The sequence below is a fragment of the Copadichromis virginalis genome, linkage group LG3, assembly GCF_057382275.1.
Source record: "Copadichromis virginalis isolate Kocher_CV1m ecotype Utaka linkage group LG3, C_Virginalis_male_GT1.1, whole genome shotgun sequence".
NCBI classification, from domain to species: Eukaryota; Metazoa; Chordata; class Actinopteri; order Cichliformes; family Cichlidae; genus Copadichromis; species Copadichromis virginalis.
In genome coordinates, this window is record NC_140620.1 from 4,115,179 (window position 1) to 4,186,822 (window position 71,644).

The following is a 71,644-nucleotide window of genomic DNA, read 5'->3' on the forward strand; positions in this document are numbered from 1 at the left end:
CCTTAGAAATCTGTAGGGTTGTTTCCTCCGAGACATGTTCGAATCTGTAAACAGCTACTCCAAAAAGGATCCAGGTGTTTCAAAATACCTCTTTGGTGAACGTTTCAATTCTGCTAACATAAATGCTGCAATTAATGAACTAAAAGTCAGTGCTCTTCACCCCTATTTATAGACTTTTGCGGATCAACGGATTAAAGCATCATAGGACCAAATTTGTTGTGAGATTCTAAATATATGTGACATCATCATTCTGTAAGCCGAATAGGGCTTTGGAGCGTGATGTCACAGGAGGCGGGCCACGCCCCCCGCCGCCATGACAGTAGGCCAGACAAAGGATACAGCTTCAGCTATGGTTCCTACGTGTTGTGTAGTTGGTTGCAACGTTAGATCTCACGATCGTGAAGGCAAGACACTGGATAATGGGCTATGTTTTCATCGTTTTCCATCCTGGCGGCAACGTGAGGGATCCCATGTATCCGATATCACCAAACAAAGACGCCAGGCATGGATTGCAGTGGTGAGACGAGCGGATATCGAGTTCTGTGCAATCCCCAGCTTTTTGTTGATTTGCTCGCGGCATTTTCTCTCCGGTGAGTTCTAAATTAATTCATATCACTATCCGGTTGTTCAGTCTGACTTCACTAGCCGTGTCTGGGTCTAAACCCCGCTGCAGGTCCATATATCAAACGATCACTATGGCATTACTGAGAGTTGAAAAACTGTCTAAAGTCTTTCATCTTTAATAAAATGATCAGCGTTCTGCTCTACCAGGTGTAACAATTGAGTTTAACATCCAGGCATCCATGAAAACGGAATTTATGACATTTAACGGAGTTAGAAGTTAGCAGGGAGTTAGCTCGCTAGCTTCTATCTAAATACAATATAGCATGTCCTGACTGCGGGGTTTTGGAAACAAATTCAAATGTACAGCTCTGTTATCACTTCCAGCATAAATGAAGACAGAAAACTAAACAGCAGTGATGTTTGTAGGGTTACTGAAGTTGGGCTAGCTGCTATATAATGATGTGCTACGTGACCGCTAGCGACACAGCTATGTTAGCATAATATAAACAAGCTAACTTTTTTTCCACTAGATAAAAGTTAACGTGAGTGTTCTCGGTGGTCAGGAACAAATGTAATGGCATGGCAGGATGCTGTAAAAGGACCAAACTTCAGCCAGGAGAACAACTGAGATAATCCATCCACAATACGAGGTTAGTCATTCATATACTGCTGCATGGGCTGGGCTGTAGTTACATCCTAAGGTTTTAAAAACTGAGCTTAAATAAATGATTAGCGGTAATAAAAGCCGAGGGAGGTCAACAGTGATCACTGACTGTTTTAGGAGCTTTTTGAGATCAAATAGAATAAAATAAACATAAAAAAAAGAGATTTCTTTAAACGGTAAGGATACCGTTTGAATAAATCTCTCCTCAATCTGCTGTCCTTTTCTGCTTGCATCTTTTTTTTCATCTAACACTGACGTTATTCCATGTTAATTATTTTTTCTCCGTGAAAAACACAGCAACTCATCTTATCCCGGGATGCCAGGAAGTCGAGCCGCGGTTCTCAGCAGAAAACTTTTCAAACTGATTCCAGGTTGATCCAGGTATACATTTGAAACAGGTTCTCCTCGGTGACGTGACAGTCGGAACGCATCTGCGTAACCATGGTTACAGGGGGACGCTTTGGAGCTCTGCTGCTCAGCAGCAAAATATTTCAGATCAATATGTAAATACTCCAACTCTAAAACCAAGTAAAATAAATATGCTGCATATGTGTATAGTGCGTTCATGTGTGTGTGTGCGCTGCGTGGTGACGTAGGCGCGTGCATGTGTGCCCCGGTCACAGCTCCTTTCAGCATGGCCGGAGGTAAGTCACTGCCACGTTGCTCTCAGCTAATAAAAGTTTGTTCAGATCCCAAGCTGCAATGTGAATACAGCCAAACCGCCGCGTTTTTGTTTGTCATTAAGAGACTCATTCGGGATAAGTTTTGTGGAGGGCGGAGTTCACTAATATACGCTTATGAGTTTTAGCCGAGAACGCAGCTAAAATGCTAGCATGCTAAGTTAGCCTGATTGCTAGCGGCTACTCGCGGCAGTCTTTTTTTAACAGCATGCACTCTTTTTTCCTTCGTCAGGAGAGGTGTACTGGCAGTCGCGTGACACACACAGATCAGACATATTTCTGTGTTGCAGGTATGGAGATGTTCTTATGTTTTGGAGATGCTGTCTTTCATTCATTGTTTTTATAAGTACAGTGTTGTACTGCCTGTTAGATGGCGGTTATTAATATAATTGTACTGAAGTATAATGTTTGAACTATAAGTACCAGAATATTGGGTCCTGGTTATTGAATTGTATTTATCTGACTGTTTATTTGTTTTTGAATTATTTTGTTTATTGTTCTTATAAGTTGTTTTTGATGTTTTTTCAGTGACATATTATTTATTTTGTGCTTTTTGTTTTTGAGAGCTTAAGTTAATGTTTTAAAACAATTTGTTGTATTTGATTCATTATATTATTGTAGTGTTAATGAAGCTGCAGACACAGCTGCTTTCAGCATGGCCGGAGGAGAGGTGTACTGGCAGTCGCGTGACACACACAGATCAGACACATGTTTCTGTGTTGCAGATGTGCAGTAAAGAGCCAAAGACCCAGTACTGTCTCCTGCCTCTTACTTTCACGCCAGAACACAACGCAAGAACAACAGGCGTAACACATGAACGGGTTACACATACTGAGGTGAGTTGTTGAGGATATGTCGAGCTGTTGATAAGCACGGCTGTTTCTGTGCTCTTATATACTGTTAGCCTGTTTTGCTGGCGTTAGTGAAGCTGTTTCCAACTGGATGTAACATTGTTGAACTCTGATGATTAATGAATAAACTCTCGATGTGACGACGTGAGCACGTAATTGTAACCCTGTGTTCATTTAGTCGTTTGATACCGTTTAATATCCAGCACATCTATTGGGTGTTTTATAACATGCCCTGGAATCATTTTAAGTTTTACAATGCCGGTGATTTACGACTCTTTCGCGACAGTCAACTGTGGCGTAAACTCTGGCGGGTCTCAGAGCTAGCTTATGTGAGCCAGCAGTGACATCTATACATGCAGTAGCCTTAAAATACTGATTATTTATTCTCCTGCTAGGTAAGAATTTGTGTTTTATACGTTTATTGTCACATTGTGCGCCATGTTATTGTTTCGGTGAAATGAATTTCTACAATGGCGGACTTAGACAAAATAGTGTTACTGTTAATTTGACTCTCTGCAGTGTTTAAATGCTTACACATACACACACACAGTTACTGTCCCTCCACACGTATCAGTTCTGCTTCTATGCCCCATCTTTGTTTACTCTTTCCCACCCAACAAGTGCATAAATAAGATGTTAAAAACATCATCATCATATCAAACATGATCGATTTGGGGGGAGTTTGTTTGGCACATGCTGACTGCATCTAATTATAACCAGAAGAGGAGGCGAGAGCAGAGAACGAGAGTGCAGCAGTTTGGTGAAAGGAACAGGTGAAGAAGAGGTGAGCATCCAAGAGACGAGCAAGAGGACGGTTTCAAAGCAGACATTATGGCACAATAAAAGCTGTAAGAGCAGAGATTCATTCATATCTTTACTATTTTTCTTTAGCTTCTACTCCCGCTGCTTACAATAAATCCGAGATAAAGAACAAACAAGAGCAACTCACATGGCATTGATTGTTTAGTTCAGTGTCACTCTGTGATTGTTTGACATTTCATATAAATGTGACTCTAAAATATAGCCAATAATATTAAAAAGCTGCTGTTACTGAGTGAAACTTGAAGGATTATGATAAACTTCAGTTCTTACTGAATCTGTAACATTGCTTTTTTTTTAATTGTTAAATGACTTTTGTGTCACTGCACAGTGAAAAGCTCACCTGATGTAGTGGTGAGGCCATGTTCACCACTAGATGGAGACAACCTGGCACAGGTTTTTCTATACACTAAATTTCACCCTGAAAAGCCTTGGTGGGAATTGTTGTTTCATAGAAAGTAAAGGAAAACATGTCTTGAGGTCTTTTTCCAGTGTTTTCAAAATTGTTTTTCACATACACATCAAAACTTCACACAGACAAACACACACAAAACAACAAAATATGTCAAATTATGGAGGGCAGAGAGCGCAGCCTTTACATTGTGTTATTGTAGAGTGACAGGAACTGCCTATGAGCTTCTAATCAAGCAGAAGTGTTGACGGAAAATCTATCAAAGGAAATAATTGATGAAAATCAAAGAAGAGAAATATTTATGTGATGTTCCATTTTCCTGAGAGCTGATTGGCTGTGACGACTCCTTCAAGTACTACATGCTACTTTGTCCTGCTAGTTAAGCCTGCTGTCTGTTCTCAGGCCTCCTCCTGTTTCACTGCCATATATCCACCACCAGAGGGCTCCACTGACCTGCCTGCTGACATCAGAGCACACCCCTGTGTCATGTGACCTGGCAGGAGTAGCAAAGCTGGACTCAGACCTGGCCCAGGCAAGTTCAAAGGCAGCTGTGGTAGAGAGAGGATATGGGCTCAAATTGTGGTCATAAATATTGTGTACTTGTAAATCAGGATTTGTGTGTGTGTATGGGATCAGAACGATGCCACCTTGAAATGAAACTGAAAAAAATATTGAAACTGAAAAAAATATTGAAACTGAAATAAATGTACAGCGCGGCTGCGGTCACGGACAAACTTGCATGTGTCTGTTCGGGAATGGCAGATGCTGAGAGGTCCAGCGTTTACATTACCGACTATTTCAAAGTGACAGCCTGAGGTGTTCTTCAGTAAATTGGACTACCAGACAGGAGGACCTGAGGCCCCACCGTATTATTTTCGGTAAGTTAAATGTGTGTGTAAGCTAATCCGTAACTTAGGTCCTTAGGTGAGCACTCGGCTGTCGGGGAAACTTGTTTTGTAAAGTTCGTTTAGCTAACCCGTGCAGGTGAATGAATTTACCCTGACTAAAGAAATCAAGAGAAACGCACCGGGCTGCTCAGTGACTAACCACGGTTACTGTGCTTTTATTATGAGTATTATACTGTAAGAGCAACAGGCTGGACTCTGCTTCTGCTCTTGTGCAGAGCTGCTTATTAATAAGAAGCTCGGTATACAGACAAGGATAACACAGTACCCGGGCTAGAACGACAACTCCAGTTTGAGGCGCATGTCCTCCTGACATTTGGTGTTTGTGTTAACGATCCAATGGAAAAGCTTTGATGGGAGTGAGCTGTTCACTTGCACTATAGCACACAAAACGCTGCGCTGAGCACTGAGTGTTGCATCCGTGTACACACTGCATTGCTTCATATTTCACTCGTAAAGCAGGAAATGGGTGGAGCAGTTTATTAAAAGGGTAAACGTACATGGGTTTGATTGTACGGCCCAAACAGAGCTGGCACAGGTCTAACAAGCATGAAGGGACAAACTGAGTGTGACATAAGGAAATGCTTACATGTGTAATTATCTTGATTACTGGTGAAGGACTACGTCACATGTAATCAAACATGACTCATTACTTATAAAAACCCTTTAACTAAAAGTGTATCAGAAACTCTCCTCTACTGTTTACTCTGTTTATCACCCAACAGTGACCTCGACCCTCTTCAAGCTCCTCACTGCTCAGTTCGAGTCAGGACGGCTGAAAATCCTCAGTGTTTACTGGGTAAGTTGAACTGATCAGTGGGACACTCAGGGACAGAGACCATGATGCTTTGGGGCAGACCACAGAGGTTTTACCAGTCAGTACAGATTTCAAACACACCGCTACATACTACATTAAGGTCAGTGGATTAAGTGCACTGACCTTAATGTTGTATTTTTCTGGTTGCTAATACACTTGGATCCATTACAAACATACACATTGTTGTGGGATGTGTGAAGACTTTTTATGGCTTTGTTTTTTGTCCAAACAGCACAGAGGAAACTATTTCTAAGCCAAGAGGCTAAAATTCATGCATCAAATGATGCGCAGCAGATAAGACGGATGTAATCAAGCTTCCGATAGAAAGAACATAGTGAAGGACAAATAAAGTGTCTTTTTTCCTCATTGTTCTCTGTGTGGGCCTCCTACTTCCTCCCACAGTCCAAAGTCATGCAGTTAGTGGGGACAGGTTCATTGGGGCTCTAAATTTCCCACGGTGTGAATGTCTGTCTCTGTTTGCCCTGCGACAGACTGGCGACCTGTCCAGGGTGTGCCCCGCTTCTCATGACAGCCCCAAGCACTTTACATGTAATGTAAAGTGGACTTTTCTTTTGTTGCCACGTCCATGATTTAGAAAATGTTACACAGATGTTGTCCTGCTTCGCTGTGCTGAAGCGTGTGCTTCATGAAAAGTTTGAATAAGAAAATATCAGGTCAGTAACTGTTTTTGTTCCCTGTAGGTGAGGCTGTGACAGAGCTCTTTAAACTCTGCTGTAGGACTGAGTCTACAGAGGAGATTCCTGGAAGAGGAGACGCTGAAGATGAGGGCAAAGGTCAGGTTCCTGGCTTTACTTGTTGAGTGACCATACTGCATTCTGGAAACGTGCGTAGCTTACTGGGAGATCTGGGCATCTGTGCTGACCCAGGCCTCAGCAATTGAACAGAAACTCTTGGATGTGTTTGTCGTCTGTAGAAAACAGTGATATCAGCTCTGCTTTGTCCAAGCTGACCGAGCCAGCAGCAACTGTGCCCATTTCCAAACTGTCTGTCTCCAACATGGTGCACAGTGCCCGGAAGCACATTCGCCGCCATCGACGCATCGATGAGTCGCCCCTTAACACCGAGATACTCAATTCTGTCCTTCTGGTAAGAGTTAATCATGTAACCTGTTTAAAAGGCATTAACTAGTCGGACTTGACTGATACTTGACTGAGTTTTAATGGTTTCAGCTCATTTTATGAGGAAACTGATTCTGACAGAAGAGGTGTGGATCCCGTGTTAGGAGACGGTGAGCGTGATATTCAGAGCAGCAGAGACCTCGCAGCGTGTGGTAGTTTGACTCGTACTGATGTGGCTCCTCTGCTTCTTTTCACAAACAGTTTTTCCTTCCTGGTCACTGTTGAGCCCGTCACACTCAGAAGCTCGAGCTAAGACAGCCTTGAATCTTAAAACTACAGCCGTAATTGCATTTATGTCTTAGAGTGCTGGCCACAGATATTGATCCCATCTGACAGCAGCTCAGTAAAGCACAAGAGCGTCGTCTTAAACAGGATATCAGGCAGCGTTCTTATTTTTATTGTCTACTTCTGGTCACATCCTGCTTTTGCCACTGAGCGATCAGCATCCTGTGTTTTATCATGAAGTGCTGACTACGTGAGCTCCACTTGTTTAATTCTTCTAACATCTATAAAACAACAGAGTTTCTAAATGACAGACTTATTTATTTGTGTTTGTGTCTCTGTTTCCAGATGCTGCTGTGGAGAAGTCTGACTGTAAGAATAACACTCAGCTGTCCAACTCCAGTGGGACATCGGAGCAAGAGAAAACCTCTGATTATGTATGTTTGCCTCTTCACCACTCGCACACTCAAGGTTACACTCAGGTCAGGTCCAACATAAGTTTCAGAGTGAAGACGGGCTCAGTGCTGTCAGTACTTTGTCAGGATTTTTATTAGAATGTATTAAATTTGGTGTCCTGCTGTTTGATTTCATGCTGGTCTTTTCCCTCGTTGTAGAACCTTTTCCACCAGCTGAAGTCAGCCCCCAGTGACAGTCTGACCTACCGTCTGGCTCTGTGTGTGTGTCTGGTCAACTATTACTACGGTGGGCTGTTGGACACCTCTGGCAGGAGTTTGTCCTTGAGTTGCGTTACCGGTGGGAAAATAACCATCTTATTTGTGGGTGGGTACCTCACAGGCTCGTGCTGCTTTGATTTTAAAGATGTCACACATATTAACATTTTCCTTTTATAGCAGGTAAAATAAGTATTGAACACGTCAGCAGTTCTCTAAGCAAATATATTTCTAAAGGTGCTTTGATGTGAAATTATCACCAGATGTTGGTAACACAGGGACATTAAACACACAGACATTTATTTATTACTTTATACAAATGTTGGTGATGACAGTTCATGGCAGCTTCTGTATGGAGAAACCAGTCCCATCATTGCTCATGACTTTGACCCACTCACCACACAAACAGTCTATAAATCCCGAATGCTCCGTGGATCCTTCCCACAGATTCAGCTCAGGTGATTGGCTGGGCCGTTCCAGCAGCTTTACTTGATTCCTCTGAAACCAACAGTTTCCATTGGCTGTGTTTGTGATCATGGTCTTGCTGAAACATCCATCCTTGTTTCATCTTCATCATCCTGGTAGATGGCAGCAGATTTTAATCAACAATGTCTCCATTCATCCTTCCTGGAGTTAGATTTAATGGCTCAGTCCCTTTTGCAGCTTGTTATAAAGTTTTTATGCATAACTTTTCTAAGCAATCACACATTTTTTTGGGAACATCAAAATCATAATGCTCCCACCTCCAGTGTTGCTGTGGTGTTTTTGGGATGCAGCCACCCAAACACGGTGTGTTTACAGCATTCAGAGAGTTTTGCTCTTAACAAAGGCAGTCGCACTTTTCTCCTCTCCCTTAGCTTCCCTGCTTAGCCTCTTGTGTCCTTGTCTAGTCTCGTGTTTTTTGTATTACTTTTCCCTGGAACACTCTCTCACAGTCTGTTCTCTAAAACCTAAAAGAGGAATTATGGGTTGGATCAACTGCTCCCTGAATGCAATTGACACCCCTTTCTCAACGAGAAGTCTGGGCTCGGGTGAGCCTGAGTGCTGAAGATATCTACCTATTTGGAGCCATGATAACAGGGTTCTGGCTGATCGGAGCTGGCTTGGCCCTGACTTATCGAAGAATTAAGAAAGCGGAATCGGCTGTTCAAACCCCCACAAGGCTGCCCGCTGGGATTCAAACGATGGGAAGAGGCGTGAGTTTCTCAAAATGGGCTCATTGAACGCAGCATGGATAAGATCTTGGAGAAGCTCACTGCGGTCGTTGTTAACTTGTTATTTTCTGTTATACTGCGAGAGTACTGTTGCCCGCGAAGGGTTGTTGTTGGTGTGGAGAAAAATGGCGTAACAAATAAAGCGCTTGGAGTGAGACTACGACGTCGTGTCTTTGAGTTCTCAGAATCGGCTCTCTGAGCACAAGAATGACAACATCACGGAGCGCAAGTTTGATAACATCATGGAGAAGCTCACGGCTCTCCAACGGGAGATTGAGAGACCAGTGTCGGAGTGTTAGAACAGCTTTGAAATTCATATGAGCTGTTCGCACTAAAGTAAAAACCTCCATCACTTACGCGGATACCCCTTCGGCCCCAGCCGTGGGCTCAAGGCTGGGGCCGAATAACAACTCCCTGATAACGACTGTGTTTAGACTGTTCTTCCCACTCCATGCAAGGCCACCTGGGTTGGCTGGAAGACTGTTTACTTAGCCTGGCAGGGAGGAGGACACTGTCTCAGCTGAACTCTGGACACACACACACATACAGACACAGACATATATACACATGCAGATGTACACTCCTCCCCCTCCAAACGCCTTCGACGCTTATTCCCCTCCGATGCTGACGGTGGATCAAGGAGACCAGCGCACGCAGGCCCGGATGTACTGTCTACACTGGCTGTCTCTCACCCTTTACCCCCCCTGTTGTTTGTCATGTGTTTCTTTCATGTGCAGAGGTGTTTTTTTCTGTTCTCAAACTGATCTCCCTGTTGGAGCTCAGTCTGGGGGGAGTTATTTTTTTCTCCTTTCCTCATGTGGTGCATTTTCCATTGTTATACCTCTCTGACCTGTCTTCCCCATGTGATGTTTGTGTCATGTATGTATGGTCAGAAGGGTAAGATGGCGCTGGCAAAGGTCGGCAGCCTTAACCCAATTTCCATCGGGGTCAGCCTTCAGGATCAATAAAGTTTTATTGAATTGAATTAAATGACCAAACTATATTAAAGTTAAAGCGTATCATCATTCATTCGTCAAACTGAATAAAATAGCAATAAAATGGGGTGGCTGCAGCTCAGGCGGTAGAGCGGGTCGTCTACTGATCGGAAGGTTGGTGGTTCAATTCCTGGCTTCCCCCAGGCTGCATGCCAAATATCCTTGGGCAAGATACTAACCCCAAAATTGCTCTCCGATGCGTTCATCGGAGTGTGTGTGCGTGTGTGTGTGTGTGTGTGTGTGTGTGCGTGTGTGTGTGTGCGTGTGTGTGTGTGTGAGAGAGAGAATGTTACTTAGAAAGCACCTAGAAAAATGTGCTTGTGTGAATGGGTGAATGCACAAGTTGTGTAAAGCGCTTTGAGTGCTCAGAAGAGTAGAAAAGCGCTTTATAAGAACCAGTCCATTTACCATTTAACCAGAGGAGTATTGCACTGGTTGGATGGCAGCAGCCATGGAGGGAGGGTGTAATTGTCCCGTGTTATGCTGGTGTTTTGTATTAGATGTAAGCTTACATTTGGCAGCATTAGTGAACATTATACTGAATGTTACACAGGAGTGTCTCAGGTAGGAGGGAGGCTCACTCGCTCCATTCACTGAGCTTAGTGTTCAGTGATCGATGGTCCAGGGGAAAAGCTGTTTTCTTAGCCTGGCTGTCCTGTTTCTTGAACAGGTGCTGTCCAGGATGAGATGAGATTTGATTGGCTCTCCTGAGACAGCGAGTGCTGACCATGTCCTCCAGGGAAGGAAAGGGACAGGCACTATTCTTCTGTGCTGTCTTAATGACCCACCGAGCAGTTAGCATACCAAGCTGTTAGCAGTAGGTGGGGACACACTATGGTGCTGTGGTAAAAAAGCCACCAAGACTTTCTTCTCCAGATGGTTCCTCCTCCTCAGCATCCTGAGGTGGAGTCTTTGACTTTGGACCATGAGAGGTCCTCAGCTACGTGAGTCCCCAGGAACGAGGACACTCGCTGAACACAGTCTGCTTGATGTGGAGAGGAACGTGTTTCCCTCTGCTGAGGTCACATCTCCTTAGTTTTGATGGCGCCGAGCAGACGGTTGTGTTCATTGCAGCAGCCTGTCAGGTTTTTAACCTCCTGCCTGTTCGCCGTCTTCTCCACTGATGATTGTCGCATCATCAGCAAATGTAACGATGGTGTTAGAGGGGCAGGTAGGTGTGAACTCATGAGTGTACAGGAGAGCAGGCAAAGACGCCTGTGGATACTTTATGAATGCAGATGATAATATTCTGCCAGCGTTTCACAGACTTGTTCAGCAAACTTTAAACACACTTCACGCTTCTCTTTTTTTCTGTGGCTCTTGCGCACATATAGTTTTCTTTGAAACAGTCGTACCTGCTGATTCCAGGCCTTTCTGTGGCTCTTCATAACTGGGCCTTGACTCTTCTGATAATTCTTTTCACTGGTCTGTGTGAAATCTTGTGGGAAGCACCTGGTCGTGGCCCGTTTATGGTGAAATAATATTCTTTCCACTTTACCAAAAGTGCGCTGGAACCTTCAGTAGTTCTACTGTGACCACTGCCACCAGCATGTTTTGCAAAAGTCTTGAGAGAGCTCGTTGTTTTTACCCGTCATGAGACGTTTCTTGTGTGAAACCTGAATAATGAGACCATCAGTTGGGACTGAACCAGCTGATATTTGATATTAATTGGCGAGGTCTGTGACGAGTTACATGACTCTTTGGTGGCAGGACTCCTGGGCTGGAGGTGCGAGTCCCACTGAGTCTGTGGATGTTGTTGGACTGTCCTGGTTTCCCACCTCGGGATAAGCAGACTACAGTAGCGGTTTCCCTTTCTAAGAAGTGGGACTAGGGGCTGTGCTTGAACTTGGGAATGATACTCCAAAGCCTCCCTGGAAGTCTGTGACTGGGTCAGTTCGTTAGTTGAACCTGAGGTTGAGGATATATTTTCAGCCCTGCAGCTCCTCTGTCAGATGGTGACGGCATACAAAGTATCTGGTACCACTGTCCTCTGTGTGCTGCTGTTGGTCCGTGATAATGAAAAGTTGTTGTTCTCATTGAACTCTGTTATTGCTGCTTTATTCGTGGCCAACACTCAGCAGATATTGGCACCAGCCGATTTCAGTCGGGATCTCAAAGGACTTCATGGAAGAGCAGAACCTATTTGCAGACATTTGTGGGACCTTGTTAGACTGTTGACTTGGACACAGACAGAAGACAGAAACACATTTTGAGACCAGAGGAGATGGATCTGTCAGAGCGGGGGCCCCCAGGCTGTGGAGTGCTTTGCCTCCATCATTATGTTGCCTTGATTGCATTTATTTTTATAAACAGCAGCTTGAGACTCATTTATTTAGCCTGGCTTTGAACTAGATTTGTGCTGTTTCATATTATTGTGAAGCACTCTGTGGTTCTTATCCTGTGCCATATAAATAAAGTCAAATGCTGGATGTCTGTACTTTGTCCAGCTTCAGCTGTCCAGCTTCAGCTGTCCAGCTGAGCAGACACTTTAGAATCAGGCTTTGGTGTTGTTGTCAGTCATGTTGGATCTCCGTCCGTCTCTAATAACAGACAAATGACCAAAATGTAAAAATCCAAGTACATAATACCAGGCACAAAAGCCCCTGCAGTGTTTGTGCCGTGCTCTAACTAAAACTTTGCTTGAAATTGTTTAAGCAGTATTTGTTTCTCTGTTAACACACTGGTGTTCACTCATATCCATCTCTGTGCTTCCTAATCTGCAGGCTGGCAGGTGCAGCTCCTGATCTTCGCTGTTGTCTTTTGCATCAGAAGTTCCAGGTAGCCACACAAAGTGCACAAAGATCAAGGACTAATCGAACGATTTAAAAGACAAAAAACAACATCATGCACATTTGTAGACTTGCAACTTTAATTCCAGTGGTTTATCAAAAGTGTTGTGTTAACTTTGATAATTGGAACGATGTTTAGGTGATAAAGAGAAAAATGAATTCTGAGAGCTGATGCTCAGTGTGATACAGCATCTTCAAACTCCCAAACACCTGTTTATGTCGTGTTGTCTGTTGAACACAAGTAGCAGTGTTATGTTTCCATGTGTGAAAAGAGTTTTTGTTCCTGGACAGATGCTGAATTGTTGTATCGAAAGGAAGAAGGCCAGAGATGAATCTCACAAGGTACCCGAGGGGAAAGAAAAGGAACACAGGGTCTCAGGTACCTGCCAGAAGAGCCGCCAAGGACCAGAGTGTGCAACCAGTGCTTCCAGTTCAACAAGAGAGATGTCTCAAGGAAAATCCTGGGAGTCGTGGAGTGACAGCGAGGAGGAATTCTTCGAGTGCCTGAGTGACCAGGGCGAGACTGAGGCGACACAAGCTGAGGGCAGAGCTGAGGGCAGGCTGCACCCCTACAACAACATGACTCAGCTCAACTCTGCAGAGCCTCTCTATGTTCACAGGTCACCACACAGGTCAGAGTCACTGCCTCACTGTGCAAACACATCATATGCTGTTATTTATTCCAAATACAGCATGTTGAAAATAATAGTCGGGGTCACACGGGGTGGAGCCTATCCCATACCATAGGGCGAGAGGCGGGGTTCACCCTGGACAGGTCGCCAGTCGCAGGGCGAACACAGAGAGACAGACAAACATTTAACCCAGGGGTGGGCAACTCCAGGCCTCGAGGGCCGGCGTCCTGCAGATCTCACCCTGTGTCAACACACCTGAATCAGATGGTTAGTTCAGCCTCTGGAGAACTTCCACGATAAGGATAAGCTTTATTTGTTGGTTGCCTGCAACTGAGATGACCTAATCGACCATACATACAATGTACAAACTTAACATTGGGGATACAGGTCAGGCTAACTAGCAACAAAGGATAGCCCTAACCCAAGACACGTTGAGGAGGTCGTTTAGCCATTTAAATCAGCTGTGTTGGATCAAGGACGCATCTAAAACCTGCAGGACACCGGCCCTCGAGGCCTGGAGTTGGACACCTCTGATTTATGCTCTCATTCACACCTGTGGGCAGTTCAGAGTCAGAGTTAACCCAACCCCACTCGCTCCATGTTCAAAGACGTGCAGCTAATAATTAGAACTAAAAGAAAGCGGTTGTAACAGTACAGAGGCGGCCTTTGTGTGACAAAACCATGAAAGCAGATCTCATATAAGTGGTTCACAGAAATGTCATTAAGCTCAGCTGAAGCTGACTGAGTCTGATATCTGTGCATCATGTTTCATTTTCAGGAACCTGCTCCAATGACAGAGGACCTGTTAGCAGAGCAGTCAGAGGTACTGACCAAACTGGGCACATCAGCTGAAGGTACCCACCTGCGTGCTCGGATGCAGAGTGCCTGTCTGCTATCTGACATGGAGTCCTTCAAAGTGAGTCGGACACACTCTGGGTCAGCTGTCTCCTAAGTTTCTTAGTGCTTCCTGTCTAGCATCCACACTTAGACGGACACATCGGAGAGCAGCTTGGGGTTAGTATCTTGGCTAAGGATACTTGGCCTGCAGACTGGAGGAACCAGGGATTGAACCACGACCTTCTGATCAGTAGATGACCTGCTAATGAGCTACAGCCACCCGTTAGCCTTCAGCATTAGCCACATGTTGTGGAAGTTTTCCATTAAATAAAGCCTGCAGACGAGCGGTAGCTAACATTCTTTAATCAAAACAAAGAACAGAAAACCAAGCTTGGTGGAGAGCCTGCATGATCGCGGGGCAGACGGTCAGCAGAGTCTCCCTGAGCCTAGCGTGGCTCTCAGTTAAAAACCTTCTTCAGGAACAAAAGGCAGTGCACAGCTGTTTCACACCTTAAGGTCCACACTCCCTCGCTGCCTCCCAGAGTCCTCGAAGAGACAAAAGATTCTTCCTGTGGAGTTCTGCTTCCCCCCAACTTCCTTACTAGACCCCCACCATCTGTCTAACTGCATGAGTGTGAGACATGCTAAAATCCAGTGGCACCAAGGCATCATACAATAACATAATATGAATAATACATAAATAAAATAAATTCTTATACACACATTAGCGTCAGTGTGCCCTCGAGTTGCTACATGTCTGCTAGTTTTACTGTTCAGGATGTTTTGTGTGTGTGTGTGAACTGCCTGCAGTGAACATAACTGTGCAGACACACACACACACACACAGTAGTCACAGAGAGTACCGCTGTGGTAGGGTGACCATAAAGAGGACACTGGGCCCAGTCATGAAGAACTTTAATAATACTGTTAGCTTAAAGAAAACGACGTCTTCTCTGTGCAGTTAATGATGAATTAATAAAAAAATGTCATGTAGGCTTTTACAAGTAAACTAGTGTGAAATAAGAGGACTGTTGATCAGCCTACGCTGTGGAAAGCTGTGACTCTGTCACTGACAGTGTGGCATGATGGATGCAGTCATGCTGGGAGAAGCTACGTGAGTGCAGAAACCTCTGATCACCAGACGATCACGTGGTCGTCAGTTTTCAAACAGCTCATTGCAGTTTTATAAATCATCTTCAGAGGTTATTTGAACCTTGTCTTTGCAGAGACCTGCAGATCTGAGGCAGTAATGCAGTGATAATGACCAGCACACAGTGTAAGTCATGCTGCAGCTGCCCTGAATCTACAGTGTTGGTTATTCCCACCATGTCTCTATGTTTCTGATCCAGTGTGGACGAGCTCTTTATTCAGTCTGAACTGGTTTTAATACTAAAATACAATTGATTTGTTATTCATAGATTTTCAGATTTACTCTTACACAAAAAAGTAAAACATTTTTGTTGCCAGATCACACGTATTTACTTCCAGTCCTGAACAGAAGGAAATCGTTTTGATGCCTAAATGACATTTTATGTTCAGTGACAGCCTGGTGTGCTTGGGTCCATGAATGCAGTGGTGTCGTGAGTGGGCCCTGCTCGAGTCGTCAGTGCCAGTATGAGGTGTCAGTGAATATATTTACACATTACTTCATTTAAAGTACGAGTTTGTGTCTCTGTCCACAGGCAGCCAACCCCGGCTGTGTCCTGGAGGATTTTGTGCGCTGGTATTCACCTCGGGATTACGTAGAAGAGGAAGTGGTCGATGAGAAGGGCAACACGATGGTGACGGGGACACTCAGTCCCAGGATGAAGATCCCAGGCAACATGTGGGTGGAGGCTTGGGAGACTGCCAGGGTCACACCTGCACGACGCCAAAAAAGACTTTTTGATGACACCAAGGAGGCCGAGAAGGTCTGAAGCAGGTCGTTCGTTTTGCCACATGCGTGTTTTAAGCCAAACGTGTTTACTAAGTGGATCACAAAGTGTTTTCATGAATGTTTCTGCTGATTTTCAGGATCCGCTTCTGCCATGGGGCCGTTTTGGCTCATGTATGTTGGAGAAGTCAGTTTAACACAGATCTGTGCTCACAGACATGTTGAAGCATTTTCACATGTTGATGAAAAAGGATCTGATGCTGTCACACACGATGTTTAACTGACACACAGCAGCTCTCTGTGGTGTGATGGTGTTAAATGAAGAACAACTTTAAACCAGCTTCTATTAATGATCCGGTCGGCTTTATGGGAAAGGGACAAACAGTAACTGGGGTTAGTTGTTTCCTCACCCAAAGAGGGTCCTGGATTTGGACCCGGGCAGGTCCCTGCCAAGCGTTTGCATGTTCTTCCTGCACATATGAAAGCAGAGCTCGGCGCTCCAGTTTGCACCATCACTGAAAATGTTGCCTGTCTTTTAAAGACATTGTTTATCCAAAAAGAGAAAGTTAAAAATAATGCAGCACGGTGGTTAGCGCTGTTGCAGCACAGCAAGAAGGTCCTGAGTTCAATTCCACCATCAGGTCTTTCTGTGTGGAGTTTGCATGTTCTCCCCGTGTCTGCGTGGTTTCTCTCCGGGTACTCCGGCTTCCTCCCACCGTCCAAAGACATGCAGCTTGTGGGGATAGGTTAATTGGATAATCCAAATTGCCACTAGGTGTGAATGTGCGAGTGAATGTGAGTGTGAATGGTTGTCTGACCCTATGTGTTAGCCCTGCGACAGACTGGCGACCTGTCCAGGGTGTACCCCGCCTTTCGACAGCTGGGATAGGCTCCAGCGCCCCCCGCGACCCTGAAAAAGATAAGCGGAAGCCAGTGGATGGATGGATAAAAATAATGCTCACTGATAGTCTTATGACAGATTTAAAGATCTGGGTATGACTGGTCCCTCTGTGAATAACCATCATAGAGAAAGGTCACCGTTTATCTGGAGTCTTCTTCAGAGGCAGCCTGTTGGCTGTGCAAAAATATTCTGTTGATCTGAAAGAGCAAAAGGAAAACAGAAGCCAGGCAAACTAAACTTTTTGGGGGTTTGTCTTTAGGTTCTGCACTACATGGCGATGCAGAAACCTGCAGACCTGGCCCGTCACCTCCTGCCCTGTATACTTCATGCAACTATTCTGAAGTTGAAGGAAGAAGGTAAGTCCTCACTGTTTGGTTGAGAAACACGTTTATATGAAATAAAATCAGGGAAAATAACTCTGAGCCCACAGCAGGTAAATTACAGTCAGACCGAAATACAAAAAACTAAAGATATTAAAATAAGTACTAAGAAAATGACATGCAACCCGAGCTGTTAATGGAGAAAAAAACCCAGAAGCTGCATGAATAAAAAAGTAGAAATCTTGGACGCTGCCAGCACAATGAACAGGCTTTTGACGGGGCTCGCACACAAACACAAAGCAGAGGATGAAGCATCACCAAATATGTTTCCAAACCAAAGAAGATAAGATGAAGCATACCTGCGCAGCGGTGGGTGATGAGGAGAGGCCGCAGCGAGTCTGTCTTAAAGTGCAAGTTTGTGACAGTTTAAAGCTTAACAAGCTAAGACGCCAAACATCCAGAGCACAAAGACAAGTCAGAGGGCTTTTTCAGACACACACTTCTAAACTGTCGTGCTCAACAGTGTCTCTGCTAAAACTGCATCTGTGCTCTGCTCCTGTCAAGTTGCCTATCGAGTGCTTAATGATAAGGTGCATGGTAGCTGCTTTCCTCTGCAGGTGGATGAAGCCACTGATAGTGACAAAGGAATGACTTCTCTGCAGACAGGCTCCTGGCAGAGCCACTGCAGAGGAACTCTTTACAATCACTGACTGTGAAACGTGAGGACTGTGTGGGGATGTGCAGACGGGGGCGCGACGGCTGGGAAACGAGGAGGGCTGCAAGTGGACGCACTGTATGATACACGCTGGCGTCTAGACAGCTCAGTCCTGAGCTGAGCGATGTAATGACTGATTGCATCGACACAGTCATTACATCAAAATACAACCCCTTTTTTTCGGCACTGAAACGAAACAGGCTCCGCCCACACAGCCGTTCTGTATCACAGCTGTGATGCAAAAAGATTTGGGCACCACTGGTATAGAGTGACTGGAACCCAGAACCTGGAAGTGTCCAGTGATGTGAGGGTAAAGGACGTCTCACTGTGTACTTTGGTGCACAGATGAGTTTGTGGTCGGTTCAGTGAATGCAGCCCATGAGCTGCAGAAAAAGCCCAAATCCTGAGCCCCCCAAGATTTGGGCTCAAGATGTGTTCTGCACTGCAGGCCCTTGGACTCCATCAGGGTTTGGGCCAGTTTTGAGCTCTTATAAGTATCAGAGATGGACACGTGATATTTTCAGGGCTGCGTAGGCATGATGGGTAGAACATGACCCTGGTGTTAAAATGCAGGTAAATGTGATTTAGTTTGTTTACTCTAACTAGCTACCCAACCCTCACTGTGAAAGGAGCCTGGAAAGTTTCCCCAACATGAATTTCTTTCAGTCAAGTTTTCTCCAGTAATGATCAGAAATCAGATAAAACCCACTCTTTATTTTATTCTACACACAATAAATTGATAATTAATCCAGGATACAGAAAAGTCTAGATTTCGTCTTCAGACTGTCACATCTGGAGCAGGGCATAATTTGATTTGGTTTTTAGAAGAAGCTAAAGATCTTTCAGTCGTGTTGCTGTTGTTCCCTGACACCTGCAGTGCAACCATCAATTTAGCTAATGAGAGTTCACGTATAATTATAACAGGTCTTAGTTTCTGGATCGTCTCTAAGTTGACGGTATACTGCTAAGACCAGTTCTGAGTCTAGAGACAGCCAATGAGAGACACTAGTAAGGACATCACTGAGGAGAGTTTTCAGTACTTTGGAGAAACCTCAATCAGCTAACGTCCTGCTGTGATACTCAGACCTTTTCTCTAATTAAACCAGAAAGCTAGTTTTCATTTATTCTGTAATATCCCAGAATGTTTCAGCAGGTCAGAAATGCTTTGGTGCCTATCCAGGTTGTATGCAAATTAATTCTGATTAAGTCTGGACTACAAAATACAAAACATAGCTTGGACACAACAATAATGTCCTCGTTTCACTTCTTTAAAAAATGTATTTTGATCTTATGACACTTACTAAAAGCTTTACTTCCAGAGGTTGACAGAGACGCTCCGTGCTGATAACACGTGAATGTGTGAAGGTTTGTATCATATCTATCTAATAGACTCCAGTTTGTGCATGTAAATGGAGAGTCCTCTTCACACACTGCGGTTAATTATGGAGTTCCACAGGGTTCAGTGCTAGGACCAATTCTGTTTACATTATACATGCTTCCCTTAGGCAGCATCATTAGAAGACATAGCATACATTTACACTGCTATGCAGATGACACCCAGCTCTATCTGTCCATGAAGCCAGATAACACACACCAATGAGTTAAACTGCAGGAATGTCTTAAAGACACAAAGACCTGGATGGCCGCTAACTTTCTGCTTCTTAATTCAGATCAAACTGAGGTTATTGTACTCGGTTATTGCAGATGGCCCCGCCCCTCCCTGAGCCTGGCTCTGCTGAAGGTTTCTTCCTGTTTAAAGGGAGTTTTTCCTTGTGCCAAAGCACATGTGGGTATATTCCTGGACAAAAGGCCTAGTTTCTATTTGCAGATGTGTTCTGTGATCCTCTGAAATAGCTGGATTAATTAACTCCAATAATAATCCATCAAGACTTTGTGGATATGTTTTAATCTCTGTAAAGATTATTATAAAATGTTGTGAAGGTTTTGATTATTTCAAAAGGATCTGTATTAGTGAGATAATAGTTTGCAGGTTTACTCGATTTTAGGCTTTTTCTCATGTTAACAGTAATTGAGGTTACAAACGTGGCAGGTCTTTCTTTTAATCACAGCTTTCTGTCACTCTGGAAACACTGTCATTTCTTCTCTTTCAGAGTCTGCTGAAGATATTCCATCAGTGCAAAAAACCATTCAGCAAGCTACAGTTCAAGCGAGCAAGCTCCTGCAGTCCCCAAACCAGGACTACAAGAAGTTAGAGGTCAGTGAAAACTCGACCGGACTTTCCACAAATAATTCAGTTTAAAAGAAAGTATCATTAGATTCACCCAAAAAAGTTTTGTTTTTAATACATTATTGATTGATTGTTAACTGTGTTTTTGTTGTAGTTGAGTATGTGCTGTACATGAGGTGTACGTAGACTGGACAGTGTGCTCCATGGCTGAGAACTTGGCTGATAATTATTATGGCCATTGATGGTTGAACCATGAAAACAGGGGTGTGGTGCAGTGGGATTGTAGAGGGAGCTGGAGTAACAAACTCCAGTGCTTCCTCAGTGATTTTTTCTAAACCTAGGTAATTCCTTCGGCTGTTCCCACCTGGGCTCAAAGCTTTTATACTCTGCTGATATCGGATGTGTTTATCAGTGATCGAAAACAGAGACTGAGATTGTTATTATTGAGTTTGATCACATGTTAGGTGCATTAAACACCTGCTTTAATACTGTCCTAAAGTCTGAGAACAATCATCACTTCTTCACATATAAAAATGTTCTTCTCACTAGCACTCAGTATCCATACAGCCCCTTTTCTTTGAATGTCACTGTACAGCTGCACAGCTAAACCCCACCATGTTAGTTTTCCTTGATTGGACAGTCTTGTTGTGTAAAAGTATTCTTGGCTTTCTCAAAGTACATTTAAGTATGCCATGTATCCACTGTGACTCCAAACACGCCTTTTACACCCCGAGACTCAGCCTATGACGTTCCACGTAGGAAAAACCACGTATGTGTATAAATGTGACAGTCTTGCGGTCTCATGCTGTCAGGATTGAGCAGACAGTTGTTCTTGTCCTGTGTGCAGGATTTCATTAACCAGCTGCTGAGCATGGAGACAGTCATCACTCAAGCTCGCTCGCTCAAGGCCAAGTTCTCCGTTCCTGAGGACGACAGCGGAGAGGCTGCTGATGAACTGAAGAAGTGAGTCGCAGAGTTTGAGCTGCGCTCACTGACAGCTTTGTTTGTGCTGTTGGTAACATGTAACCGTCTTCACCGTCACTACAGATAGTTAGTCAGTAACAGGTTGTCACGATGAATCTGTTAACGTTTCACAAAGACGGCGTCTGAAGGATCACAGTCAGTTCACACGTTTCTTTCTCGCTCATGTTGGTGGTCTTATTTTATAGTTTTGGTGTCTTCAGGTTTCACATGTTTTTATTTAAGTGTTTTGTTTTGTGGGAATATTGTAACATTTTCCACATTGTGTGTTGTCTCTAGGTTTGTGAGCTCCCTGCTGGAGGAACCAGAGGTGGTAGTGACAGGAGCAGGCCAGGGCCTGGCTGGCAGTATAATCCACAGACTCTTCATCAGTGCTCAGAGGGTAACTCTCACTCTGCCTCCGTGTCCTTCCCACGTCTTGCTGTCAGTTTCATGTATACAGTCATGTATTTGTCATCTATAGAGACATCTTTAGAGGTACACACACACACCACACTTATTCAATATCAGCATCAAGAATAGGTCGGTGTCCCGGTCCTAGAACAAGACATGAAGTCAGCGCTGTTTTATTTATATATACTTCATGTGGATGAAACTGGAAGGACGTGGTCAGCACTGATGTAAAGACGCGGTGTTTTCTGTCAGTGTCAGGAGAGTCTGCTCTATTGTAACGTTGTTTCGTCCTGAAACACACAATTGCTGCTGCTGTGCTGTGAAGCACGTTCAGAGCTATAAGAACCAGTCTGTTTAACTATCAATGAAAAATGAAGAATTATCAGTTTGACTGTGTGACAATTCTGCAGGAACAAAGTTGTGCAGCTCTCTCCACAGTGGAGCAGATCTCATCTCCTTCCTGTCTTTGACGCTTCTTTTTCTCTTTCTGCAGTAACAACTATTAATGTGCATTTGTATATGTTTACAGTGTTAGCAGAAACAAAGCTTTGGTGGCCGTGACTCCAGAGATGGAGCCGAGTATCTAATCGAATCATCGGTTTGTTCTTTAAGCCTTAAAAGTGTCCATGTGCTCCACACTGGATCCCAGATTGACTCTGATGCATCAACTGGAACATGAATCCAAAATCCTGCTCCTCACATTCAAGGTCTTAAATAATCAGGCCCCATCTTATCTTAATGACCTTGTAGTACCATATCACCCTATTAGAGCACTTCGCTCTCGCTCTGCAGGCCTACTTGTTGTTCCTAGAGTGTTTAAAAGTAGAATGGGAGGCAGAGCCTTCAGTTTTCAGGCCCCTCTTCTGTGGAACCAGCTTCCAGTTTGGATTCAGGAGACAGACAAAACTTTCCTCTTTGATAAAGCACATAGTTAGGGTTGGATCAGCAACCTTAATTAGTCTGCAATAGACCCTGTGCACGAGAAAATGCTAACTTCCTGTTTTAAGATCGGATGCAGGGTTGTACATTTCCGGTAGCTTTACTTTGCGGTCAATTGCTGCTGCAAAGATGGACTCCAAAATCATGTCCAAAATATGAGAACAGAAAGATGGCGTTAAGTTACAAAGAGCAGAAGGTGGGAACACTCACCACTGCTGTGTCATAAAAAAAATCAAATTATCAGTTTTGACGTTTGAAGCGTGCAGATCGATTGGTGGTTTACATCACTCAACACAAGCAGAACTGCATTACAGAATCAGAAGCACATCTCTGTATAGTGACAGTTCTTATGATTTAAACAGCATTCAAACTACAGGTGAACAACAGTCAAAGGTTTCCCTGCTAGTCAAGTACACACCTACACAGCATGTCAACAAACCGTGGTAAGGGTCTCTATGCATGAGTATTTACGAAGGGTATGTTGTGACGTACCTTCAAAATTACAGCGGTCCCTCGCTATAACGCGGCCTCGCTGGTTCGCACATTTTTTTTTGTGCAAGTTTGCATGCGCACAGCGCTTTGTGTTCTGCGTCCTGATTGGCTGCAGACTATTGTTGATCTCCTCCGTGCCGTCTCTCCTGTACAGTACAGAATCGCTGATTCATTGATTCATTAATGATTCACTGATGTTGAATTATCTCTCAGCTGCTCTGTTCTCATGTGCTGGACCTGAAAACACGGTTTGATCTTTGGTTTCTGTAATACTGGACTTATTTGTCTACGAAGGTTTGAGCTTTGAGAGCTTAAACAGGAGAGAAACGTGTGAAAATGTTCATGTCGGTCTGAGTGTATAAAGTGTGTAGTGACGGGTTTTACCTTAAAACATCTATAATAATTGTAAAAAATAAAGTTGGCTACTTCAGATTTCACCAATCGCAGGTTATTTTTAGAACGTAACTCCCGCGATAAACGAGGGAGCGCTGTATACAGATACTGAGAAGTATAAAATTTGAATCCTGTCTCTCTCTGAGGCGCGGGGGGAAAAATATCGACAAGTCGATCAACATCATCTACAGATACATTCGACATCTCGAGAAATGTAAATCGCCACTTGATTCGTCCATTTGGTTGAAAAACCCGACCATGAACAAGGAGCGAATATCACACCAGAAACTAAGCGCTATGCGCCGGAAGTAGCATATGCTAAGGCGCACAGGTCTAAGTTATAGGTCTAAGTTCCCCATAATGCACTGGGTGTTTCTTCTTCACTCAACATGTGTTAGTAGACCTCTCTGCATTCAGTCCGTCTGCCCCTCATCTATCGATGGATGTTTGTTAGAGGCTTTGGTTCCCACTGTCGCTCACAGACGGTCACCTAATGTTTCCTGTGTAACTGCAGGGTCTTTGCCTTATAACATAGAAGCAGCTTGAGGTAACTGTTGTTGTGATGCTGTGTGTGTGTAATAAAGCTCCCTTACTGACAGTGGGTCACCACAGCTTGTAGCTCCATGTATTTGATGCGGCACGTTTGCCCTCGCTGACACAACCTTAAAGGGATTTGTGTGTATGAATAAAGTTTATTGTTCATACAGTTCATTGCCGTATGTCTGTGAAAGGCTGAATGAGGGCTGTAGCTCCCTCAGCAGCTGTGGAGCGATGGAGATGTGGTTGGTTAGACACGCTGCTTTAGTTTACACTACAAACCACACTCACCTGTTTACACTCCTTTTGTGTTACAACCACCTTGTTACACTCAAACACCAGATGATGCATCTGAGCCAACTAAGGATTCACTGAGACTGAAGAAGCTCGAGATCATAAGAATTTGAGGCTCAGCTGATACAGTATCATAGGAGAATCCAACCATTGTATGTCAAGAGACTATAGACAGTGAAAGCTCCATCTGGAGGAGGAACGACGTGGTTCAGAGCGTTGCCTCCTGCAGCTGGTGACATGTTCAGATTTCAGCTCTGTCGGTTAGAAAGTCTGTTTTTGTTTTTCATCTGTGTGTTGCTCTTTCATCCTTTTCTTCTTCCTGTTTCTTGCATCAAGCTGGCTGACTTCACCACTGATGAGGTAACCATGAGCAGTAAGCCTCGTGTCGCTCACAGTTACATTTAACATAGTGCGATAAACACACTCAGTCATTATAAGGTACATCCTCTAAAGCAGGGGTGCTCAATACGTCGATCGCGATCGACCAGTCGATCGCAAAGGTAGTATTGGTAGATCGCATGGCATTAAAAAAATAGATGCCAGCCTATCATCCATCCTGTCACTTGATTGATACAGGGAAGCCAGTCAGATGACATCAGATTTTTTCTGACGCTTAGGTCGCTGCGCATGCGCAAACAGCGGCGCGAAGTGTAGTAAAACTGACAAGCTAGTCAGCGAGTTAACTCCAATTTTTAGCTCTCGGTTTTTTCTCTTAAACCTGGCCGTCAGCAGCTACTGTCCGGACTATGCATCCCTGGCTGATTCAATTCAGTGCAAGTCATCAGAGTAAACTCAGGTAATGACAAAAAATTTACATAGTTAATTGTGTTGTGAAATATTGGATATTGCGGTTATGCATGTATATACATTGTAGATATAAAGAATCCTCAATATATTTATAAATAAGTATATGTTTTGGATTTTTGTAGTGGGTAGATCATTTTGACTTGGTCATTTTATAAGTAGCTCACATGCGGAAAAAGTGTGAGCACCCCTGCTCTAAAGGTTCACATAACAGACAAACAGGATAATAAAAATAATCTGGTTCTTTGCAGCGTCCTCAGATGAACGACACACAACATTATTAGACGTCTCAGTATTTGTTACACTGAACACAAATATAAACACAACACTTTTGTTTCCATGAGCTGAACCGGATCCTGACTGGTTTTGCGACATGTGTGTCATTGTGCTACACATGTACGGCATATTTCAGTGGCCTTTTATTGTGGGCAGTCTCAGACACACCTGTGCAATATTCATGCTGTCTAATCAGCACCTTGACATGCCACACCTGTGAGGTGGGATGGATTATCTCAGCTAACGAGAAGTTCTCACTAACACACATTTAGACAGATTTGTGAACAGTGTTTGCGAGCAATGTCCCCTGTAATGTTTCACGTGTCTGAGTGAACACACAAACTCCCTGAGCGTCCCTTGGACCACTGTGAGCAACAGCAGACGTGTGCACTGTGGTCACGCCAGCACCCAAGTTACATGTTTATTAAAATAATCAAATTACAGCATTTATGTTAGACTACTCTTAATTAACTGCTTTAGCCCACTTACAATGAAAATTAAAACAATCTTCTTCATGACCTGTAGTATGTTAACACTATTGGAAGGAAAAATAACTTGAACTTCAATTTTGAAAACACAACTTTCTTTCTTTTTTTTTTGTAAAGCTCTGACTTGTATTATGAGTCTGTGGTCTGGGAGAGAGTCTGTAACTCTGTCTGCAAGTACAGTAAATAATGACCAATGTTGGGCAGTTAATTATATAGTTACTTCTTCAAAAAAGTAACTGAGTTTTGCAAACAAAGTTTTTTGCAGCTGTTTATCTAAAAATGCAGCCAAGGTGTTTTTTAAATAAACATTTCAAACTATTTACAGAACAATCAGCTGTTCTGCATCAAATCTGATGCCACACAAATTATTTGTGTCACTCCAAAAAATAATTTCTGTCCACTATGAGACGAAGGAGAACAACAGCCTGATACCTGCAGGCCTGACAGCAGCAGATGTATCACTGCTGTAACACCTGTAAACCATTGTTCTGACACACACAACAAAACTATTGACTACACACTGACTACACACTAACTACACACTAACTACACACTGACTACACACTGACTACACACTGACTACACACTGACTACACACTAACTACACACTAACTACACACTAACTACACACTGACTACACACCGACTACACACCGACTACACACCGACTACACACTAACACTGACTACACACTAACTACACACTGACTACACACTGACTACACACTGACTACACACTGACTACACAAGATTTGTGCTAAACTTGGCAATCACATCTCAAACACGCCGTCACTCCTAAAACTTCCCCCTTCCTAAACAACTAAATGTCATGTTGCCATATCATTTTTTGATTGGTCCAAATGGTGCATTTTTCCACCAATAGGAAAGGCTGGTGGGGGTTTGTTTTGGTGTTGTTTTTGCTCACAGGCTTTCGAGCGTTTTCCTTATAAAACGGCATTTTTACCGTTTCTTCCCGCAGTAAATATAAACAACGACAGTATTCAGGAAGAAAAACAAAACATTGCAGATATTTTATCATAACTCTGGTTTTACGCGGCCGATCAACACAATTTAAAAACTGGTATAAAGTCCACACTTTGTCCGTCAGTTGTTCCGTCTGTCCTGCTCACATCTCCAATGGTTGTACACGTTGTCATTAACGTGGCTTCACGCCACATCAGCCGCTTTGCTAAAACACCGGTGTCGCACATAAGGACGCTGTCATAGCCTGTCAACCACGTTGATTAGCTGCGTATATACGAATGTGAATCGCGTGATTGGCTGGACTACGGGATAAGGTGGCCTCGTTCTGATCCCATACGGGAGCAGCCAGTCACTGACTAACACTGCAGAACAATTGTTAAAGTTTTCATTTTAATTTCAATTCAGGTGATTTTTTTTTCTTTTTTTTTGTGCGCAACGCAGATTTTCTGTGCAGAGACCGTGCCAGCAGTGCACAATTGTGCACGCACGCAGCTTAGAGGGAACATTGCTTGAGAGTGTCGGGTCTTTTGTGTTTGTAGAAAATGTTTCATATCTTTGAGTTCAGCTCATGGAAAACAGGAGCAAAAACAAAAGTGTTGCGTTTATATTTTTGTTCAGTGTAAACGATAAAACATCAGGTTTGACCCAGAATACACTGAAGCACCGCAGCAATTTCCTAATGTTGTAAACCTGCTCAACATTTGGCAATAAACCCTTTCTGATTCTGATTCTGATTCTGACATGCTAACACATCAACACCACTGAGCTGATCGCAAGCAGGCCGATGATCATCCCACTCTGATAGATGATTGACTGTCAGATCAATAACCTGCTCACTGTTTAACAGACCTCACACACACACACCACACACACACACTTGCTGACTGCAACAGTATCTGACGAGGTTCCTTCCCATGAGAACCGACTGGAGTGTAGATGGGCCCGAGGCGAGGGCGATCGGCATAGACTGACACACAAAGAGAGAAAGGTTTGGGAACGAGAGGAACAATAAAAGGGAAAAAAGTAGGGAAACTGGGGTGAAAAAGAGCCTCGTTGAGACGAGGAAGAACGGGAATGTCAAGAGGGAGGAAAGAATGAAGGGAGGAACTCAGGAGACGCTAATGAAAGGGGGAGAGAGGAGGAAACATTGTTTGAATGCTTCAGATGAGTTGGAGGTAAGAAAGGAGAATAAAAGCACGAGAGAAGCTGGGAAACAAAAGCATAAGAAATGTAGATGATGAGAAAGGGAAGAGGAGGAAAGCAGAAAGATGAATAGAGGAAGTAAGAAAAAGCATTAACAAGAAGAGGAGGAAGAAAAGGAAAGATGAGATGAATGGGAGAGGATAAGAACGAAAGGCAGAAACGGTAAGATGGAAAAATGAAGAAAGAAAGGAGAAGGCAGTTTAGAGAGTCGAGGAAAACTTAAGGATGAGGGGAAAAATAAGAGTTGAGGATTATAGGAAGACTATGGAAGAGGACAGAGGAGAGAAGAAGAGGAAAGGAAAATGTGTGAAGGAAAAAAGGATGATAGGGGGATGGAAAACTGAGGACTGGAAAAAGAGGAGGAGAGAAAGAAAAGAGCGGGAATGAGAAAAACCCGGCTCGTAAAATGAAGGGAGGAGTGCTGGGAAAGAGGAGGAAAAGTGGTCTGAGCAGCCTGGAAGCACAGGGAAAAATGGATATTAAAAAAACACGACTAAGGGATCAACAGAAAGACACTAAAATTGACCAAAGTAGTGAAGAAACCCTCTGTGTGCTGTGTGATTTGGATTTTTTTCTGTATGTTTATGACTGCTTTTTTTAACCGTGCTTTCTCATTTGCTGTGCTCAGGTGGTGGGCGGAGCTGAAAAATGGCGGGTGCATCAGTGAAGGTGGCGGTGCGAGTCCGCCCATTCAACTCCAGAGAGATCGGACGCAACGCCAAGTGTGTGATCCAGATGCAGGGAAACACCACCTGTGAGAACAACACACATGTTCTGTCCTTTAGGCTTTATGGGGCCCCTTACTGAGACACTAACCTGAAGATGTCCTCACAGGATCTGAAACATTCAGATGTCCTGACAAAGATAAAGAAAGGAGAACAAATAAATGAGAAACCATGGAAACAGATTACAAAGGTTTTTAGATAATGAGATAATGACAGAGTTTTATGATAACCATCTCATTATGATGTAAGGAGGATTTTTATTGTGACCTTGAATCATAAACTGTGGGTATAACATGGATATAGCCTCTATGCATATTAAAGCCTCAGGTGTAGCATTGTGGCAGCGGCCATGTTGGTGTTTTGGAGGTTAATCCTCTGTCACGAGCATTAATAAAGTTAAAATTGACCTTCAGCTTAAACGCTGTGAACCTGCTCGTCGCAGAGTTAGCCATGAAAGCAGCTGTGGCATCACTTTAATGTGGCTGAAGAATATAACAGTCCCTGGACTGTAACAGCATTTAGCTTTAGGCTAACAGTCACTATTGATTTTAATTAACAAAGAATGCTAACACTCTCCTGTCCCTGTGCGGGTTAGGGGTTTTTATGGCTTCAGCGATCCCAACGTCCTCCTGGGCTGTCATGTGACGTCTGATCCTACTGCTGCATAAACTGACAGGCACACACAGCCTGGTTATTAATAGACTTCACTGCAGCAGGGCTGTTATTGGCAGCTGTGTGTCCATCTGACTAATATTTATATGCAGAGCCCGTCATATATGCTGTGAATGCTGGGAGTGGTCACATGCAGATGTCCCCACTTCAACAGTCACATTTTGTTGCCTCCATATTTGAAAGTGAGGAGAAAAGAAATAAAACTGGAGTGTGTCCACACACTTCTGGTCATGCACTGAAGGTTGTTTCTTTATGATTCTTTCCAGGCATCTCCAATCCCAAACAGCCCAAAGATGGAGCCAAGAACTTCACCTTTGACTACTCCTACTGGTCACACACAACGGTGAAAACACTCTCTCTCTCTCTCTCTCTCACTCTCACACACACACACACAGAAAACATCAATATTATAACCCAGAATCAGTGATAACAGTGCCATGTGTTTGTGTCCCTGCAGCCCGATGACCCCGGCTTCACCTCTCAGACACAGGTGTATAAGGACATCGGAGAGGAGATGCTGCTGCACGCCTTCGAAGGTGAGTCTGAACGTCCTCTCAGATGTCAAAGAATAGCCCGACCTCTGTCTGCTAAAATACAATTTAAAATTTTTTTTAACTCTAATTAAATTTGGCACTATCGGTCCTCCATAGTCCAACTCCGACTATGTAGCTAATGAGACTAATGGTGACCGGTAACAATGCTGATACTTGTTACTATAGTGATACTGATGTGTAAAATGAGACTGTTGATGGTGATGATGATGCTGATCATGACAGCACAATTATATTCTACATAGGCAGGCTGATAGTCTTAATGTCTAATACAGGAATAAGCTAAAGAGGACTTTATTTATAATTTTAGAATAACTTGTAATATTGTTGTTGTTGTTGTTTTCCAGGATACAATGTGTGTATTTTTGCGTATGGACAGACGGGTGCAGGAAAGAGCTACACTATGATGGGCAAACAGGAGCCTGGACAGGAAGGGATCATACCACAGGTAAACGCAGTCATGTCACGTCATTACTGCTGTTGCATTAATGTTTACTGATTCAAAGGCATAACTGATGAAGAATTATATAAATGTCTGTCTGTCTGTGTGTTCAGCTATGTGAGGACTTGTTTCAGAGAACAGGAGAAAACACAGATCCTGACCTGACCTACTCCGTAGAGGTGAGCCCTCATCTAACCTGATCAGTTTTATTTAAACTGATTTACCCGATTAAACATCCATCACAGGTGTCCTACATGGAGATCTACTGTGAGCGGGTTCGGGACCTGTTGAACCCAAAATCCCAGGGCACGCTGCGGGTCCGGGAGCATCCCATCCTGGGGCCCTACGTGGAGGATCTGTCCAAACTGGCTGTGACTGGATTCACGGACATCCGGGACCTGATGGACGCCGGCAACAAAGCTCGGTCAGTTTTCTTCCGGATAATTTCAGAGGTTGAAGTTTAAAACAAAGTGTAAAAGGCTGCAGCTGTCTGAGGAAGTTTGGAAGGCAAATGATCTAAATTTTTGAAAAACATAAATCTTATTCTACTGGTAACCAATCCATCATATAATACAGCAGAATTATGTAGATCAGCACAGTAGATGGACTTGTCTATCTTTTGAGCCATGATCAGATTGATACCCAATCAGTTCATTAATCGCCCATTAGCCAATGTTACTTATTCTACACTTGTGCTATAAATGTGTAACATCTGTATTATTGTAAAGAATGAATTGCAGTAACATTAAACTAATCAAGTTTATTTCTGATTGCAGGACGGTCGCAGCTACAAACATGAATGAGACGTCGTCCAGGTCCCACGCTGTCTTCACCATCGTCTTCACCCAAAAACGACGAGATCAGATGACCAGCCTGGACACTGAGAAAGTGTGTCTGCTTCTCTGTTTTGTCCCAAAGGACTTTTTTTTTCCCCAAATGTCAGGTTTTTATTTTGATTCTCGCACTTTTCTCTTCAGGTCAGTAAGATCAGTCTGGTCGACCTGGCTGGAAGTGAACAATCAGACTCCTCTGGGGCAAAGGGCACACGGCTCAAGGTCAGAGATAATGTGGCGCAATCAGATTATGTATCTACTCATGTGCTGCTCATTGTCATGCATCCACTGCCACATTCATCATGTATTCATTGTATGTTTGCATGCAGGAAGGAGCAAACATCAACAAATCTCTGACCACATTAGGAAAAGTGATTTCAGCTTTGGCTGAAATGGTAATTCTACACTCTTCATATTTACAAGTCAAATACAGTCATGTGCAATGTGGGAGATGGTTCTGGTACATGGGAAAACTGACTGCTTCTTGTCTCTGATCTGCAGCAGAGCAGTAAAAAGAGGAAAAGTGATTTTATTCCCTACAGAGACTCTGTTCTCACCTGGCTACTGAAGGAGAACCTGGGTAAGTAGAGCATTGGTAGGTTAAAGGAGTATTCACAATGTCAGATTGAGCATAAATAAACAGTACAAGGAGTCATTTAAGGCTAACAGCTATTAGTAATAACGTCAATACTAGGACTAACAGCATGTTTCTTTGATCAAACAATTAACAAGACTTGTTGTGTCTGCACTTACAATACACCTTAACCTGTCAGGACCAATAGTACACCTTAACCTGTCAGGACTAATAGTACACTTTAACCTGTCAGGACCAATAGTACACCTTAACCTGTCAGGACTAATAGTATACTTTAACCTGTCAGGACCAATAGTACACCTTAACCTGTCAGAACTAAAACTACACCTTAACCTGTCAGGACTAAAACTACACTTTAACCTGTCAGGACTAATAGTACACTTTAACCTGTCAGGACCAATAGTACACTTTAACCTATCAGGACCAATAGTACACTTTAACCTGTCAGGACTAATAGTACACTTTAACCTGTCAGGACTAAAACTACACTTTAACCTGTCAGGACTAATAGTACACTTTAACCTGTCAGGACTAATAGTACACTTTAACCTGTCAGGACTAAAACTACACTTTAACCTGTCAGGACCAATAGTACACTTTAACCTATCAGGACCAATAGTACACTTTAACCTATCAGGACTAATAGTACACTTTAACCTGTCAGGACTAATAGTACACTTTAACCTATCAGGACCAATAGTACACTTTAACCTGTCAGGACTAAAACTACACCTTAACCTATCAGGACCAATAGTACACTTTAACCTGTCAGGACCAATAGTACACATTAACCTATCAGAACTAAAACTACACATTAACCTATCAGGACCAATAGTACACTTTAACCTGTCAGGACTAAAACTACACCTTAACCTATCAGGACCAATAGTACACTTTAACCTATCAGGACTAAAACTACACCTTAACCTATCAGGACCAATACTACACCTTAACCTATCAGGACCAATAGTACACATTAACCTATCAGGACCAATAGTACACTTTAACCTGTCAGGACTAAAACTACACCTTAACCTGTCAGAACTAAAACTACACCTTAACCTATCAGGACCAATAGTACACTTTAACCTGTCAGGACTAAAACTACACCTTAACCTATCAGGACCAATAGTACACTTTAACCTATCAGAACTAAAACTACACCTTAACCTATCAGGGCCAATAGTACACCTTAACCTGTCAGGACTAAAACTACACATTAACCTATCAGGACCAATAGTACACTTTAACCTGTCAGAACTAAAACTACACCTTAACCTATCAGGACCAATAGTACACTTTAATCTGTCAGGACTAAAACTACACATTAACCTATCAGGACCAATAGTACACTTTAACCTATCAGAACTAAAACTACACCTTAACCTATCAGGACCAATAGTACACCTTAACCTATCAGGACCAATAGTACACCTTAACCTATCAGGACCAATAGTACACATTAACCTATCAGGACCAATAGTACACTTTAACCTGTCAGAACTAAAACTACACCTTAACCTATCAGGACCAATAGTACACTTTAACCTATCAGAACTAAAACTACACATTAACCTATCAGGACCAATAGTACACTTTAACCTATCAGAACTAAAACTACACATTAACCTATCAGGACCAATAGTACACTTTAACCTGTCAGAACTAAAACTACACCTTAACCTATCAGGACCAATAGTACACTTTAACCTGTCAGGACTAAAACTACACATTAACCTATCAGGACCAATAGTACACTTTAACCTATCAGAACTAAAACTACACATTAACCTATCAGGACCAATAGTACACTTTAACCTGTCAGGACTAAAACTACACATTAACCTATCAGGACCAATAGTACACCTTAACCTATCAGGACCAATAGTACACATTAACCTATCAGGACCAATAGTACACTTTAACCTGTCAGAACTAAAACTACACCTTAACCTATCAGGACCAATAGTACACTTTAACCTATCAGAACTAAAACTACACATTAACCTATCAGGACCAATAGTACACTTTAACCTATCAGAACTAAAACTACACATTAACCTATCAGGACCAATAGTACACTTTAACCTGTCAGGACTAAAACTACACCTTAACCTATCAGGACCAATAGTACACCTTAACCTATCAGGACCAATAGTACACCTTAACCTATCAGGACCAATAGTACACTTTAACCTGTCAGGACTAAAACTACACATTAACCTATCAGGACCAATAGTACACTTTAACCTATCAGAACTAAAACTACACCTTAACCTATCAGGACCAATAGTACACCTTAACCTATCAGGACCAATAGTACACCTTAACCTATCAGGACCAATAGTACACATTAACCTATCAGGACCAATAGTACACTTTAACCTGTCAGGACTAAAACTACACATTAACCTATCAGGACCAATAGTACACTTTAACCTATCAGAACTAAAACTACACATTAACCTATCAGGACCAATAGTACACTTTAACCTGTCAGAACTAAAACTACACCTTAACCTATCAGGACCAATAGTACACCTTAACCTATCAGGACCAATAGTACACTTTAACCTATCAGAACTAAAACTACACCTTAACCTATCAGGACCAATAGTACACTTTAACCTATCAGAACTAAAACTACACATTAACCTGTCAGGACTAAAACTACACCTTAACCTATCAGGACCAATAGTACACTTTAACCTATCAGAACTAAAACTACACCTTAACCTGTCAGGACTAAAACTACACTTTAACCTATCAGGACCAATAGTACACTTTAACCTGTCAGGACCAATAGTACACTTTAACCTGTCAGGACTAAAACTACACCTTAACCTATCAGGACCAATAGTACACTTTAACCTGTCAGGACCAATAGTACACTTTAACCTATCAGAACTAAAACTACACATTAACCTGTCAGGACTAAAACTACACTTTAACCTATCAGGACCAATAGTACACTTTAACCTGTCAGGACCAATAGTACACTTTAACCTGTCAGGACTAAAACTACACATTAACCTATCAGGACCAATAGTACACTTTAACCTATCAGAACTAAAACTACACCTTAACCTATCAGGACCAATAGTACACCTTAACCTGTCAGGACTAAAACTACACATTAACCTATCAGGACCAATAGTACACTTTAACCTATCAGGACCAATAGTACACTTTAACCTGTCAGGACCAATAGTACACTTTAACCCCACAGACATGTATAGAGTTGCAGAGTTAATATCAGGCAAAGTTTAAGTACCTTAAAGGTTTGATGTGTGCTTCTTTCAGGAGGAAACTCTCGCACAGCAATGATTGCTGCGCTAAGTCCTGCTGACATCAACTACGAAGAAACACTGAGCACTCTGAGGTCAGTTACTTGGTGTAATCTGTCTATGAGGCTTTTTATGGATCAGTTAATGTGTTTTCAGGCAGCGGGTATGTTGCAAAGCTGGCATAGTCAGATTAATATAATCTAATTCGGTCCGGTTCGGTTCCAGATATGCTGACCGTGCCAAACAGATTCGCTGTAACGCTGTGATCAATGAAGATCCAAATGCCAAACTGATCAGAGAGCTGAAGGCCGAAGTGGAGCGACTGAGAAACCTGCTGTTCTCTCAGGGCCTGCAGGAGCTGCTGGACAATGCTGGTATGCACACATACAGAATAATGAACCTTATCTGCTTGTTCAGTCTGACGTTCGGGTTCAAATTCTCTTTCAGATTCTTTCAGCTTCAAAAACAGGATCAGTGCGTCTGTTCTTGCAGGTCTTACAATAAAGTTTAACGTCAAAACAAACATGAAAAAAACAATTAATGAGATGATGCTCTGACTGAAGTATTTCTAAATACTCTAAATACATCCACAACATGAGGTTAATCATTAACTTGCTGCTGTGTGGTTTTGATTTCTTGGTATGAAAAAGTCCCGTTCCTAAGTGTCACATGCACATTGATTCTTTTCTGAAGCATTTAAATATCTGGTGTCTGCGATGCTGTGAATCCATCATGATTATTTATAAGAAAAAGCTTAGAAATGTGCTGCGCATCAACACTGCTCATAAAAAGCTGGAGAAGCAGAGAAGCTCCTCTCAGACAGCAGAGTTCATTTCTATTGTGAACCTTATGCATTGCTAAACACGCAAACGCTGTGGATGTGATACTCAGACTGTGCTTCATATAAACATGGAATGCAGTCTGTTTACGGCCTAATAAACTGTACACATCACATGCTGTTGTTCTTTCATTTGGACCTGGTATGAACAGCACGTCTATGTGCAGTATGCTGTAGAGACGGTTATTTACAGACAACAGCAACTGTGTGTGTGTGAGAAGATATTTACAAGCTGTCGTTACATAACCAGGATTGCTGAGATTCCAGCATGTTAGAAATTAAATCTCCTCCTCTTCACTTCTTCTTCTCTGCTCTCTTTCTGTGTCTCTTAAAGTCAACAACAACATCAACGGCCCCGGTGGTGTCGCAGGTGCGTCCCCCTCCCCTCTCCAGCTGGCTCTCACATCCAATGGGATCACGCCTGAGAATGGCTCCGCCCCTCCAGGTCACTCTATATGTTTATGTGGATTATTGGGAATCCAAAAAGACTGTGCCTTTGTCTTTACTAGTTTAAATTTAAAAAATACAGAAGTGGTTCATCATGTTTTCATAATTAAATGTTTTATTTCCTGTGCAGGCGCTGAGCCGGCATCTGAAGGTGACACGCCTGCTGACCGTGATCAGCTGATTGAGGATGGAGAGGAAAGGGTGGAGGGAGAGTCCACAGAGAACATCAGCAAAGAGGAAGCAGCTGAGAGACTGATGGTAGGGCGAGACGTTTTATCACCTCGCACTTTTCCGGGTCATAATTCCATCATATCTAAATTTGAGAAACATATACTCTTAGATCCAGTGTGACTTCCACTGTCAGAGAAATCTATTACTTCTTTGATAGTTTTCTGGAAATCGATTGAAAAGAATGAGAAAAAACAGACTTAAAACTTCAGAACGTGTCTGGGAATCCTCATATTTTTAGTTTTTCTCAGTTTAAGAGAAATTCAGCAAAAGTTTTCTGTACATCTGTGATTACACTGCAAACAGGAGTTGCTGAGCACTATTTCACCTTCTTTGAATGAGAATGAAGAAGTTTTATTGGTATATGTTTACAATACATGTGTGTGTTTTTGCATGTAGGAAACAGAGAAAATCATCGCTGAGCTGAACGAGACGTGGGAGGAGAAACTGAGAAAAACAGAATCTATTCGTTTGGAGAGGTTAGTTTTATTTGAATCTGAGCTTTTTACATGTTTGCCTCTGTCCGTAGTTAATATAGTGAACATTTTTTGGTGTCACCTGTTACTTTCTTAAACGTAACGACGATATCATGAACATCAGCATTTATGCCGCTGCTGAGGGCAGCTCTTTTTCTCCTGAGCCACTCAGACAAAACCTCAGGGCAGGTGTAGAAGTGGAAAAAGTCTCATCTTTTCAAGCTGCTGGATCGTCCTCTGTATTAGCTTGAAATCTTGGCGCTTCTGCACTGACACTGATAAAAAACAACAACTCATGTCTGTGACCCGGCAACAGCTACCATGCGAGGTTTTGTGTCAGCAGAGTGACACATCTTTTGGCATTTCCCACTGTTCATGAAGGCAAAAAAAGGTTTAACGACCCTTTATCCACTGTGGCAGACGAGGCTCATGGGAACTGTAGTGTTTACAGCACAGGTGGAAAAGCTGAGTGTGTTTGTTCACTAACTCACAGATGAAAACATTTGGAAACACGAACACAGAGGGAGAAAAAAAATGGATGATGATTGATGTCTCTGTCTCTCGCTCGCTCCCTCAGAGAGCCCCTGCTGGCAGAGATGGGCGTGTCCATAAAGGAAGATGGAGGAACGCTGGGCGTCTTCTCTCCTAAAGGAGTGAGTGTATATTTAACCCTTTCTCTCTATATATACTGTTGTCAGTCTGTTCTGTGTCTGCAGACATCTTTGCAGAAAATGTTATTATGTAAGCTCTGACAGTCTGTGGGACTGGTTTAGTAATACTTTAACTTTAGGATTGTGTGATCCCTGGCTGCTGACACACGATATGCAGGTATTTGTTAGGAGCTGTAACTCCTGCTGGTATTTTAAAACAGTGTATTTAATTTTTGGATTCACCTTTATGTCAGGTTAAAGCTACTCTTTGAGTTGGTGTGTTTTGTTAGAACAGCCGATAAATTGATTTTACAATCAATCAATCATATAGCACATTTTTAAGACCGAAGTACACCAAAGTGCTTTCCAGTAAAATCACAATAAAATATAAATTACAAATATATAAAATATAAGATGATTACATAATCTAAATACAGAGCCAGATGTAATTTACTTCATGCCTGGGAGTGTTCGTCCAGTCAGAGCCGAGTGTCTGCTGCTCATAAGCACCTGTGTCGACACGCACTCAGCTTTAGAAGTGATGATGTCACTGTTTGATTTTAAGTCTCTCTGGTCTTTGCAGTAAAATCGCTGCAGTCTGCTGAGCAGATGTTTGAAATCCAGATTAAAACTCAGAGACGATAAATCGTGCAGCAGCTTTTCTCTCCGTACCACCACCTCACCGAACATCTTTAACTCTTTCCCTCATAAAGACGACATCTGACAACCTTTAATGACTTCAGGTGAACTTCGACTCAGTGTCAACATTCACTTTAGTAGTGTTGTCTTCATTCATGGTGTGTTGTTCACTTTGGTAAATGATGCTGTTTATAAAAGTGCTTATAAAAGGATCTGACTGAATGCAGTCCTGGCTCCAGTCACATGTTTAGTACTAGTTAAAAGTTAACAGCATCCAATCGTGTTTAGTGTTTTCTATCTTCCACTCTCACTGTGTGGATCCGCCTCACTTTTAAAGGGGGAAAAAGATGACCCCATCATGTAAAACTAAAGTTAATGTAATGTCTGTGTGTGTTACAGACGCCTCACCTGGTCAACCTGAATGAAGACCCTCTGATGTCCGAGTGCCTCCTCTATTACATCAAGGAGGGAGTGACCAGGTCAGCAGTGATTTCATCATCGGTCATTTAGTTCATCAGTTATTTGATCATTTTGTTGGTCTTTGCTCAGAAAATCTGATAAATTGAGTCTAAAGTGTGAAACGTTTTAGCCATCCTGTGCAGAGACCAAACGTCAGAGACGCCTCGGCTCATCTCCATGTGAAAGCAACAAATTACACACAGACACAAGTCCATCACTAGTTTAGCTGCTTTACTTCATTAGTAGAAAAAGTAATGACACTGTTTACATGTAGTGCATGCAGAAATCTGCTCGTGCAGAGGTTACCACACCGATAATGATCCACAGAGTCATCGTGGAGAACAATGAGTTTCATTACGTATCTTATCAGACACGACACTCGCTGTTATCTAACAACTACTTTATGATCTTGGACATCAGAAGCTCCTCCGTTAGTTTTATTGCAGGAGAAGTTGCACCTTCATCTTTATTCCTGGTGGAGTTGTATAACTAGCTTGGCAGGTGTTTACATTAGTTTTTTCATCTGTCTGTGTGTGTGTGTGTGTGTGTGTGCGCGCCAGGGTCGGGCAGCAGGACGTGGACATTAAACTGTCGGGTCAGTTCATAAAGGAGATTCACTGCGTTTTTGTCAGTGAGACCAACGAGCAGGGAGAAGGTGAGATTTTTACTCCTTGCATAAACCTTTGCTCACATGTCTGACACTCTGATGCCTGATTGGCTGTCTCTGCTCTGCTGCACTGCTGTTTTGTGGTCACACAGCTTCATTGTGCGGAGTTTAAGCAGCCTCAGTCCTGTGGTTTGATCAGCTCCTGTAGTTCACTGTGCAATAACCTCATTATGAACCATGGGTCCTTCAGTACTTTATACACACCAGAGAAACATGTTCTACACGTTACCTGAAGCTGTTTAACATCTGAAGTTATAAAAGAATAAAAATACAAACTACATTTGTACAAATTACTTACTTATCATCGTTACCACCTGCTGCATCATAGTTGGCCTCTTCTACAATCTGCTGCCATAGATCTCCTGTTCCAGTGCTGGAAGTTTTTCTTTTTATTAAACGTGGTGTGAGTTTCTAATGATGTAGTGAGCATAGCTGTCAGTAATCCTTGTGAGCAGTCTGCCCTACACACAAAGCACAGCGCACACTTTTTGTTTCTATTATAGGATCTATATGATGTCATAAAGAGGTCATATCAATAGTATACCTGTGAGCACACCTGCGGTCTGTTTGGGGGAGTCTGCCGTCAAAGAAAGGAGCTACAGCAGCTTGTTTCAGACAGAGGGGCCAGTGTGACATAAATAAAAATGATTTTAAACTGGGAGTCATGCTGAGCTGCTGTGGCAGTGTGAGACTAACAGAAATAAAAACATGGATCTGGAAATGCATTTTTAATCAGATTTGATTTGCATCACTCCTCAAAGTAAAGTTTCTGACATGTTTCAGCAGCAGCCGGGGTTAAAGTCAGACCTGCAGGCAGCTGAGTTGATCATTAACATGTGTAAGTCTGGAATGAGTCACAGTGGCAGACAAATGTGCTCTTGACTTCTGTCACATTACACCTCCTGATTCCACTGGCTTATAATCATCTTTAAATATTGAAAGCACACTCGAGCCTCTCTGAGAAGGTTTCTGAAGAGTTTGAGACCAGAAGGACAAAGAAGGTCCTGCAGTGCTTTTATGTACCACATGATGGCTCCGCATGATGTGTGGATTCGAAACTTTGCAGCCAGAACATGCTGATAAGAAAAGTTTGAGCACTTATATATGTATATATAGATTCAATTAGTTACTAACACTAAAAATATTGTTTTGATTGCTATTGCAATTTCATTTTAAATATACAAATGTGGTATTATATATACATATGTCATGAAACCTGTGCTAATTTGCATAAATGTACACTAGATTATGGGGGGAAAATTCCTGTTTTGTTTTTTTTGTTTTTTTCCATGAGCGTCTCACCTTAGAGGTCTGGTCTGTGTCCAGGCTGTAGTTCTTTGTTCTCGGACTGTGTGTAGAGTCTGAAGCTGCAGCTCTCTTCCTGTTTTCATTAAAAGTTATAAACAGGTAGGTGTGTGTGTGTGTGTGTGTGTGTGTGTGTGTGTGTGTGTGTGTGTGTGCGTGCGTGCGTGCGCTCAGTGAGTGACTCTTTCTTCTTCTCTTTCTGTGAAAGCTGCCAGGAAATCTGTCAGGTATTAGTCATTGCTACTCGTCATGGTGACATCATCCTCATGTTCACACCCATGTTTCCTGTGCCTTCCCCGCCTCCCTCCTCCTGTCCCAGACACCCCTTCCTCACCCTCTGTCTGTATATCTGTGTGTGTGTGTCTGCTGCTGTTACCCTGTGCGCTGTAGCACGATCCCTGGTTTCAGTGCATGTCTGTATGTGAGACCGAGAGGCCTCTGTAGTTGTGGACATACCCCTTTTCAGATCCAGGTCTCTGTCTCTGGATTGTGGATGAACCTTTCTAGTAATGTTACAGGATACAAGCCCAGATATTAAGGTCCATGATAAAGCCTCCGTCACTGCTGCGAGTCCTCCCATCAGACTGTTTCATGCTCATGTGTCATTAGTTAGTTGGAGCAGAGACCTACGTTAACGGGAAGCAGATCACCGATGCTGTCGTATTAAAACAAGGTACAGAAACACACCCGGCAGCTTTTCTTACGAGTTCACTGCGGCTTTAAACAAACAGGAAGCACCTGCCATTACACTGCTCCTGCAGCTGTTACATCAGGTTTCACTTTAGTTTACAGCTTATTACACACGAACATGAAAAACAAAGCAGGTTTGATCGATGGAGTAAACACACCACCCAAAACCTGCAGGAGACCTCAGACTCCGTTTCCTGTCTGTTTCCGTCTCTAGGTAACCGCATTGTGATGGGGAAGAACCACGTGTTTCGGTTCAACCACCCGGAGCAGGCGAGGCTGGAGAGGGAGCGCAGCGCCACGATGGAGCAGCAGGGGGAGCCGGAGGACTGGAACTACGCGCAGAAAGAGCTGCTGGAGAAACAAGGCATCGACATCAAGCTGGAGATGGAGAAGAGGTAGATGCACCTTTACTAGACCCTGAAGTGTGGTTTTCAGATAGCATCTGTAGACACACTGTAAACCACGTCAGATATCAGAGCTGTTTCCTGATTATTGATCGTCTGATTGGTTGGTTGGTGTGTGCGTGTGTGTGCTGCAGACTGCAGGACGTGGAGACTCAGTACCGTAAAGAGAAGGAGGAGGCTGACCTGCTGCTGGAGCAGCACAGACTGGTGAGTTTCTCCTTCAGGTGAGCTCGTGTGGTGACTGCTTCAGGTGTTTTACCTTCTCTGTGTGTGCAGTAGCCTACGCAGACAGCGACAGCGGGGACGACTCGGACAAACGATCCTGTGAGGAGAGCTGGAGGCTCATCTCCTCCCTGAGAGAGAAGCTGCCAGCCAACAAGGTATCAGCTCCTCATAATCTCCTCGTTCATAGCTCCTCATGTAGCTGTGACATCCCATAGAGACCTGATAGGATCGTGAAGCAAGCTTTTCTGCTGACAGGAACAGTCATTGGAGCAGATTAATGTACCTGTGAGCTGACCTGTCTCACCTGTATGTCTGTGTCCAGGTGCAGTCCATAGTGAAACGCTGTGGTCTGCCCAGCAGCGGGAAGAGGAGGGAGCCTCTGTGAGTGTATCAGATCCCTCAGAGGAGGAGGATCAGCAAAGACCCCAAACGGGTGACCATGGAGGACCTCCGCATGCAGGCCGTCAAAGAGATCTGCTACGAGGTCTCACAAACACACACGTGATATCAGAGTGTTCTCTGACTGGTTTCAGAGGGACAGATAAACATTTTAGAAGTTATTCTCATAAATACTCTTATATCTCTACATTCAGGGGCAAAGGGTTAAAACTTTACCTCGAAAAATACACTGGACCTTTCAAAACCCAAACCCTCCTGGAGATGGCTCCAGGTGGACACTTTACACTGGTCTGTAGTGTTGGACCAATTTGGTCCATGACTAAGTCAGACAGACTCTGTTAGTTAGACTCCATAGCTCCAGTCAAACGCAACAAATAAGTGGTAAATTGTGAAAATCATACATGATGCATTTTCCAATAAAACCAGGATCACTAGATTGTTACAGACCTTGCTGTGTAACCATAAACTCTTTAAAAAAGGTAGTCATAGTAAAGCCACATTACCTTTTCCTTTCCAAATTTTGAAGCCTGGACTGTAGCATTTAAGAGTTAAAAACATGCATCCGTGGACTGTACGGGAGTGTCACACTGACACTGGTGCCTGCGATTAAGTGTAAAGAAATAAGTCCACTCACTAAAACTGGAGCACAGAGTTCTCGGAGGGTTGGTAGTAGAGCTAGTACCCATGGCACAGTGTTGATTGGTCTGTTCAGCCTGTGTGAGGTAAAATATGTGATCGTCTTAAGATATCGCACCAGAACATACAGAGGCAAATTATAAACCTGAGTGGGTTCAGATTTGCCCATTTTTGTGGGTTCTGTGCACTCAGGCCCTGCTCTACGGTGTAGATGCCACTGAAGTCCATTGATAGGTTGTGGTCACGCAACCTTACAGTGGACAGGTGCATAGATGCTAAAAATGGGTTATTGTAACCAGTCGATATGAGGTTCCTAGGCCACATGATTATGTCATAGTGTCTGATGTAGATAAGAACCTCGGGACCCTAATATGTACCTGCGTGCCAAGTTTGGTTGCTCCACTCCTGATTGTTTAGCAGTCTGTGGAGAGATTTGGAGAACAGTAAAATTAACCAGCACAAACAGTCCAGAGGACATTAGAGGAGGAGCTTTTTTTTCTTTTTTTAAACCTGTTCCTCTGTATGTGGCGCCCCCCTCAGGTGGCTCTGGGAGACTTCCGTCACTCCCGTCAGGAGATCGAGGCGCTCTCCATTGTCAAGATGAAGGAGCTGTGCCGCATGTACGCCAAGAAGGACACCAACGAGAGGGAGGGCTGTGGCCCAGGACGTCTGCGACACTGTGGGCATCGGAGAGGAGAGGAGCCCTCCCGCTGAAGAGGGGGGAGGAGGAGGAGGAAGTGGTGGTAGTGGAGGAGGAGAGACAGGGGAAGGTGGAGAAAAGGCAGGCGTGTACGACTTGAAGGCTCACATCGATAAGCTGACAGATATTTTGGAGGTGAGTTATGCTAATCTTGTTTTCTTCACGACCTGAGAGGCGCTAGAGGAGCAGAGCTAAATGTGTGCGACTCCTGCAGGAGGTGAAGCTGCAGAACAACATGAAGGACGAGGAGATCAAAGCTCTGAGAGACAGAATGATCAAGATGGAGAGCGTCATACCTCTTCAGGTATGTTCGCACCTCCTGTCCCGCCCCTTCAACCCATCACCACCAGAGTTAACCGTTGTTTGACTTGTTTCCAGGACGACGACTTGAACGGCGAGGGAGGCGAGTCCCCTCAGAGAGAGAGAGAGATGGAGATAGGGACGGGGATGATGAATGCCCTAGCCACCCAGAGGTCAGAGTTCAGCGGCTGATGGAGGAGGACCCGGCGTTCAGGAGAGGACGCCTCCGCTGGATGAAAAAGGAGCAGCAGCGCCTCCTGAACCTGCAGCAGCAGAACATCACCAAGAAGCTGCGAGGACAGAACCAAAGCCAAGGTGAGCTCGGGGGTGTGGCCATACCGTGATGGCGAGGGTTCCAATAGAAGTCACTGCAAACGATCGTCATCAATAAACCCTTCAAATGATTGTTTATCTGTACTTAGTCGAGTCGGTTGCTTATGCTGTGACCATCTTTAATTTACAGTCTGTGCTCTGTCCCTAACTTTACTCCTCCCCCAGCTCCAGGTCAGAACGCTTCATCCCTCCGCAGGAATGCAAGCTCAAGTTTCCCTTTAAGAGTAACCCTGCCCATCGGCTGTCATGGGGACCCGCCAGTGCCGCTCTGCAAGCTCTCGGTCTGGGGGAGGGAGGAGGAGGTGATGGTGTTGAGCAGAAGGAGAATGGAGGAGGAGAAGCTAAAGGTTCTCCCTCACCTCCACCTCCCCCACAAGGTCAACTGCCTGGTCTCTTGCCCCTCCCCTTCCCAGCTCAGCCCCCTCGCATGCGCACCCCAAGTCCTCATCGCGCCTGGCAGCAGCGTAACCAGGGCAACCAGGGTGGCTATCACTACAACAACCAGGGCAACAACCAAAACCAGCAGCGTCGTTACCGCCGCAACTCCCTGGACAGCTCGCCACAGGGGAACGGGAGCTACGACAATGACCAGCACTTCAGCAGTGGTGGCAATGGTGGCCACCAGGGGTGACCAAGACAGAGGAGGGGATTTTGACCTGGGCCAGGTGGGGAGAGAGGAGGAGGAGGCAGAGGAGGAAGCAGAGACAGGGACAGAGACAGAGATGGAGGCTTCCATTATAATCAACGCCAGCACCATCAGTTCCACCACCACCATCCCTACTACAACCCCCACAATGCACCATTCCAGCCTGGACCTCACCCTCACCCCCATTACCACAGCCTGCCGCGCTCAGGGGCTCCACCCCTTCCTGCTGACATGCTACTTGGCATTATGCCACCGCCGGGGGCGTGGAGCGTCAACACTCCGCCCAGGATGAGGCGGCAGTTCAGCGCACCGGACCTCAAAAACAACAACAAGGAGACGCCGATCTGACCTCTGACGTCCTGAATACGGAGACTCCTGATTGGCTGCGGGACACAGGGCGATCCTGATGCTGTAGAGAATCGGCTGAGAGTGTGCGCGCGTGTGTGCAATTGAGCACTTTTACACACCCTGTATCCTCTGTCCTGCTGCGTGTGTTTGTGCTTGTGTGTGTGTGTGTGAAGCTTGAATTAGCAAAGGTGAGCTGTTAGCGACACTGACGTGCAAAAAGTGATTTTGAATTTGTTTTATTTTATTTTATCTGTTATGTTGTTCTGTCAGACTTTGATCACGTAGTAATTTAGCCTTTTTTTATTTTTTAAATTTCACCGATGGCTGGTGTTCGGGTGTCGATCATCGTGTTAACAAGGTGCCTTAAAGCCAACGTGTCTGCTGGTGAAGCTAATTTTCTTTTTAAAGATCAAGTATGTTTGTTAGTAGGGCGGTGTTTCTGGGTTAGAAGAGTTTTTTTTTTTTTTAGTGTTAGCAAGTGAAGAGTAGGTGAAATTGTGAGCTTAGCCTAGCCTACGCTGCATTCAAGTTCCATGGGAATTACAGATTGTACAGCTTGTTTAACTCACTTCAACCCTCAAACTGATGATTAAGAGTTTAATCTGGAGCAGTTCCCAAATGGTGATTAATATTAAAATGAAGTTTATTTTTACTCGTTTATTTAATCATAAATACAATAGAGCCCACTGTGCTTGTATTTAGCATCTGCTGCAAACCAAAAAAAAATGTATACAGTTCAACAACTTAAATATTGATTTAAATTTGAGAAAAAAATATGCAGAAACATATATATTACATGTGAGTACATTTTCTCAATATTTAATTCTTTGAAAAACACACTGATAATGTTGCCTTTTTTTCCTGTCATATTTACCACCTGTGATCTGTTTTTGATTGAAGCTTGAAACTTGTATTTACATCTTCTCCCATGTGATTTGAATGCAGCATCGCTGAGTGCTACAAACCAAAGAAAGCGGCTGTGTGGCGCCTCCTAGTCAGGGTAAAAGCATCAGTGCAGGAACAATAAGTGCCAATGTGGCTTTTGTAAAAACGCTAAAACACGCAGAGTTCCAAAAATGGAGAAGCAGGCGAGAAAGGCGAGTGCAGATGCCCCCCTGAGGAAGAGGAGGTGCAGAGAGGAAGAAGAGTAGGTGGTGCGCTTGTCTTATCTGTCAGATGTTTGTTTTTAAGAGCTGTGTGTGTATATTTGAAGTGTTAAATCTGATTTTAAACACATGAAACGTGCTGACGGTAAGTTCACCGTCTCTGGCAATCGTGGGAAATGCAAGTGATGCGTAACACATGATGATGCCCCAAGGTGGGAAATGTGGGAGCTTTGAGACAGAATCCTGAAGGGATGGATTAGTTTATGTAGGGCTGGATAAGGAAGGAATTCTGGGAGATGTATTGAGAAGCAGAAGGTTTTGAGGAAGAGAAGAAGAAGCTGATATACAGTAAGCTTTTTTTTTTTTTTTTTGAAGAAGTAACAGACACTACAGCATGTCGGGTGTGATACAAGATTCGTGCTGTAAGGACGCGACACTTTTTACTTTATGTCCAATTCAAAAAGGATGGGAAAATTCACTGCTGCCTTCCTGCCACGTCAGGATCCTGGAAATTGTGGCCTCCACCTGTTTCAGGTTGCTTTTAATTTCTTCTCGTTTTTCAAACATGACATTTGCACACACATACTTTTGCTGGTGTTGTGTTCACTTCACATGTGTAAGACAGGAAACAAATTTCCAGCTTCCTGCGTCCCAGCGAACGCAGCACCCTATGTGCGTTTTATTCGCACTGAATTAATGAAGACAAGTTTACTGCCAGGAGGAGCTGGGAGAGTTGGTGATACTGCGCACACTCCACCCACTCAAAGCAGAGGATTGTGGGAGTTAACAAGTGGAGCAACTATGAGCTCTGTGACTTTTAAGGCTTTTTCCTAAAAAGGTTAGATCCAACCAATGGCAGTGCTCCTTCCCGCTGCAGGAGGGAGTCAGCGCCATGACGATGACAATAATTGTGATGAAAACAAAAGAAGTGATTGCAATTGGCCTGAGAAGCATGATGTCAGCAGAATCTCTGGAATTGGTCAATCACAGGACAATCGCTAATCCTGCTGCCACTGCCGGGCCTGATGGGAAAATATGTTTTTTTTATTTTTATTTTTTAGATTTGTTTTTTTCATTTCCAGCTTGGGCCTCTGATTGGCTGTTTGTTTTTCCTTTGTGTATCACATCATGTACTGCGTATTTTAACCAACCTCCATGTTTGACCTTTGGTTTATGATGTCATCAGTCATCTTCACTTATTAATATAATTATCCTAAAGTTATACGTGTCATTAATATTTGGTTATTGTGGATGCTGCTAAAGGGAGTTTCTTTGCCCTCACACAAACCGTTGAGTTAGTGTGTGTGTGTGTGTGTTGAGCGTCTGTTTGTGTGTGTTTGTGGGTTAATTTAGAATCAAACAGTAAAGTTTGTTTTACTTCATAAAGCTGATTTTAGTCATTATTCTTTTTCTTTGGTTAGTTTTGTTGTTTTTTGAGGTGGAATGGGGGAGGGACTTGGAGTGGGTGGGGTGTTGCCATGGCAGCCATGACTCGGCAGAATTCCAGAACATTGTAGAACTCCCCTCACTGACAGGCTGTGCCCATTCCCTGCACCTCTGCTCTAATCATGACCTCAGAATCTGTGACATTACGGCGCAGTGTCGCTTCAGAACTCGAAACACGGATATGGATATGATGACATCATAGTGTAGCCCTCTTCCTGTTGGCCCAGACCCCCTCAGTTGCTTTTTTGTTATTGTTGTTTTTTCTCTCTGTATGTGTTGGGTTGTCTTTTGTTGTTGTTTTGTTTGTATCAGGAACCAATCTCAGGCTCTACCTGCAGACAACATGATGGCAATAAACTGTCTCCAAGATTCAAAATAAGGCTCACTTCTTGTGTTTTTATTGGGTCTTCATCCACAAAGGATGGCTATGGAAGCTGAGAGGTGTCAGGGCACTCAAACATTGTCTTAAAACTGCATAATTTCTAGTGGCCAGCAGGGGGCATCTCCTGGTTGTTAAATGATTTCCATGACTAAAATGAGCCTGCTGTTTACTGGTCCAGATCCACTGCCTGTTTGAGAAAATAACTTTTCGTATTAGTTTGTGGTAGTAACGGAAAATTGTGAAGTAATAACCCAGAAGTCTAATTTAAAAACAATGTGTTTTTCCAGGGTGCAAACAAGTTTCCCCATATAAGAGTTGCTTTAAATGAGTCCTAGAATAGAAGAATAGAATAATGATAACTGAGATAGAATAGAAAGGACAAAACAGAAAGTATTTTTCGTTGCAAAGATCACAAGCAAAAAGAGCTGTTCATTTATGCATTTTGTGTGTGTGTGTGTGTGTGCGCAAGGGCGTAGATTTGGTTTTGGCATTGGTGGGGACGGATGATTCAACCACTGAACCCTGCCCTGTTTCTTTTTTTCCCCTTTTTGTCTTTGCTTCTTGATAAAAAAAAAAAAGGGAGAAATATACTTGCTTACATATGTTATTCTACATGCTTTTAAACCATTTAAAATTACAATTCATAGTTTTATATGTGAATTATATAATGTTAAATTACTATTAAACAAATGACGAAGTATTTTAGGCTTTAGTTTACTTCAGCCATATTCCATATAAATCAGGTATCATACAAAAATAAAAACCGCTTCAAATACAGTCATGAGAATAAAAGAATATGACTTTAAGGACTTAACAACATTACTTCAGTTATAGTACACCAACATATCTGATACATTAGCACTAAGGGAACACTGAATGACCTGCTGGTTTTTTTTCCATAAAACTACTCATCTAAGATCACCACAAAGTAAAAGATCTCTCAGCAAAACTATGCAACATTTTAGGCACTATAGCCCCGATCAAATCAGTGAGCTGGGATTTTTTATTCTAAACATGAACTACTGTTACAGCAACAGACATGGACTACTGGTGCCCCACACAACAACTCAATGTCCACTATGTGAAGGAGCCAAACACATGCCTTCTCCTCTCGTTAGCTGAGATAAACTGCTGGCCAAGGGCGTAGATTTGGCATGGACGGAAGGCACATGTCCCCACCAATAATTTGATCTCTTCGAGTAAAGAAAAACAAAACCGATAGAAAGAAAAAAATCTGTCAACGTCTCATTCGCCCAGCGGTGCAGAAAGAGTTAAATTACGTTCTCTACTGAAGTCCTACGTCATGTGACAAATATGGCCAATGTGATTGGCTGTGCCTATCAGGGAGCTCTGTTTAGTTGTAGCAGCGGCAAGCCTGCGCTGTGAGGAGGAGAGGAGGATGGCAGCACAAAGGAAGAACCTGGATATAACAAAGTATTTTTCAAAGAAACCTGTAACTCACTTAAAGCCAAGTTCACTCATAAAATGTGTCCGTCATAATAACGTTACAGGCTATGCTAGGCCGTACATGCCAACCCTCCCGATTTTTCCAGGAGAATCCCGAATTTCAGTGCCGCTCCCGAAAATCTCCCGGAGCCACCATTCTCCCCAATTTCCCCCGTTTTTCCACCCGGACAACAAAATTGAAAACCCATATCTCAGATTGGCGCAGCCAATTCCAGTTTCCAACAATAGCTGCTACTACTGCAGCTACTTAGTTTTAATATTACTCTCATTACTGTTTCTGGGTCGCAAAATAGACGTTTAACATATTTTCAGGCGAGAATGTAGCTGTGTAAACTTCAAATATCTGAGCCGGTGTTCCAGATCTACTGGCGTTTAGATCAACTGGCGTTGGTCGAACAGATGTGTGGCAGACTTGCGTTTCAGGAGCTGCTACCGACAAACCAGCAAAAAAACGCCAAATGTGTCACCTGTGACACTTGTGAGGTTATCTCAAACACACTCAGTCAGTCTTGATGCTGTTGAACAACAAAATGTTTACAAATGTGGCGAGTTCACCTGGTGATATCCTCATGCGCGACGCGATCGCGAAAACAGCAAACAAGTAACACCACGCCGATGTTGTTCACAGGACAGCAAGAGTAAACGATCGGGAGACTCTTGTCGTCGTCATCGTTCCCCTCGCACGGTTTATTTCTCCGAATTCAGCGTTTTTGCTTCACAACTACAGCGTGCTGTTTACTTTGTGCACTAACATGGACTCGAGTCAACCAGCGCCACCTCTGGCCAAGTGCCACAGCCTACAGCCAGATCAACCTGTGACACACATCTGCACCACGTTTGAATTCGTGTCATGCACATTTGTACCTTTCAATTGTGTCTGTTTGTGCGTCATGCAAATAAACCTTTGAAATGAATGAAATGATATCATGTATTTATTATCAGCCTACATTTGTACAAAATGCCAAATGACATTTACCGTTGAAAAAATAAAAGAAATAAAACCCCATCGGCCCATAAAAACGAAAAATCACGAGCGGCCCATCGGGCCGGTATCGGGCATACCGGGAAAAAGCCCAGTATGCCAGTCCAGCTATGTAAGCAAGTATATTTCTCCCCCCCCCTTTTTTTTTTTTATCAAGAAGCAAAGACAAAAAGGGAAAAAAAAAGAAACAGGGCAGGGTTCAGTGGTTGAATCATCCGTCCCCACCAATGCCAAAACCAAATCTACGCCCTTGCATCGGTGCAAATTATAAGTCCGTATCATAATGTCTGTTGTTTTCGTGTTTGTTGGTTTGTTTTAAGTTTTTTAATTTAGCGAGTTGGTTATTAGATGCCGCTTCAGCCAGCCAGTGAATCCTCCGCCGCCCAGCCCTTGCGCACCTCGCAAACGGAGGGCGCCCTTACTCCCAGCAATTGGGCGATAGAAAACCGATCGGCGCCTGTGCCATTCCCAATATGCGCTGGCTTGACGTCGGGGCAGCATGAGTACCAGTAAAAAAAAAAAAAAAATCTTTTGCTGATGCCCGTGATGCCGCCCCCGTCCGCGTCGTCCGTATCAAAAACCGCTACTTCACTCACAACAGGATAACTTTAAATTAATGTTAACAATGTCATTACCATTACACTGTCAGCTTTAATAAGTATTTTAACAATGAATCAACATTTATTTGAAGACTGAGATTTAAATCTTGACCATAATGATAATCCTGTTAAAGAATCAACATTAATTTAATGTGATTTTGCGATCTGGGTTAGGATGTTTCAACACTTCTAAAGTGCAGTGATTTTGAAACACTGCTCAAAGTGTAGTTGAGACCGCCTTTATGACGGTTCTCAGATCAGTATCATTTTTCACTGAATTTTTTTATGAGCACGTTTATACAGTGAAAATTCCAGAAGACTCAGACATCTAGAAAAAACAGAGTCAGATCAGCAGAACTCGAGAACACAGACATGTCTCCTGTAACTGCGACACTCTGCGGGACTCTGCTGTGTTTCAGCGTCTTTGTGTTTGTATCTGCAGGTGAGGTTTTATAATTTAAATTGTTATAAAATTAAACGATATTTTCCTGTGAGATAAACAGTGTTCAGTAGAGTTATTTTCATACTGGTTCAGTTTGTCCGTGTGTGCAGAGACTGGGTGGAGTCATTAAGAGTCTAATGAGACTTTCTCTTGTATTTTCTGAATATTACATTCAGTTGTCAGAACGTGATTTTATTCTGTGCAGCTGGTTAAAGAACAGCAGCGTGTAGAAACACTTTTAATCGTCTCTTTATGGTGCTGCGCCCTTTTTTTTAATCAGCCTGCTGTCCCTTAGGACAAAGTCGGGGGATCAGAGCCAGTTGATATATCTGTTACCGTAATCTGTGATTTTCACCTTTATTTAAACCTCAAGTTAAACCATGAATTGAGTCGAGTTTAAATGGAAAAAAAAGAGGTTTCTATAGCTTAAGAGTCAGATCAGCAGCATCTCTGCTAACTGCGTCACTCTGCTCCACTTTGATGTTTGTCAGCATCTTCGTGTTTGCTGTAAGCTTTAATTGTAAGGCACAAATCTGTCTGTCTCTGAGATAAAGACGAATAAACAAAAGGTGGTTTACATGTTACTAACCAAAATATTATTATTAATATTATTATTAATTTCTTGTACATTGTTTCAGTGTGTGTAAACATGACGTGAGGCTTCTTTCTCTCACACATTATGTTCACTTATTATCAGCACATGTTTTTGTTGTGTGGAAGCTAACATCTTGTAGTTTCTGACACTTTGCATGTTTATCATGAGGCTAAAATTCCCCCTCAGTCGGTCACAGGTAACTTGGTGGATGTTCAGAGGTTCATTAAATCCAACATGACTAAAAACTCAAATGTTAAAGGAAATAAACAAAATATTTAAACTAAATCATTCTGATCATAATTGTACTTTGTGTCACGGTACTGGGTCGTGCGACCCAGTGTTTGAGTTTTTATGTATCTTTTGTATTCATTTGTGTTCTAGTTTAGCTCATCTAGTTAATTTCTAGGTTGCAGTTTAGTCCTTTTTTTCTTAGTTGTTTCTGTCATCTCCCCCTGTACTGTCTCCCTGGTCCATGCGTCTATGTCTGTGTGGTCCTTATTGTCAAGTTTGTGTCATGTCTATGTCTCCATGTTTCCTGTTTTATTTCGAAAGAGTCTGGTGTTCTTTGTTCATTGTATTTAGTTTCACTGCCCCTGTCCTGTCATTAGGTTCATGTGTGTCAGCTGTTCTTGCTCATGTGTTTCCACTTCCCCTGCTCATCCCTGTGGGTATTTAGTCTCTGTGTTTCATTCAGTCTGTGTTGCATCATCTGTTACCATTCCTGTCACTCTAGCTACACGTCATGATTTCAGATTCTTTTACTGGTCATGTTCATAATAATCAGATCCTTTCATGTTTTCATAGCTTTTTCATGTCATGTTCATAGCTCATAGTTACAGTTATAGTCCGAGTCTTAGTTTGTCTTAGTCTTTAGTTGTTTCCCAGTTTAGGCTCTTTGTTTAGGTCATTGCCTTAGTTTATGTTTGGCTCACTTTGAGTTTAGTTAAAGTTTTGCCTCCTTCGTCTGTGTCCGCACCTGGGTACTTCAAACACCCTCCACACAGTCTGCCCCCACTGACCGCGACACTTTGACCTTTAACCTTTAACCTCTCTGCTCTGTGTTGTTTCCTCTTTCAGACCTGAAATTGATCACAGCTGAATCTGGACAGGACGTCACTCTGACATGTCGAGCTCCAAACAACAACATCAATACTTTAGAATGGAGCAAACCTGACCTGGGAGATAAGAATGTCTATTTGTACCAGAATGGCCAATTCAAACCAGATCACCAGCATCCATCTGTTAGGAACCGGGCGGATCTGCAGAACAGACAGATGATGGATGGAGACGCGTCTTTGATTCTGAAGGATGTGACAATTGGTGACACTGGAACATACGAGTGTCGTGTCAACATGGAAGGAAAAAACCGCAAGGACGCTAAACCCGTCAGTGTCTTCTACCTCCATGTTGATCCTCCAGGTGAGTGAGTAGAGTTGAGTGTGTGTGTGATCAGAGGTGAAGCTGCTTCCTGGTTGTTGATGTTTGTTTCTAAAGATGTTGTTGATGAGACTTTGTAGAAAGCAGCTGGTCTGAGTGATGTGATCAGAGTGCAGTAGATAATGTCTGACAGCAGTTTGAAGAGGAAATGGATTCTGTTCTGTTCTTCACTCATCACCTACCTGACAGCTGACACCTCACACCTGTTGTTGTTGTTGGATTTTTGGGGTTTTTTTTTTTTTGCTTGTCCCGTTTGGATCTATAGTCATCAGAATTGTTGTCTGAAGGCCAAGAAAGATGCCAAGCGGATTTACTTTGCCAAGTGGATCATCATGGCCTTGCCATATTGGTCCATTTGATTGACCTTTATTATAATTATGTATTTATTTTATTTTATTTTCGGTTGTTACAGACGGGACAGACATGACTGGGGGATAGAACAGGGAGAAAGAATGAAAGAAAGAGAGGGAGAGAAAGAAAAAGAAAACCCCCAAAACACTTAGATCACCTGTATGGGGATAAGAAAAAAAAGAAGAGAAAAGAGCAAGATAATAAATACAACACCATCACAATATACTACCTAACAGTAGATAACAGTAGATACTAAATATTACATGTTATTATGCAGTACACAATAGACAGAGGTCGACAGCGCACAATGTGCTTTGAGGTAGCAGCCAAAAACGGTGTAGCTTGTGTCTGTGAACACCCGTGTGCACACCTGTGTGGATCAGCACGCTTGTATTCAAAAGGTTTCTCCATGTCCATGACTGGCTCTTATATAGTGCTTTTCTACTCTGTCTGAGCACTCAAAGCACTTTATACATCTAATTCATTCACCCAATCACACAAGCACTTTTTTCTGAGTTTTTAAGTGCTAAGTAGTCTACCATCCATACACATTCACACTCCAATGGATGCATCGGAGAGCAACATGGGGTTAGTATCTTGGCATGCAGACTAGAGCAGCCTGGGATTGAACCACTGACCCTATGGTTAGTGGCTCTGCCACCTGAGCTACAGCCACCCCGATCTGCTAGGGAGTGTGGGGAGCCATAGCCCCGTCCCCTGAGGGCATGAAGCACTTATGGAGGAGATCCAGGCCATGGACATCCAGAGACCCCAGAATACGAGGACCCAAGGAGGACCACCAGGGTGGCAACCATGCCACCCTCCTGGGAAGAGCTGCGGAGAGCCCCAAACGAGACGTCACCCAGCATGCAAAGGAGAGGAGGCGAGAGGGGGTTGCAGTGACGTGTCCGCGGGCTCTGCCAGCAGCCAGCTCTACCAGAGGACCGGGCCTCAGGCCCAGAGGCCTGAGGGCACCCCACCCCCCTGAAGGGGCTCAGACGGGCCACAGGCGCCAGGGACAGCCAATCGGTCACCTGGAGTGAGTCGGTACATACATGAGTGCCCAGCCCCAGACACCAAGAACCACCAACACACCAACGTCTGAGGGCATCAGCCACTGGCAGGGAGTGTGGTGAGGGAAGATAGGCCTCCATACCTCGGAGAGCCTGAGATGTTCCCAGTGAAGTCTAAGACCCAAGCTGACATAGACGAACAGGTGCACGGAGACACAAACATGCATTCCCACCCGAATATACAAAACCAAATACTCGGCACTCACCCAATGGAGACAGACACAAATAGACACTTTACACACATTCACACTCCGCAAACATACCCTATATCCCAGGTCCGGGTACAGTTTGCCCCCCTGGGGCAAACTGTACCCGGACCCAGGAGATGTAACCCTTCTGTCTGGGGTGGAGGAAAGCAGACCGCCTCCTTATCGGCAGTAGCAGGGAGGCCCCGCATCCCAGACCCCAATCTGACGGCCAGCACCTCCTCCCAGCCCCAACGGTGAACAAAACGGGGGTGAGTGAAGACCCCAAACCTTCCTCCGCCCGTTCATATGTAGTGTTGCTGCGTGCTGTTCTAAAGTGCATTTAAAACACAGGAGGGCATGGTGCTTCTTGCCAGAGAGCAGCACGGCTCCTCCATCAGTGTCTATATGCATTTAAAATTGAGGGTAGGGCACCAGCACCAGAGGTGGGTTTGAATACACAGACCATCCTCTGGACACTGTGTAACGTACCCATGCCCCAAGGCCCTATTTGTATGTGTTATGAGAGTATGAGTAATGTGGATGTCTAGGTTACGGAATAAAATTGAGGCACAGGCAGCCAGAAGGGGACAGAGGGGGAGTGCCTCCCCTGCACCCTGGTGACACACCTGCACCCCAAGCCCTGCGTATGTGTGGGTGTGGTGGAGCAGGAAGAGGGACTCAGCTGACCCCAGTAGGCATCCCCACACTCTGGAACCCACCAGGGCAAGGGCCAAGACTGTTATTTTTAAAAACTCCCACCATGCTGTTAGAGAAGAGCTGATGTTGATGCTTTTAAAGCATTCATGTCGTTTGATGTTTGAGCTGATAAATGTTAGGTCTGAAATTTCTAGATTATTACATAGTGCCTGTTCTACAGGCTGGGCTATTTATATGGAAACACCGTAATGGCTACCATGGTCACCACCCATCTTGAGGAGTTTGCCCCCTTACATATACTAATGTGCCACAAACAGGACTTTAATATCACCAACCATTCCCATGTTATTACGGTGTATCCATATAAATGGCCCACCGTGTACATCTATCCGGGGTTCATCTAAGTAGGTGTGTTTTAACCATCTAGAGATGAACTGAAGCCTGTTGGCTAAAAAGTAGTGATTAAAGTTAGTCCGATCTAGTCCTCCTTTATCCTTGGTCCTTTTGGTTTTTAAGCTGATATGCGGGGGTTTATCTTTCCAAAGGAATTTAGAAATATACGAGTCTAGAGATCTGAACCAATCTTGTGATGGCTTACTTGGGATCATTGAAAATAAATTTTTTTCATGCCTTTTTCTCATCAGGAGCACACAAAGACAATAAACCTGTTAAAATTGACCCTCCACGTGTTGTTCCTCCAGGTGAGTGAGTAGAGTTGAGTGTGTGATCAGAGGTGAAGCTGCTTCCTGGTTGTTGATGTTTGTTTCTAAAGATGTTGTTGATGAGACTTTGTAGAAAGCAGCTGGTCTGAGTGATGTGATCAGAGTGCAGTAGATAATGTCTGACAGCAGTTTGAAGAGGAAATGGATTCTGTTCTGTTCTTCACTCATCACCTACCTGACACCTCACACCTGTTTCTCACCTGCAGCTCAGAAAGGAGGATCTGGTGGACTGAAAGCTGGTCTGGTAGTTCCTGCTGTGCTTCTTGTTGCTGCTACTGTTGTTGGTTTTTGAAAAGAAACACCAACAACAGCAGCAACAAGAAGAAAACAGTCTCAAGGTTCAAATGAGCGTTCTGCTGAACAACAGAGCGGACAACCTCTTCAGACTTAAGATCATCAACCAATAAACATCATAGACGTCAAACACTCAGAGTTTGGATTTCTTTCTCATTTCTCTGATGATCATCATGTTCAGACTCAGACCAACAGTGTGTGTCTATGCTGTCTGTCAGTGAACCTGAACTACAGTTTATTCATCTTCATGTTGTTCATGAGATTTACTGACACAAAGTCAAACTGTGTTACAAACATAAATGAATTTATATGATATTATCTCAGAATATATGCACGTTTTGTTTTTTAGCTTCATGTTCAGCGGCTGGTTGTAAGAAAAACTAAAGATCAGCTGTTACAGTATAATTGTTGTTCTGTGAATTATAGACTATTAATAATCTGGCTCATTGTTCAGCTACAACCACTTTGGTTGACATTACTTATTATTCTCTTTTTGTATAAAATGTTGAATTTTACAGCTTACGGAGCAAAATTGTGTAAAAGTAAAAATTTGTGTAGTTACAGACTCATATTTCTTCTCTGATCCTGAACCTTTCTAACCCCTTTCATTTAACATTTCCTCCAGTGAATCTTTGTAAATCCAAATTTCTTCATCTATGTTAATAAAGATTTACATTTATACCTGCTCAAGGTTTTCCAGTGTTTCTGTCATTTGAAGGTTTTGATTTAATTTCTGTTTATTATTTTGTTACAAACTTATCATCAATTAGAAACTTCTAAATATGTAATCAGTTTAAACCTCTTTTTATATTTTCAGTTTGTTTCTCTCATCAGTGTCATGTGGAAAACTAAACTATTTCTAGGTCATCGTATTCGTCTATGTGTTTATACAGCTCTCTGCATTTAAAATCATTAGCTATTGTTAATCTCTGGCTTTCTTCAACAGCATGTCTTTTGTTCTTTTTGTTTTTCCTTCTTTGGCCAGTTGGGATGAGAGAAGGCCCTCCCTCACCCTACATACATACATACATACATACATACATACATACATACGTGTGTGTGTATGTATGTATATGTATATATTAGGGGTGCAACAATATTCGTATCGATATTGAACCGTTCGATACAGTGCTTTCGGTTCGGTACGCATATGTATCGAACATTACAAAATTTTTAATTGATTTTATCAACTTTTCTTCTGACGATGCTATCTCTTGTGTGTGTGTGTGTGTGGGGGGGGGGCTAGCGAGACAGAAGCTAAGCTCGTTGCAACATGGCAACTGCCTCAACGTGACACAAAATTTAACCTCCCCCACCCTCATTCAGATCTGGCGTTTGGAACTATCTTGGTTTTCATGTGAAGCATGACCCTGATATTAAGTGCATCATGGACAAAAGTAAAACAGTATGTCGGATGTGCCACGCAATGCTCAATTTGTGGGAACTAGTGCGTTAGCGCAGTTAGCTTGTTAACGTGTTGATGCCGTCCAGCCCCACGCACGGGGCGATCCGCGGTAACTTGTTAAGGGAGATTTACCGCATTATGGCGTTAACGTAATTTTAACGAGATTAATGCTGAGAGCACTAGTGGGAACACAACGATTATGACTGCACATTTACGCCGACATCATCCTAGTGCAAAGACAAGTGGAAGCAGACAAAAACAACAAGCACGCATGCTGCAAACTTTACCCGAGTCATTTAGACAGCTGTTAGCACATGATTCTCCTTACCCGAGTCAGCCCAGAAGAAGCGTATAGTATAGCTTTTATTTTGGAAAGAGACATTTCTCTGTAATAAACTCTCTTTTCCAAAGATGAGTGATTTCTCGATCAGATAGATTTTTTTTTTTTTTTAATTATTTTCTTGTTTCAGCAACATTAAATTTAAAAACTGTACTTTTGAGTTAAAATACTGTATATATTTATAATCTTAATAAATGACAAATTAAGAAGGCACGAACATTTTTTTGCATCGAAAAAATATCGAACCGTGACACCAAACTATCGAACCGAACCGAACGGTGAATTTTGTGTATTGTTGCACCCGTAGTACATATATATATTAGGGCTGTCAAAGTTAACGCAATAATGCGTTAATGCAACAAAAATATTTTAACGCAGAATTAACGCACTCACACACACCGGCCTGTGACCTTAGGCCCGCACCGTTTTTTCAGAAAATAGGAAGCAACGCGGCAGTTATAGATGTGAGCAGAAATGGATAAAAAAAGGTTCTTTTGAACGGCAAGTTTTAAGTTCCAAGCAATGCCAGATGGTTCTCTTGACAAGGCCAAAGTAATTTGTATTTACTGTCAATGTGAACTGAGTTATCACTGTAGTACGTCCAGTCTCAAATACCACTTGCTAGCCAAGCACACAGCTAACGCAGAGAGCCCTCATCCCTCTCGCTAAAGGGAGTTCACGCTGGATAGTTTTCAAAGGAGACTGTCACTACCCGATCCGTACCGGAAACTCGATAGGTACCCCGCATGTGCAAATCTTACGTCACTTCCTCTCTTTGCCAACATTGCGACATTCAATATATTTGAATGATACGGTTAGCGCCCAGTTAGCTCCTAGCATTTCTCAACAGCTCTGCCTCCTTTTCGACTGCCCGGGACATTTAAACAATGGATAATCCGTATACAAACAAATTCATGCTTTTCTCCTCAACAGAGAGCGTCCCCCGATTGAACAAAAGCTCCGTAAAATAATAAGAATGGCGCCTAATTACAGACTTAATAATATTGACTTAGCAATGTGTCAAGTGAAGATTCATCAGCCAGATTAAGTGTTTACTGACAATTGACAGTGATAGTGGACATCATCATCACTATTCCAATCAATCCTCTCCACACAGACAAGCATAAAGACACTCGACTACCACTAAATCAAAATTAACACACGTTTGTAATGATGCTAATTCAGTTTACAATACGGTTCGTTCGCTCGGTCAGCAGGGGGCGGTATCCTCGTACACTGGGGAGTAAACTGCCATTAAACGAACAGAAGAAGAAGAAAACCCCTGCACATGCGCGGTACGGATCGGGTAGACCCGATTTGTACGGTCTGACTTTGCACATGCGCAGTAAGGATCGGGGAGTCCTGATCCGTAACTATCTTTTTATTATTTTTATTTTTCTCTACATTATATTAAATGTTTCATTATCGGAAACGTTTTAAGAGACACTTATTATTCTTAACATCTTAACAGATACTCTGACCCGTAACTATCGTAAAACGCTTCGACCGGAAGTAGACACCGTTCGCGCATGTGGGGTACCGATCGGGTTTCCGGTACGGATCGGGTAGTGACAGAGACGTCTGGACAATTCTACAACCAACAAACTTTCAACAGCCATAGCAAAATGGGTGGCTGCAGCTTGCATGGCAATTAACATTGTGGAGGATGAGGGGCTACTTGAAATAATTCGCATAGCATCCAATAACTGCACATATGAATTGCCTTCGAGAGTCACCACTGTAACCAACATACACAACTTGTATGAATATGAGAAATCCAAAGTCGAGGCTTTGGAGCAGACCAACACAGTTGCACTCACCGGAGACTATTGGACTTCTCTAAGTAATCACAGTTACCTTGGGGTAACAGCATGTAACGTCGGGTTGCGTTTAGTGGTTGAGAGGAGGCGGCAAAACACTTAGCAGGCTAGTCAAAAGAATACACACTCACGCTGGCATCGGAAATTCCACAGTGTGTTCTTTAATACACGTTCTCTTTGTCAACCATATAAGCCCGGTTGAACGACTGCAGCTTAACAAACATAGCGCAGAGTGTTTGTACAACCCATAACGTTGCAAAAGAAAGGTGTCTGGGGAGGTAAAACATAAAATCCGTCCCTCCTCATGCTCTAGCGTGCAAGCACATGTCCACACAATCAGAATTAGAATTAGAATTCAACTTTATTGTCATTGCACATGCACAGGTACAGGGCAACGAAATGCAGTTTGCATCCATCCAGAAGTGCTTAGCAGAGAGAGGGCAGTGGCGCATACTGATGACAACATTAACCCTCGACTTGAGTTGTCTTAAAGAGACACCACACCATTGTGACTGTTACAAGCGCATTATTTTTCACCAGAGTGGGAACTTCAGTCGCATGCTTTGACAGTTATGAAGACGGAGGAGAGGCAGATCGCTGACATGTGCGCCGAGCACTTTATGCAGGTAAGACAGTGGGGAATTGAACATAAAGTCAGCACGCTGACCACTGACAGTGCACGCAACATGGTTGCAGCAGCCAGGCAGCTGCCATTTTAGCACATGCCTTGCAGCCTCCATACAGCCTCCATTGAGCCATCACTGTTTCTGTACAGAACAGTCCATTTAACAGCGCATTGGCAAAATGCAGAAAGGTCATAGGCCATTTCAAGCATAGCTCACCAAACGCACTGGAGCGCGAACAACAGCAAATTGCACATTTTCATAGGAAAGAGTCACTTATGCAGGACGTATCAACAAGATGGAACAGTACCCTGGATTTCAACCTTATGTGAGTGAATGTAACAAATTCTTAATAAAGTGTATTTCTCTGAGGGGAGAAGTTTGTTTCCTGCTCAGTGGTGCTGCCAGCTTTGTGTCACCAGTCGCGAGTGATGGAGGTCTCCGAGGATGACCCAGCTTACATGGTTAAGTTCAAGGAGACCTTGAAAGCAGAAATGGAGAAGCAAAAGGAAAAAACTAAAATCGTGTGGCTCAGGGTTGCAACAGCACTGCATCCTAGGTTTAAGGATCTTAAGTGTCTGAGCAGACCTGACAGGGCTGAGGTGTGGCGCTTGATCAGTGCGTTGCTGAGGGAGAGGGAGAGGCCTTCACAGCCTGAACAACTAGCAACATATGAGCCATCTAAGAAAAGATCAGCTCTCATGCTTGCCTCAGACTCGTCATCTGATGAAGAGGAGGACTGTAATGAGAAATGTGTGGAGCGATACAGGGCAGAGCCGACTATTGACATTGAGGACTGTCCCCAGAAATGGTGGTCCAAGCAATAAGAGGCACAAACTGAGATGGCCTACCTTGCATGCAAGTACTTGGCAGCACCTGACACATCCATACCATGTGAGAGGTTATTTTCACTTTCTGGGCATGTTGTTCAGAAGGAGCGAGCTGCCCTGTAATCTGAAAATGTCAAAATGCTTGTCTGTTTGAGCAACTGGTTCAGTGCAAAGAAACAAAAGTAATAGGGACAACCCATGCTCTGTATGTTTTTAGTTCTTTTTTTCCCCCTTTCTCCTTTGTGGTGTTTCCATGTTCATGTTTTGTTAAGAAAACAGACAAAGGAAGGAGGTTGCGTTGCTCAGCCTCTGCTAAATACAACTGGAGAGCAACAAGAAGTACAGTGGGGCAAAAAAGTATTTAGTCAGCCACCGATTGTGCAAGTGCCCACACCTAAAATGATGACAGAGGTCAGTAATTTGCACCAGAGGTACACGTCAAATGTGAGAGACAGAATGTGAAAAAAAAATCCATGAATTCACATGGTAGGATTTATAAAGAATACTTTGTAACATAACCTTTGTTGGCAATAACAGAGGTCAAACGTTTACTATAGGTCTTTACCAGGTTTGCACACACAGTAGCTGGTATTTTGGCCCATTCCTCCATGCAGATCTTCTCGAGAGCAGTGATGTTTTGGGGCTGTCGCCGAGCAACACGGACTTTCAACTCCCGCCACAGATTTTCTATGGGGTTGAGGTCTGGAGACTGGCTAGGCCACTCCAGGACTTTCAAATGCTTCTTACGGAGCCACTCCTTTGTTGCCCGGGCGGTGTGTTTTGGATCATTGTCATGTTGGAAGACCCAGCCTCGTTTCATCTTCAAAGTTCTCACTGATGGAAGGAGGTTTTGGCTCAAAATCTCACGATACATGGCCCCATTCATTCTGTCCTTAACACGGATCAGTCGTCCTGTCCCCTTGGCAGAAAAACAGCCCCATAGCATGATGTTTCCACCCCCATGCTTCACAGTAGGTATGGTGTTCTTGGGATGCAAATCAGTATTCTTCTTCCTCCAAACACGACGAGTTGAGTTTATACCAAAAAGTTCTACTTTGGTTTCATCTGACCACATGACATTCTCCCAATCCTCTGCTGTATCATCCATGTGCTCTCTGGCAAACTTCAGACGGGCCTGGACATGCACTGGCTTCAGCAGCGGAACACGTCTGGCACTGCGGGATTTGATTCCCTGCCGTTGTAGTGTGTTACTGATGGTGACCTTTGTTACTTTGGTCCCAGCTCTCTGCAGGTCATTCACCAGGTCCCCCCGTGTGGTTCTGGGATCTTTGCTCACCGTTCTCATGATCATTTTGACCCCACGGGATGAGATCTTGCGTGGAGCCCCAGATCGAGGGAGATTATCAGTGGTCTTGTATGTCTTCCATTTTCTGATGATTGCTCCCACAGTTGATTTTTTCACACCAAGCTGCTTGCCTATTGTAGATTCACTCTTCCCAGTCTGGTGCAGGTCTACAATACTTTTCCTGGTGTCCTTCGAGAGCTCTTTGGTCTTGGCCATGGCAGAGTTTGGAGTCTGACTGTTTGAAGCTGTGGACAGGTGTCTTTTATACAGATGATGAGTTCAAACAGGTGCCATTCATACAGGTAACGAGTGGGGGACAGAAAAGCGTCTTACAGAAGACGTTACAGGTCTGTGAGAGCCAGAGATCTTCCATGTTTGAGGTGACCAAATACTTATTTTCCACCCTGATTTACGGATAAATTCTTTACAAATCCTACCATGTGAATTCATGGATTTTTTTTTCACATTCTGTCTCTCACAGTTGAAGTGTACCTCTGGTGCAAATTACTGACCTCTGTCATCATTTTAAGTGGGGGAACTTGCACAATCGGTGGCTGACTAAATACTTTTTTGCCCCACTGTATAGCCAAACTCTTTTTTTCAAAGACACTGGAAGTATTAAGGTATAGCCTAACTGCACTTTATAGGGTTATGTATTACATTCCCCACAGTTACATATGCATTTTATTTATTGTATTTTTATTTTTAATGTGTATCGCGTCTCCCTGTTTTCATCCCACTTAGATGAGAATATGTTTTGTAAGCCTTAAGTGTCTAATGGTAAATTAAATAGTTACATTGTGATTTTTCATTGTTTTGAATTGTTTCAATAAAAATAAACATATTTGCATAAAGCAAGTGTATTTGTTCACTCCCATACTGTTAAGGGTATTAGAAACACGAAGAGTATCCTGTTAGTTTCTTTCGAACAGATCTTAAGAAAATCTGTGATTAATTTGTGATTACTCTTGAGTTAACTATTGATAAATATGCGATTAATCGCGACTAAATATTTTTAATCGACTGACAGCCCTAATAGATATGTATGTATGTATGTATGTGTGTGTGTGTGTGTGTGTGTGTGTGTGTGTGTGTGTGTATTTAGTAGATCCACCGTTTAATTATAGCCTCTAAACACTTCCTGTAGGTTCCAATGAGAGTCTGGATTGTGGTTGAAGGTATTTTGGACCATTCCTCTTTACAAAACATCTCTAGTTCATTCAGGTTTGATGGCTTCCGAGCATGGATAGCTCTCTTTAACTCACACCACAGATTTTCAACAATATTCAGGTCTGGGGACTGAGATGACCATTCCAGAACATTGTACTTGTTCCTCTGCATGAATGCCTTAGTGGATTTTGAGCAGTGTTTCAGGTCATTGTCTTGGTGAAAGATCCAGCCCAGGCGCAGCTTCAGCTTTGTCACTGATTCTTGGACATTGGTCTCCAGAATCTGCTGATACTGAGTGGAATCCATGTGTCCCTCGACAAGATTCCCAGTCCCTGCACTGGCCACACAGCCCCACAGCATGATGGAACCACCACCATATTTTACTGTAGGTAGCAGCTGTTTTTCTTGGAATGCTGTGTTCTTTTTCCTCCATGCATAACGCCCCTTGTTATGCCCAAATAACTTAATTTTAGTTTCATCAGTCCACAGCACCTTATTCCAGAATGAAGCTGGCTTGTCCAAATGTGCTTTAGCAAACCTCAAGCTCTGTTTGTGCTGTGGGCGGAGAAAAGGCTTCCTCTGCATCACTCTCGCATACAGCATCTCCTTGTGTAAAGTGAACCGAATGGTTGAACGATGCACAGTGACTCAATCTGCTGCAAGATGATGCTGTATGTCTTTGGTGCTGGTCTGTGGGTTGACTCTGGCTAGTTCAATAGCAGTTCAATAGTTGACATTAATCTTACAGAGAATGTGATGATTTTATGGATAATTAAAGTCAGTCATATATCCACAAACACAACAAGCTGAAAGTCAGTGATGCTGTTCGGTTTGCAGTCCTGAATATCACGGCAGAAGCAGGATTCTTCTTCTTGTATACTTTCTGCCCATTTAGCAGAAGTCAGCCTGTTTAAGGCTCTGATATCTATTCTGTATGACTTAAAGCAGTTATGACATGGTCTGATTTTCTCACTGTTAAGGGAAAAATCCCAAACAGAAATCTGCCAATTGTAAACAGAAACACAGTGAGACAAAATACTTAAACACATGTACATGGGTGAAGTCTCAAATGAGAATCACACGGTGTACTTCTTTATTTGTGCATTTATAGTCACTGGTGCCCATACAGCAGTGAATACGCCTATTCATAGGCAGAGGAATGTTAGTGCGTAGGGAGTGAAGATAAGAGTGTCCAGCTCTCCTCTTCCTGGCAGGAGTGAAATAATAACAGCTTGTTCAGCTGTAGAAAAGAATTTATAACACAGTCTTGTAGTGGACAGCAGTCTAAGTCATCAAAAGGTCAACATACAGTATTCTATCATATGCAAACTTATATCATTAAAAGCTTATACTGACTACTAAGTACAATTTTCCATTGACACTCACCCAATAAAGGAATATTTCATATTTTGGTGGACCACCAGGTGGCTCCACTCACACCCAAGTTGAAGGGAAGTGCTGGGGTGGAGATTTTGGTGCTTTCTGTATGTGAAGTTCTGCTGGTTCAGTTAATAAAGTTGGAGTGAGACACTGAGACCTCTCCTGTCGTTTTTACATAGACCCCTGTGGCGAACATGCTAAGGTTCGAAGACAAAGCCAGCTCCGGCCTGGAAGCATCGGCTGCTGCCGGACTTCCACCTCTGCCAATGGCTGCGTTTGCTGTGGCACTTAAATTGCTGGATTTTTGGCTTCATGACCCTCCTTCATGGTTCGTGCACGTAGAAGCTTAGTTTGCTCTTCGTGGAGTTTCAGCCGATGATACCAAATACCACCATGTGGTGGCTTCACTTGATCCTCTGTCCACCCACCGCTTGATGACTCTCCTCCAGGACCCCCCAGCCCAAGGCAAATACACCGCCCTCAAGGCGCTGTTGCTGCAGAGTTACTCCCTCTCTGATGCTGAGCGGGCTGAGCAACTCCTTTCGAGGTCATGGAGAGCATGCTGTCCTTAATGGCCGCGGATGATGGAGGATTCCTCTTCACCCACCTCTTCCTCCGACAGCTGTTGGACTTGCCAACTCCCCGCTATTGGCCACGAAGGATTACCGCTCCCTTGCGGAAGAGCCGGATCGCATCCTCCTGGCTACCAGGAGTTTCGGCATCCAGGCGATTGTCCCGGACTCACCAGCGTTTTCCCCCACCCCCTCACCGATGCTCCAGGGGCCCTCCGACTCGTCCACGGTGGCTGGAATCGCTGCACCGTGGCACCGCGGAAAAGGGCTTTGTTTTTATCACCAGCATTTTGGAGCGAAGGCACGGCGCTGTCTGCCACCTTGCAGTTTCCAGACCCACGGAAACAGGCCCACCAGTGCTCTGTAGAAGCCGCGACCGCTGGTGAAAAGGAAAGGCTGCTTTTCATAAAGGTCTCATGCTCAGGGAGGCGTTTCCTGGTGGACTCTGGCTCACAGAAGAGCCTTCTTCCCCTGGCTGGCTCGGACAGGCTAGCTGAGGGCTGTGGGTCACTGCTAACTGCGGCTAATGGCTCCCCCATCAAAACCTTCGGTGAAAGGTTAGCGACTGTTTGCTTTCATGACCGTGACTTTTATTGGAACTAGTGTTTGGTTGACCCCTCCGCATGCCTGGAGAATTCATGCCCGAGAACCCTCCCCCCTGCTTCGATCCATCGGTGCTATCCCTCAACCCGCTATTGCACTCGCTTTGGGTTCCTGGTCCGGTGCACCATTGCCTGCCTGACACTTTTGTTCCAAAGACTTTAGAGACTGATAAGTTTGTTTTTGTCAGACACGATGCCCACAGGACACCGCTGCGGCCGCTGTATGACGGCCCATTTAGGGTTATTGAACCGGGCCAGAAACATTTTTTTTTTTGGATTTTGGGGGTCGTAGGGAGACTGTGTAGGTTGACAGATTTAAACCTGCACATGTTCTTCCGGACAGTCATGTAGTGCCAGCCTAGGCCCCTCGCCATGGCCGCCCTCTTTCGATGGGTTTAACAGACTCTGGTTTTCCCCCCAGGACTACCCCCCGACCACTGCCGTTTGAGCTTCCTCCTGCCTTCCTGCTTGCCTTCACCAGCCTCGTTCACAGGATGGAGCTTCCTCTGCCTGTTCTCTCCCTCCCAGGTTCAGTTGTTCGGGCCGTTTGCTTAGGCCCAGGGTCCTGGACTTAGACCAGGAGTGACATGTTCAGCCGCATGTTCTCCTTAAATTGCTGGCTGTCTGAGTGGTGTCCCAGAAACGATGTGGGCTTCATAGATAATTGGCAAACCTTCTGGAGGAAACCTGGTCTTGTTAGGAGAGACGGCATCCATCCCACTTTGGATGGAGCAGCTCTCATTTCTAGAAATATGGACAATTTTATTAACAATAATAATAATAATAATAATAATAATAATAATAATAATAATAATAATATTAATAATAATAATACATTTTATTTGAGGGCGCCTTTCAGAAACCCAAGGTCACCTTACAAAAAACACAATTAATAAAAGGAACTGTAGTCATAAAATACATAAAATAAGTTAAAATTACAAAACAGAGCTTGACAACAGTTATTTTTTATTTTTTTAATTTTTTTAATTTTTGCCTGTCCCATTTGGTTCTTTAGCCATCAGAATTGTTGTCTGAAGACCAACAAGGATACCCAATGGATTTACTTTGCCAAATGGATCATCGTGGCATTGCCGTATTGGTCCATTTGGTCGATCTTTGTTTTTATTATTTATTATATTTTATTTTCAGATGTTACAGACGGGACAGACATGAGTGAGGGGTAGGAAAGGGAGAAAGGAAGAGGAAGGAAAGGAAAAACAGAAGGGGAGAGGGACAGTGAGAAAGGGGGGGAGAAAAAAAATAAAAATCTCCTGGATCACCTGTTGAGAGAAGAATAGAAAACAAGCAAAAAAACAAAAAAAACAAAGCAACATACTAAACACAACACCATCGCATTAATCTAGCTAAGTGTAAACAGCAGTAAATACTAAATATTCAATGTTGTTGTGCAGCACGCAGGACAGATGTGCTTCGAAGTAGTAGCCAAGAAAGGTGTAATTTGGGTCTACGAGCAGTGAACACCCGTGTGCATACCTGTGTGGATCAGCGCGCTTGTATTCCAAAGGTTTCTCCATGTAATGATCTGCTAGAGGGTGTGGGGGGGCCACAGCCCCGTCCTCCAGGGTATGAAGCAGGTATGGAGGAGATCAAAACTCCAGACATCCAGAGGCCCCCAGAACACAAGAGACCAAGGAAGACCAACAGAGGGGCAGCCGCGCCACTGTCCCAGTAAGAGCTGAGGAGAGTCCCAGATGAGGGTTCACCCAGCAGCCGCGGAGCAGAAGCCAGGGGGAGTTGCAGTGACGCGCCCGTGAGCTCCGCCGGCAGCCAGCTGTGCCTGAGTGACCGAGCCCCAGGCCGAGAGGCCGGTGGCACCCCACCTCCGAAGTGGCCCGAGCGAGCCCCAGGCTCCAGGCCCCGATAAGCGGCCGCCAAGGAGTGAGCCGGTGTGTGCCTGGACGCCCATCCCCGGACACAAAGAACCACCAACGCACCGACACCTGAGGGAGTCCGCCACTGGCAGGGGAAGTGGTGGTGGGTGGAGATAGGCCTCCAAACCTTGGAGGGCCTGAGATGTCCCCAGAGAGGTGGTGTCTGATACCCAACCTGACATATAGACACAGACATACAGGCACACACAGACACAAACATCCATTCCCCCCCTCATGCTCTCATATGCACTCACTCCACACTCAACCAACGTGGAGACAGACATAAAGAGACGCTGTACACACGATCACACTCCCCAAGCGTACTCTACAAACCGGGTCTAGGTGCCCTTGCCCCTGGAGGGGGGGAACTGCACCCAGACCCAGGTGGTGTTACCCTTTTCCCTGCGGTGGGGAGAGGCAGACCACCCCGACTTCGTAGCAGCAGGGAGGCCCCACACTCCAGACCGCAGTCGGACGGCCAACTCCTCCTCCTAGCCCCCCCGCTCCAGCAGGCCGCAGAGAATGGGGGTGAGAGAAGACTCCAAACCTCCCTCCACCCGCTCATTGTAGTGTTGATGCATGTGTGTTCTAAGGTGCAATTAAAACCCAGGAGGGCATGGAGCTACCTGCCAGAGAGCAGCAGGTAAGCGCATGGTCCCTCCTGCTAGCCCTCAATGTCTAAGTGTATTTAAAATTGAGAGGTGGGCAACGACGCCAGGGGTGAGGTGTACACCCTGATGGTAATTTGGACTCCGTGATTGTGCCCACCCCCAAGATCCTATATGTATGTGTAATGAGAGTGTGAGTAATGTGAATGTCTAAGTTGTGGGATAAAATTGAGGCAGAGGCAGCCGGAAGGGGACAGGGGGGGGGGGGGGGGGGTGTAGCCTCCTCTGCACCCTGGTGACATACCCCTACTCCAAGGCCCTGCATGTGTGGGTGGTTGTGGTGGAGCGGGAAGAGGGAGGCAGCTGGAGATGGGGAGGGAAGGAAGGGAGGGGCAGGTAACCCCTCCCTGGGGCCAGCTCCCCCGCTGACCCCAGTAGGCACTCCCACACTCCGCGACCCACCAGGGAAAGGGGGCCCAGGCCCATCCAGACCGGGGCCCAGTGCAGCAGCGCCTCCCGGCCCCACAGAGCCCGGGACAGTTGACCCAACCCCACCACAGAGAAAACTGCACCCACCCCACCATCCACTCATCTTCCAGACTACATAAGACAGTAAACGCCCAGGCTGAGATCTTCCTCCACCTCTCCTGTATCTCCCCCTCCTGCAGAGAGAGTCCCTGAAGAGAGGAAAGCTCCTGCAGATGTGAGCTTGACAACAGTTAAAATCAGCATTAAAGAGAATAAGCCAAAACCCCCCAAAATATGACTATCCAGAGTTGGGACCAGGAAGCAGAGTTGCAGTCTTACACGCCTCTCTGCAGCTTCTCTCCTCCTGCTACCCCCCCAAAAACCCATCTCCATAGAGACTGTGTCAGCTTCCAAACAGACAAAAAACAAGCTAAAAACCAGCAACTTAAACAACTTAAACATAAATCACAAAGAAAGAACAATACAGTATCCACATCTGAACCAAAGAGTAAAACAGTGAAATGTGGATTATTAAATATTAGGTCTCTCTCCTCCAAGTCTCTGTTAGTACATGACTTAATAATTGATCAACAAATTGATTTACTCTGCCTTACAGAAACCTGGTTGCAGCAGGATGAGTATGTTAGTTTAAATGAATCAACACCCCCGAGTCTACCAGAAACTAACTACCAGAAACCTCGAAGCACAGGCCGAGGGGGCGGTGTGGCAGCAATTTTTCACACCAGCCTATTAATTAACGAAAGACTAAGACAGACTTTTAATTCATTTGATAGCCTGATGCTTAACATTGTCCACCCCAGCTGTAAAACTCAGAAACCAGTCTTACTTGTTATTATCTATCGTCCACCTGGGCCTTACACAGAGTTTCTCTCTGATTTCTCAGACTTTTTATCTGATTTAGTTCTCAGCTCAGATAAAATAATTATTGTGGGTGATTTTAACATCCATGTAGATGCTAAAAATGACAGCCTCAACATGGCATTTAATCTGTTATTAGACTCAATTGGCTTCTCTCAAAATGTAAAAGAACCCACCCACCACCAGAGGTCGATTATCTTGTTAATAATTTCACCTCCTCACTACGTACGACTCTGGATACTGTAGCTCCTGTGAAAACTAAGGTCTCTAATCAGAAGTACCTGACTCCGTGGTATAATTCTCAAACACGTACCCTAAAGCAGATGACTTGAAAGCTGGAGAGGAAATGGCGTGTCACAAATTTAGAGGATCATCATTTAGCCTGGAGAAATAGTTTGCTGCTTTATAAGAAAGCCCTCCGGAAAGCCAGAACATCTTACTATTCATCACTGATTGAAGAAAATAAGAACAACCCCAGGTTTCTCTTCAGCACTGTAGCCAGGCTGACAAACAGTCAGAGCTC

The 71,644-nt window shown here is 43.8% G+C and overlaps 3 protein-coding genes and 1 pseudogene across 4 annotated transcripts; all 4 read left to right on the forward strand.

Moving 5' to 3' along the window:
• Positions 1-2,217: 2,217 nt before the first annotated feature.
• LOC146712355 (uncharacterized) lies at positions 2,218-4,547 on the forward strand. The gene is made up of 4 exons (XM_085442127.1): positions 2,218-2,744; positions 3,480-3,607; positions 3,910-3,974; positions 4,393-4,547. The coding sequence occupies exons 1-4, from the start codon at positions 2,722-2,724 to the stop codon at positions 4,480-4,482; spliced, it is 306 nt and encodes a 101-aa protein (XP_085298253.1). The 5' UTR covers positions 2,218-2,721; the 3' UTR covers positions 4,483-4,547.
• Positions 4,548-4,797: 250 nt separating this feature from the next.
• Positions 4,798-24,684, forward strand: LOC146712356 (rab3 GTPase-activating protein catalytic subunit-like; annotated as a pseudogene). The gene is made up of 16 exons (XR_014915934.1): positions 4,798-4,868; positions 5,621-5,694; positions 6,414-6,506; positions 6,647-6,819; positions 7,388-7,510; positions 7,688-7,853; positions 12,677-12,731; positions 13,034-13,362; positions 14,027-14,033; positions 14,153-14,290; positions 15,894-16,121; positions 17,245-17,341; positions 20,132-20,235; positions 21,056-21,171; positions 21,469-21,571; positions 24,574-24,684. The product of XR_014915934.1 is annotated as a rab3 GTPase-activating protein catalytic subunit-like (transcript).
• Positions 21,510-48,420, forward strand: LOC146712357 (kinesin-like protein KIF1C). The gene is given in 30 exon segments (XM_085436294.1): positions 21,510-21,571; positions 28,619-28,744; positions 29,654-29,730; positions 29,845-29,923; positions 30,286-30,386; positions 30,494-30,559; positions 30,626-30,804; positions 31,157-31,268; positions 31,358-31,435; positions 31,543-31,608; positions 31,715-31,793; positions 35,112-35,190; positions 35,321-35,469; positions 36,268-36,378; positions 36,511-36,638; positions 37,008-37,087; positions 37,662-37,737; positions 38,773-38,852; positions 39,393-39,525; positions 41,414-41,477; positions 41,709-41,889; positions 42,033-42,109; positions 42,178-42,278; positions 42,446-42,607; positions 43,699-43,808; positions 43,810-43,993; positions 44,073-44,162; positions 44,237-44,281; positions 44,284-44,510; positions 44,663-48,420. Coding segments are annotated over 29 exon segments (3,843 nt in total). The 5' UTR covers positions 21,510-21,571; positions 28,619-28,638; the 3' UTR covers positions 45,486-48,420.
• A 3,347-nt stretch (positions 48,421-51,767) lies between these two features.
• Positions 51,768-57,912, forward strand: LOC146712358 (programmed cell death 1 ligand 1-like). The gene is made up of 4 exons (XM_085442135.1): positions 51,768-51,909; positions 53,582-53,923; positions 56,855-56,911; positions 57,139-57,912. Exons 1-4 carry the CDS (start codon positions 51,840-51,842, stop codon positions 57,222-57,224), a joined length of 555 nt encoding a protein of 184 aa, XP_085298261.1. The 5' UTR covers positions 51,768-51,839; the 3' UTR covers positions 57,225-57,912.
• Positions 57,913-71,644: the final 13,732 nt, after the last annotated feature.

What these genes read in the sequence shown, in the direction of transcription:
- LOC146712355 (XM_085442127.1), top strand. Translation starts at nt 2,722, where the DNA reads ATGAACGGGTTACACATACTGAG. An exon ending in AACGGGTTACACATACTGAG is followed by an intron (nt 2,745 to 3,479) that starts GTGAGTTGTTGA and finishes AATTATAACCAG; the next exon opens with AAGAGGAGGCGAGAGCAGAG. An exon ending in ATTATGGCACAATAAAAGCT is followed by an intron (nt 3,608 to 3,909) that starts GTAAGAGCAGAG and finishes GTCACTGCACAG; the next exon opens with TGAAAAGCTCACCTGATGTA.
- LOC146712358 (XM_085442135.1), top strand. Translation starts at nt 51,840, where the DNA reads ATGTCTCCTGTAACTGCGACACTCTGCGGGACTCTGCTGTGTTTCAGC. An exon ending in CTTTGTGTTTGTATCTGCAG is followed by an intron (nt 51,910 to 53,581) that starts GTGAGGTTTTAT and finishes TTCCTCTTTCAG; the next exon opens with ACCTGAAATTGATCACAGCT. An exon ending in TCCACGTGTTGTTCCTCCAG is followed by an intron (nt 56,912 to 57,138) that starts GTGAGTGAGTAG and finishes TCTCACCTGCAG; the next exon opens with CTCAGAAAGGAGGATCTGGT.